This window comes from Pituophis catenifer, unplaced genomic scaffold, assembly GCF_029215685.1.
Source record: "Pituophis catenifer annectens isolate HBS135680 unplaced genomic scaffold, rPitCat1.0.hap2 SCAF_8, whole genome shotgun sequence".
Classification (NCBI taxonomy): Eukaryota; Metazoa; Chordata; class Lepidosauria; order Squamata; family Colubridae; genus Pituophis; species Pituophis catenifer.
The window spans coordinates 33,782,065-33,848,994 of NW_027256888.1; the positions used below are offsets into that span (position 1 = coordinate 33,782,065).

Consider the following 66,930-nt stretch of genomic DNA (forward strand, 5'->3'; position numbering starts at 1 on the left):
CAGGAAAGAACAAAGTTCAGTTCTTTGTAACAGGCAGTGGCCAACATGTGATTTCGTCTTATATATTAAATTGTTGATGAATAGACTTAACAGAAAGCTAAATCAGTAGGAAATGTGGGCCAAGATCCAATGAATTCAGAAGCAGTTCCATGACGCCAAGCTAGATTAACCCTTGGTCTTTCTCAAACAAACAAACAAAAACAAAATTACCACTGTTTATGTTGCATGGTAATTTTTAAAAACAAGATATTTTAATCTGAATTGCAAAGTGAACACTTATAATTGTCAAAATATGCATGCAAAAAGTCAGTTTTGGAAATGCACAAGAGATTTTTAAAAATCAAATTTTAGTAGACTACAACAAGGCTGTGGGCGAGCCCATGTTGCTTATTTGAGCTTTGTGGAAACTGAGAAAAAATGCTGTTCAATGTTGCAACAATGTGTCTAGACTTAGTAGATATGGGCACACAAACTGAAGTTTAATTTTAGGATCAATTTACTTTTCCGGCAAAGGGTCAATTGACCTTAAGCAGATTTCCATGGTACTACTAAACTTATATTGTACTTCTAAATTATGAATGGTAGCTGGGAAAAGATGCTTGGCTTTCTCCCATTAGACTGAGATTATAATTAGCTCTTGAAATACTTAAATAGCTCTTAGAATGTCATGTGACTTTCTGGACTCATTCAACTTATTCAACATAAGATTCAAATTCAACACTTGTAGGATTATTCCCCCCCCCCTTAAAAATGACTGTTTGGAAACAATTTTTTACCTGCTTTCCATAGTACTCTCCACAGTACTACAAAATTAAAATGAAAACAATGACAATTTGACTGGAAAATTGTGAGTCTTTTGCAGTTTGGCCAAGCTGCACATCAGGTGGTTCCTAAACCTGATAACCTTCAGGTTTCTGCTAGAATGTTTTTAATTTAATTTTTTAAAATTTTAATTAAATACATTGTATGCAGAATACTTGTAAATATACCGTATTTCCCCAAAAATAAGACCCGATCTTATATTTTTTTTAACCCCGAAATAAGCACTTGACCTTATTTTCGGGGAAGTCTTATTATTTTGTGGTGCGTAGAGCAAGACAAGGCTCCTCTTGCTGTCTTACCTGATTTCCAGCTCCATTGCGTTTCTCGCCATTGTGTGCAGGGAAACAAGTTGTACTGTAAAAAAACACTTCTCACGAGTTCAATCAATTAATTCCAATTTCTCGAATGCCCACCCCTTCACTGGGTCTTATTTTCGGGGAGGAATTATTTTCGGGGGGGGGCTTATTTTAGTGCATGCACTCAAAAGCCCGGTTGGGCTTATTATACAGGGAGGTCTTATTTTCGGGAAAACAGGTACTTTTCAAATAAATACTAGGTAACAACATTAGTTGGTAGCAGAAAGAATTTCTAAGCTTGCTTTGCAAACATAGAGCAGCCTCTGTTCTGAGTAATTCATGACCTGTTGAAATAATTCAATTATGGTACAAATATCAAATAAATGGATAAAAATGATAAGTATGATTGGAAAGAAAACTGTGAGTCTAAGGTTCCACATTATTTTAAATGTGGTCTAAATAATATTATGAAGAAGAGAATCACAAGAAGAGAAACTGCAAGAAAAGAAGAAAAGAGAATCCATATGAATCTCTCGAAATTAAAATTGAATAAATGTCTGTATCCATATGTTTTCATTTTGAAAAAGTTCTTGATAAATGGACAAGTTGTAGAAGAAACATTTGGGGTAAAATAGATCAAAAGTACCCTTATCTCATTTTAAAATAATAAAACATTAAACACTGATAATTTGAAGTGTCATATTTTCTGGGTACTTCAGACTGGTGAGAATTTAGCATGAAAGATAGAAAAAATGAAAATGGTAAGATCTGCTATCGTTCCTGAGCTGACTTAAAGCAATTATTTCAAACTAATTTAAAGTTGTAGATGAAGGAACAGTGTAGCAACTTAGAGCAGATACTTGATTTCCACATCCTACTCTGGCTCTAAATGATCTTCTAAACCAGAGGTGTCAAAGTGGCGGCCCGCGGCCGGATGCATCAGGTGCAGGCCACATCCACCCCAGCTCCGCAAATGGGAAAAACATCGTGAAACGTCATGTGATGGCAATGTGACACAGTGAGTTTGACAATCGTGTTCTAAACCAATGTTTCTCAACCTTGGCAACTTTAAGATGTGTGGACTTCAACTCCTAGAATTCCCCAGACAGCCATGAATTGCCCATGTTGGATGGGGAATTCTGGAAATTGAAGTCCACACATCTTAAAGTTGTCAAGGTTGAGAAGAACTGTTCTATAGTGTGACAGGTGATGGAGGACTGGGTGGATTGACTTGGGCATACTAAATTTCCATTAAACTGATTGCAACCTTTTTATAAAAGGGAAAAGTAATAGAGCGTGCCATGGAAGAAAGAGAAGAGATCCAAACATTGGTAACTGAGCATTAACATAACTATTAATAAGCATGTTATTTTTATTATTTTAGAAATAGGCATTCTTCTCCATAACAAAATGGACTCAATTCCATAACTAACATGTCTGATTATTGAATGATAGTGGCGACACTGGAGAAATATAAAGCCATTAAGTCCAACAACCATATTATGTATCTGCACTATGGTTAGTGGAATATTAGTTTTCTTTTAACTGTGAATTGATATTGATTTGACATTGTTGACATTGTTGTCTTCTGCTTCTGTCTGTAATTATCTCCCTTTTTGTTGTTTTCAAAGAATGTAGCTAAATAGCTCTATATTGTATCTCAACAGAATATTTTGTCTTTAGTGTTTTAGGAGCAGTTGAATTTTAGGGAAAGGTCAAGGCTTCGTTGTGTAATATGTTAAATATATACTTAATTTGAGATACTATCAGATTGTTCTGTAAGTGACAACGCAAACTCAATTTCTTTTCATTTTGTTAACTGGATGCCTGCCAGCCTATTTAGTTTGCAGAATACTTACTACTTAGAAATCCCAGAAAGCATTTCTTTTCATTAGTATTATTAAGGAATGAATTATTAAGGAATGGTGATCCATTCTATTTACAGAAGGCTACAAGGTTTAAAATTCATTCCAGATCTTTGATATACAGTAACATCCTATAGCTATTATGAGTATATAATAATTCTATTAATTAAATTATTTTCCCATTTTGGGATGAATTGTAAAGAAAGCCCTTATGGTTATAGATTACTCTGTGACATCTGTATACACAATATATACATAAATACTGTATAAAAGAGACAGAGAAAAACAACACAGGAGACAGAAAGGGGAAAAAGCAGCTCAAAAATTAGCTAGGATAGTTTCTGTTAGTAAGGCATTTGAGCAAGAATTGTGACTATCCAGATACTAATAGAAGGGCATCATTCAATTTGCCTGTTAGATAAGTATTGGGAGTAGATACAATTATCACTAATGGTTTGAATCATTCTGGTATTTCAATATTTCATTCCAGGATGGAACAATACTGGTGTCTCCTGTGCAACCTTTTAAGGTTCTTTTTTTTTTAAATGACACAGTGTGTTACTTACTACCTCTAATCCCAGTAGTGATATAATCATTAGCAATTTTCTTTCCATGAGATCAACACAAGTATGCAGATAGAAAGAAGTAATTTTCATGTATGTCCTCTAATTTTATTAATTTTAGGTTTAGTTTTTCCATTCATTGCCTGATCTGTGATAAAGCTGATTTAAAGTTGCTTTACTTTTCTCATGGGTGTGCACATCAAGAAATAGCAAGTTTGTTCATTTTCTCTAGTATTTGGCTTTTACTATGTTTCCCAGATCTTTATCTATCTCTAGTACAAATTTCCACCATGGGAGGGGCAGAGCTGGTCTCTCTCTAGAAATGAGATATAATTAGATACCTGTGTAGTATGCTATAGGACAAGGGTTGGAAACCTTAAACACTCAAACAACCACAAAAGTCCTAACCGGAAACCCCTGTTCAATTCTGGAGCCAACTGGAAGTCCGGTTCCCCCATCATAGTCTCTTCCTAGTGCAGCATCCTTTTTCCTCTGCTGACCGGAAGTCTGGTTCCACCACCATAGAGTCTCCTCCTAGCGCAGCATCCTTTTTCCTCTACCTGTCCTAACCGAAAGCCCTATCAATTGTGGAGCCGACCAGCAACAGGGAGCCACAGCAGAGGGATGAAAGAGCCACATAGCTGACCCCTGCTATAGGATCACCTGATTTCCATTTAGGAGCCAATCTGATGCCTAAAATTGAAATGGTAATTACATTATGGACATTAATTTATAATGCAGAAGAGAGAACATCATAAACATGTTTTAAATATGAATTGGTATGGGAGTGGCTTAGATTGTTTCAGGAGTTTTACAAAAATTAATGCTAAAATGAAGTGCTGCTGACTAATAGACCTGTACCTAATCATTTATTGAGATGAACCGATCCAGTGATCAGATGACACTGTAGCTGAAGGCTATCATACATTCCAAACTTTCTTTGATCTTTTTGACAGAATATTTTTGAAAAATTATTTCAATGAAGAGTTTCTACTTTTTCAATCAAGAACATAGTGCTCTGTTGCCTCCCATTATCAGCTTTTGGCTTGGTAAAGGAATACAAATATAAGAATCTCAGCCTACCTATAACTTTAAGAGACCAGAGGTTTTCCCCCTGCCAGGACAGAAGCCTTCATTCTTCTTTGTAATAGCATGTGTTGTATGTCTGGGAAGGCAACTAAGATAGTTATTTACACCAGTATTTTCAGTGACAGGTAGTTCCTGTCAGCACACTGATGGCAGATATACAGTAGAAAAAGAACAGAATATGTCTGTCCTCATAACATTATAGTATTTGCAAAGATCAGCATAAACATCTTGTTTTAATCTTGGATGAGTTTTGGATGATGCGCACTTCATATAACTCTAAATGCATAATTATCTCAATACAACTGTATAATATACAATGACACCCATTTCTTAAGATAGTTATAAAGTGATAATTGATATAAACAATTCTCTAACAATTGCACAAAGTATAAACCAATAACAGTAATAGAATTGATTCTAGAGTATAGAAGCCAAATGGGAAAAGGCTTTAAAACTTGCGAGGCAAATTAATATGAGGGGAAAAACTAATTAACCATGACTGTATTATTGAACCAAGGATACAAAATATAATTTACTTTTTAAAATAACTCAGATAGTGAACTCTTGATATTTAAACTGCTAATATTCCTGAATATCTAACCAATGTGATCTGTTCAATTGTATCTACTTCTAGGTAGTTCTATAGACCAGTTCTCTCCACATTTTTCAATCTAGTATAGCTTCTTTCAGTTGTTTTATGCTCTGGCTAGTGTCATCTTTGCTGATGTCTAGCTGCTGTGGTTTTTGGCAGCCTCATTTCCTTTTGCTGCTGACCATTCCAAGCATAAGCACCTTTTCCAGTGAATTTTGAGTGGAATTTTTTGAGTGGATTTTGCCACGGCAGGGGCGTCCCGGATATCCCAGGCAGTTTTCCCTGTCAGCCCTAGCAAAGCGGTTCTGTCTCCCCAAAGGGCCACCCACCCACCAGCTGACCGAGCCAGGCCTGAAGCGGTGCATCTCCCATCATGGGTTTGATGTGTGACCCGACCTCAGAAGGCAAAAGTGTGCTGGACCGCTGGGAAGGCCGCATGGAAGGCAGGCAAGCATGGCTGGGCCACGGGAGAGTAGGCTGGTAGCTCTCTTCCCCATGGCTGGGCAGCCCCAGCATGCTTGCCTGCCTTCCATGTGACCTTCCCGGTGGTCCGCTTGCTCGCCTTCCTCCTCCACCACCACCTCCTTGTTTAGGTGGTGGTGGGGGAGGAAGGTGACCGGTCCACAGTCCGGAAGGCAAGCTGATTGTAGTTTTCAGCAGCCCCCAGCCAGCCACAGCTACTGGAAAGCGGCTGGCAAAAAAGCCTCTGAAAAGGCTTCTTTGCCAGTTGCTTTCTCTGCAGGCTGCCAAAACATACCAGCTGCTGCTGTTGCTGCCATGTTCTTCGCGCATGTGCATCCCATTGAACTTGCAAGGCAATGGGATGCGCATGCGTGAAGAACATGGTGGTGACAAACATGGCGGCCGGGGCAAGTGACCGGCGACCAGGGGAACTGGTTTCGGGGGCGTGGCCAGCTGGCCACCATTACCGGTTCTGCGACCTTGACCAAATTTCCACCAACAGTTCGCACAAACCAGTCCGAACCGGTAGCAACCACCACTGCCCCACTTACTGGCCTAGTATCTTGGCTGCTATGAATATTTATTCTGAATGTTTCTATTGTTTTTAATTGTTTCTATTGTTTTAAAATGTTTTAGTAGTTTGATTGCAATATATATATTTGAATTATAAGCCACCCAGAATTATTGACTAAGAGACTATGGAAATTGGATGAATGAATGAATGAATGAATGAATGAATGAATGAATGAATGAATGAGAGAGTGAGTAAGTAAAATCTACCTTAATAAATGCCTAATAAATGCCTTTTGTTCTTGAAGAGCATCTGAAAATTGCAATCAACACAAAATATAGCAGTTACAACAGCATTTCTCAATGTCAGAAACTGAACTTCAACTCCCAGAATTCCTTTGCAACTACAGTGGTTCTATAATGCCTCTGATGAAAGATCTGTTTCCAAAATCCTGAGTGTCTTAGTGTTGACCTTTAACACTCTGAATGGCTCAAAATTTCTTCATCTGAAGAACTTTCTTCATCTCATAAAGCTATTGAAATCACAAAAAAAGCCCTTTGAAGATTACCATCCTGCTGTTGTCAGAAGCATAACGTTTGAATATTCTACTAACTCAGGGCTTCTCTTAGTGAATCTGTAGCTGTGGAATGTGCTCCCTTTTAATCAGTCTAATTTTTTAGCCTTGATTGCTAAAAAAAAAAAAAAAGTTGGAATAGAACTCCAATAAATAAATGATTAAATAATAAATTTCTGAAGTATTTTCAAGAAACATGAATGTTCTGGTTGATCTCTTTCCAATGTGTAATATGTAATTTATACAGTTATTTGCTTTTGGATTATTTATCCTCTCTTAAGTAATGTTTATTTTTTAATAAATGTAGATATATCGTTATTAAATATGTATTGATATAGTTCTACAGATCTCTAAATTGTACCCTGTTGTTTCTACATATCGTTAAAAACACATATTTATACACATTTTATATCAAATTGTTTTGTAAATCCAGTCATAGGAATTAATTTGCAGGAATGTATTTGATTAGAAAGTAGATCACATCAAGAGCAAAATTGGCATGTATTTTAGGTCTGTATCCAATTATACTATCTTCTTTATACTTAAATTTTGGATCTCTTAATTGTTTCTACAAACATTGGATATTTCAAATATTCTTTATTGTACGGTATCTGTTGCTGTCAGTTTCTTTTCCTAACCTTTTGGATGTCATACACCAGGGATGTCAAACTCAATTTCATTGAGGGCTGGATCAACATTGCGGTTGTCCTTGGGGGGCTGGGAGATGAGGGACATGGCTGGGGTGGTTGCGACTGACTGGGCATAGCCTGGAGGGGGGGGCATGACCAGCTTGACATTGCTCATGTGGGGGACACTTGTGGGGGTTGCGCAGGGTTGGGGAGGGAATTCCTCACTTCCTAATAGTTTCATATGAGAATTCTACTCCTAGCAAAAATCTGTAGCCAAAGCACTGATTCAGCTCACAATCTTGTATAATTTCTTAGTTGCCACAGCCATTTTATCTCTTCATTTTAGACTTTGATGCATTTTCCTTTTGTTATATTAGTTCTTGGGACCACTTTGAATTCCAAGCTGGTGCTGGGAGATTTATTTTTGGCACCATGGCTAAATTCACATATTAATGTTAAGCTAGATTTTTGTTAAAACTGTAGTACTGTGGTTTGTGTATAATCCTAAAACATGAAAACTAGATTAATATATCATATGAAGACAGAAAGGATGGTGTGATGGCTCAGCTGTTAAGACACTGGGCGTGTTGCCTGGAAAGCCAGCAACCCAGGTTCAGGACCTGAGCACCACATGATGGGATGTCCTCACACCAGTTCCTCCAACCTAGCAGTTTGAAAGCATGCAAATATGAGTAGATAAGTAGGTATAACTTTGGTGAGAAGGTAGCGGTGCACTGTGATATCATGCTGGCCACATTACTGCAGAAATGTCTTCAGACAGCGTTGGCTCAATGATCTTGAAATGAAGATGAGCAACACCCAGTATAAGTGCAATGACTAGTGGAGTAAAATCCGCAGGGACTCCTTTACCTTTTCTACAAAGATAGTAATAAACAAATATTATAGAGTAACATCCTATGTTAACTAGGCCTATGACTGTTGGCCTCTTATGGTTTCATCTTGTCTTTGTATTTAATATTTATGTGAATCTGAGGAAGAGATTTCAGGGTTTTTGTCAGAACTCTGATGACACCCAACTTTATATCTTTTCTCCATTTCAATATAAGAAAGCTGCCCACATTCTAATTTGATGACTGAATCTGACAATCAGGAGTGTCTATAGTGTAATAAAAAAAAGTCAAGACAATAGCCATAATGGTACGATTGAAGCTCTGCCAATTATTATTATTTTTTGGTCTGACTGTGCGTGTCACATAAAATTGATGCATACTCTAATCCATGGTTGTCCAACCTTTTGGCTGTGCATTGCTGCATTGAATAAGAAGAACTGTCCTGGGCCACATATAAAATATATATTTAATGTATATAAATAACAATTTTTTATTTTTATTCATTTGTGGGGCCAGATTACTGTCTGGGTCACATGACGCCCATGGGCCATATGTGGACACTATGTCCAAACAGTTTCTGATCAGTTAAATAAAATAATCAGAAATCAGGGGTTTTATTTAAACTAGACTCATAGTTTGGATGTATTCTTCAATTCAGACATGAATATGGATGATGAATTTTCCTGCTGGTTTATGGTATATTTGGTCTCTCTTCTGTGCCAAATGCTCCATTCTTGAAGATACCAGTAATTGCTGTCTGAATAAATTACCCTCAAGGCTTAGCAGGTTAGGTGATGGTTTTGATATCAGGCAGGCATTTGCATATTTATGCAGTTCTATGGAAACAACTCCCTTAATCAGTGGAATAAATATATAAACAATTAGTTTCTCACCCCTCTATGGCCACCTAAAAGTTTCTCATACTTGGCAGCTTTCCAGTTATCTGGAAGACTTCTAGGTGTCTGCCTATGTTGTCTTTCATTGAATTCTTCAGCCAAGGTGTTAAAATAATAAACATATAACACAGCAGTATGTGTATGAGAGAGAAAGAGACAATCTGCAAGTTTTTTTAAAGGACTTATTTACAAACAAATGGTGCCCTGTTATCTCAGCAGCCTCCAATCTTTCTGGCTCTGCGGATTGACAGTTGCAGCAGGGAGTAAGAGTAGATGGTTTCACTCTGGTTTGTATATGCGTCTGATTCTGATGAGTATTATTGTATTGGTTAGGCATGAAACCAGCAGAGTAACCTTGAGCCAGCCACTCTCAGGTCTTGAAAGAAAGCAATGGCAAGCCACTTCAAAAAATCTTCCCAAGAAAAATTCAGGGGCTAGTCTAGTGATCAGGAATAAAAACTAACTTGAAGCCACAAAAATAAGTAAAAATATTTTTAATTTAACATTGTATTCCAAATGTTTAAAATTTTGTGTTGACTCATGATATTGTACCTAAAAGTACAATATTCTGCCAGCAGAAATCACTCACTCTCTCAGAAAAAGCTTTTGTTCATTTATTTTTCTAATGCAAGTTTATTTTGTGAGAAAGGTGAACCAAATTATGAATTCTATTTTAATGTAACTAGATAACAATCTTACATTTAGCATAATGATTGAGCGAATATTATTTGACAGGTTCAACTAAATAACTACAGTATATATTGTTAAATATGTCTGTAGAAGTGGGGAAAAAAGACTTGGCAAAATTCATTACAAAGATAAAATTATTTAATTTGAATGAAATCTTAAATATGCAATCCTGTACTATGTAAATCAGATCCTGAAATTCTGTCATGCTGCTTGGATTAATTTATGAATAACAGAGCGTGTAATGTTATTTCTTTTATCTTAAATCTATAAAAACTCTAAATTGATTAAGCCATCACTTACTAAACATCACATTTATAACTCTACTTTTCACAATTAAAATTATATAGTATATTTTTACAGCATTTGAAATATTAATTGATGAAAATATAAGTAATTTCTAATACCAAAAATCCTTCACGTATTGGCAGAAGTTTTCATATTGAAATGAAGTATTAACATAACCAAGATATTCTTCTAACAGTTTAGTATTCCTGAATTTAGGAAAGGAAATATTATGAACTATTCCATGAAAAAATAGAAAGGTTTATTTTTATGGCGATGTACAATATTCATGAAAATTAATTCCTTGTTTTGTAATCTTCATAATTTCTCCATTTAATGAATCATCTTCAAGGATTTTTATCAGTCCTTCAGCAATTAGTGACGGGCTACAAATAAATTCATATGACATAAATTAGACAAGGCTGACTATAAATATTAGAAATCATTTCATATTTCCTAAACTATTAAAAGGAAAAATAAACAAATTTCTGTCTTTGCAATGATAAATATACTTGAGGACCAGTCAGTTAAATAATGGTGTAATCTAAGATTTTTATTCATTTTCCTATCATAATGATAAAAAAGCAGATATTTTATATGACAAAACTTATAGTACTTTTAATACCGGATAAAATATTCTGATATTTGTCTCTGGGATCTTGCAAGAGTCGAAATAAAAGTCAGTTATTAAGCTTATACATGCCTCACTCATTCATCTGAAACAATTACAGGTAGTCCTCAACTTACAACCATTTGTTTAGTGACCATTCAAAGTTACAACAGCACTAAAAATGTGAATAATGTCCATTTTTCACACTTAACAACATCCCATGATCATGTGATCAGAATTTGGATGTTTGGTAACTGCTTCATATTTATGATGGTTGCATTGCCTTGGGATCACGTGATTCCCTTTTGCAACCTTCTGACGAGCAAAATCAACAGGGAAGCCAGATACGCTTAGCAACTGTGCTACTAATTTATCAACTGCAGTGAGTCACTTAACAACTGTGGCAACAAAAGTCGTTAAATGGGGCAAAAATCACTTTGTGGTAACCTTGTGATAAGCAATCTTATGTTGCTTAATATGTATTGTTTGCTCCTTGGGCCATTATGGCTATTGAAGGAACTGTATTTAAGGGTGATGCTAAGTACACTATTTTTAAGGATTTGTCAAAGCTATACCTCCCACAAATATAACCTGTTATCTATGAGCATCTGAAGTTGCAATCACTTAATCTAATCTTCAGTTTAAAGATGTATTCCAAGTTTAAGTTCCGTATTTCTATTAATTTCCTCTTATTCTTTTTAAAATCACAATATTTTTCAAATGAAGAATTTGAAAAAGTGGAAAACACCGTTTGAACCAAGGACATTCCAAGAAAAAGCTAGTGTAGAAAATGCAACAGTTGCGCTCACACAAAATACTAAACTAAATAAACAAACAAAATATATATGCTTGGTTCGGATCTTATGGACTATGATTTAATAACTGGCAGGTGAATGCAAAGCTATGATCTATATTCTATGATCTATATTCTATATTATCCCAGGTGCTGGTTTAGTTGCTTTAAAAAACCCTGTCATGCATGTAATTACTGAGACAGCCAAGTAGAAGTATAAAATAAAAATTCCCTTTGAATCAATGTAGGTAGCCTGCAACCATATTGACATGTGCACACAGTCTTCTTGGCAGCACTATGGAAGTATATAATTTTCATTGAACTACAGACATTAAGTAGAACTGCATAATTTTTACTCACTCCAAAATGCCATAGAATTCCATCTTATCTTTGATTTCTTCTTTGAATGAATAATATAAACCCATATATTCTTCCTGGAAAGCAGTATGAAGAATTGGTGTGTTGACAAAACCAGGACAGATAGCATTTATTCGTACACCATAATTTTTTGCTCTAGCAGCCAGCTGCAAAACAGGAAACTGTATTATGTACTATTGTTGGGATATGGTAAGAAAACATTCTTTATATGGAAAAAAATATCAGGTTCTGTCTCTGACATCTTTAATTCAAAGGAACATTAAACAAACATGTAGGAAACTATGCTGAGCACAGTAGGAAATATCAGAAGAATAAATAATCTTATATAAAATACAAAACAGTTCCTAAATTTATATTGTCTACTGAATTTACAAATACTGTTTCATTCAACCAACAATAACATAATATTTTTTTATCATTTATATTTTTGTGCTGTTACTGTGTAGTGTTTTAGTGACTCCTGATTTTTTTGATCCAAAGGACTTCATTTCTCCAGGAGTTTCTATCAGTAATTGTTTCTAAACTCATATTTCTGTCATCAATGATTATATAGAACCACATAGACTTCTGTGGCCTTTTCCCAATTGCCTTCAATTTTTACAGGCATAATGTGAATGTAATGCAATTTCCATTGAGCTATGCTTTTACCTTATGCATATAAAATAGGTAAAACTTAGCTTCATTATTCCAGTAAGCAGTCTAGTTTTACTTCATCACATACTGAAGATTTGTTTTCTTTGTGATCCAGAATAATACCAAAAATTCAAAGGCTTTTCTTTTTTCATTCTTTCTAAGGATCAATCTTTCACAACCACATATTACAACCAGGAAACAATGACCTTTGTTGTCAGCTTGATGTCCTTACACTTTAATATTTCGTTCAGTACTTTCACAACCTTTCTTCTAAGCAATACACATCTCTTTATTTCATAGCTACAGTAATTGTACCTGTAAATGTTTAGCCTAGCAAAATAAACACTATTACAGTTTTTATCTTTTTTTACCTATTTGCAATGGACTATTGCACCAGCACTGACTGTTGACATACTATAATCCTACATTTGGTGGGATACTACGGATCCTTATGTTTTTGCACTCTATTTTTAATCTATATGCTGTCATGCACACATACAAAATATCATTTGTGAGTTATGTTCCTGCTAAAGGAAAAGTTTTCTTAACATTGATTTTATTTTAATGAGAACCTCAGAAAATCTTCAGTTAATCAAATCTGAATTGTGTGTGTGATTGTGTGTATGTGTGTGTGAAGGAAATGGAAATGTGGGGTTTATCAAGAAGAGAGCAAGACTTTTTTCCCACTAGTTATACTCACAGCCACTGAACGTGTAAATCCAATTACTCCATGCTTTGAAGCAGAATACACTGGTTGGTATGCAACCGGCCACAGCCCTTCAATGGTAAAAAGAAAATCAGAATTTTAAAAAGAACTTTAAAGTAACTACTTGAAAAAAAATGAAGAAAACTGTAAAACTATATGGTTTCTTTATATTATTCCATGAATTGACAATAGTTAGGCATTCAAAGAATAGGGTTAAAAATGGTTCATTTTTATTAAAGCTAGTATTCTTTGGATTTGATCCCAAAAAAGTGTTGGAACATGACACCTGTTTGCAATATTTTAAAATAGACAGATCTTTTCCAATGCCTTTTGGACACTGAATCTGAATCTTAAACTCTACAGCCATTTTGACCACCACTCAAAAAAGCAATTATGAAGAATGTTTAAAAAATGTATCATGTGAGAAGTAGAGGAGAAACATAGCTCTAATGCTATGATTGTACTTTTATTTCACAAGAATTATTTTCCCAAAATTTCATTTATACTTTAGAGATACACATTACAGTGTTTTCTGTAAATTGTGTACAGATATTTAACTTTAACTGATTGATTTGTAAAAAAACAACCGTAAAATGTCAATGAGTAGAAGAATAGTATCACAATATAAAAGCAATCATATTTATGTTTACTTTGTAGGATGTGAAATCATAGAAGTAGAAAGAAATAGGATAGAAAGATAAGGCGAAGTAAAAGAAAAATACTTCCTCTCTATGTAGATTTTTCCCACCATAGCAATTCACAATGTAAATTTACACAGTGGGAAGCGTGTTTTGCTGTCTTGATCTAGAAGTATGGACAAGTTTAAATCAGTATCTGTTAGATAAGAGCTTCCTGCTTTTCCTTGTAAAATATGTCCTGAAATAGTTTGATCCCAGCTACATCTATACAAAATACACTTTATAAACTTTGATCCTGTTGATATATTCCCCACTGTCCATCATTAAATAGAAAATCATTGGTTCATTGAAAATAAAATAAAAACAGTTTCAAATTACAATAAGGCCAACTTTTCATTAATTAAACAAAATCAGAGTAAATTTTTTATTTCTAATGAAATGCATTGGGTATAATGAGGAATATTGTCATTTTTATCTCTCTCAAATCTCCCTCTTTGATACATGCAATATAGAAGAAAGCTATCACTTCATACCTTTTTCTAATTGTATCTTGCTCTGCAGCACATTATATTACAATATGGAAGGCCCTACTCTGAACATTATCTCAAATGGGACTTTGGCCTTAATAGGAAATATGCTTAAGCTAAATTTGCTATGCTATGCTATGCTATGCTATGCTATGCTATGCTATGCTATGCTATGCTAAATTCTATGCTAGCTTTACTATTGTCCATCTTTTCACAATGGCAAAATCAAAAAGGTTTACATAAAGAAAGGAAGGTCTAACAAAAATGCAAGGGTCTGAGGAATTTCAGGACTCAGGTTAAGTTTGCTCATAATTCATTGTCAATATAATTAAAACCTGTTGACTTCAAGGAAATATTATATTAAACAATATAGAGAACCTAGATTCTTCATAAAACAAAACAAAAGTGACAGGTTGTTCTGGAAATTGATGTCATAATAATCCAGTATATTTATTCCAAATATTCAACTTTCATTCTAGATCTGATGCTTCTTAATAATCTCATTAATCTGTAATTTCTCTCCAGGTTGTCTAGCAGTATATCCTTTCCTTAAAACAATCCAAGATGCCCACAATACTGGAATCAGGAAGCAAGTAGCTAATTCTAGACTGATTCTGGAGAAAAACAAAGAATTAAGTCTTATAGAGCCTTCAGGCTCAGCACCCAATGACAGTTTTCTTTTCTTTTAAGTCTTTTGACAAAAATCTGAACAATAAAGTCTATTTCTCTGAGTAGAAAAAAGGTTATTATTTTCCAATGTATAAGTAAGTTTATCGATTATCAATATTTCTGAATATTTTCCCCAAACTTTATGATTAGAAGTTATTTTAATTTCTATTAATTAATAGCAGAAAGGATTCCAGAAAAATCATAGTACAAGTGACCATTATTTAATACTTATACCATTATAACAGAATGTTCATCCTAAAACAGAGGTCTCTAAACTTGGCAACTTTAAGACTGGTAGACTTCAACTTCAGCATTTGTGGCTGAGGAATTCTGGAGGTTGAAGACCACAAGTCTTAAAATTGCCAAGTTTGGAGACCCCTGTCCTAAAAGAACATTTCTTTGATGTGCTTACTGATTTTAAATAAATAGTTTACTCAGTTGGTAGATAGATTATAGGAAAGGGAATGGTATACAAACATTTGTGGCTACCTTGTGAAGTTTTCATTAGTAATCTACTCCAAAATATCGACAAAGTGATAACTGGCCATCAGTCTCCTTTTTTGAAAATAAAAGACTTCTATGGAACTATTTATTGATAGCATTCTGTTTTTTCCTAAATAAACTATATGCTATTTCTGTTCTCTACTATTTAATAGTTATAGAATCATGACTTTGATGCATCTTGGTTATAACTTTATTTTTGAGGGGAAGTTAGGATTAAAAACAAAGCTGATCAGATTGTCAAACCCCTCAAGTACAGAAGCTCAGAGTATTAACTAGAGAAGAACAAAAGTGATGGTATTTGGTAGTAGAAATATTAAGCAGAAATAGATTATTCAAGTTTGACTTCCCTGAAGTTTCTGGATTTTACTTTCTGTAAGTCTTTATCCTAGAAGAGACACATTTGGAAATGGCTAGTGAACAGTGAATCATCTTAAAAATTATCCTTGAAGAAAGGAGAATTGGGGAAAATAATTCCGGTCCTTTTTCAGGCCAACATTTATTTTTCTTGACTTGTTGATTGTTATTCTCATCTATAATTGCTTGACTAAACCATATCCTGTTCTCTGTGGCTGGTATTATTAGTTTTTTTGTATTTATGTAAGGTTTTCCTTTCATAGTATAACTTCCCTTTTTGCTTAAACTGGAAATAATAATGTTTAATAGTCACACATTCTCAAGCTTTAAATAATACCTCATTCAAAAGTAAGGAAACATAATCATTAAAAAAAGGGGTTTTCAGCCCCCTTTGCACTTCATATCCTAATACAGAGTCTTATTAATGTATACTCAAAATAATATCATTGACCTCAACAGAATTTATTGCAGGTGTATGGATATTAGTTTGCAGGTTTCTAAGTGTATGTCAGGAGGACCAGACAGGAAACATAACCAAGTAAGCTAATTCTACTTTATTGTAAAGCTACTGTACATCAATAGAATCTTGCAAGTCTGAAAGTACAAGTTTCTCGCTGGCTCGTTTACAGGAGGAGTCCCTTCTGATCACATTTTCCTGCCCATTTTGCAGCGGTGGGTTATTGCTGTCTCTTATCTGACTGTTCCATATCCAACATGTTTTACAACCCATCTCCTGAGGTGTTTCACATTACCATTACAGTCTATGTGAATGTCAGGAAATCTCATCACTTAAAAGAAAATTTGTGCATCATTTGGAGAAAAACGAAAGATTTTTATAATAGTATTCTTTTATTAAACTGTATATTCTGCTCTCGCTATCACTAAAAGATTATAAATTTATGAAACAAAGCATACATAACAATTAGACAGCTAAGAGATTTCATAATTTGGATATGGAGAACTATAGAAAAATTTTGATGTATAATTTTACATTATTTTTATTATATGAACCTATTATAGATATGAACTGGTGTGTATAAACGCACACACGTTCATATCTATGTTATACACACACACACATACTATGCTATGCTATTATACTTCATTTTACTACCCTATAATTACTTAATTTGGGGTAAAGACGGGACAACTGGATGGAGCTGTACTACTAATATACAGTATGAAATGGAGTAACTATTATTAAAAGCTAAAGATTCCCCTCGCACATATGTACTAATCGTTCCCGAATCTAGGGGGCAGTGCTCATCTCCGTTTCAAAGCCGAAGAGCCAGCACTGTCCGAAGATGACTCCGTGGTCATGTGGCCGGCATGACTAAATGCCAAAGATGCACTGAACACTGTTACCTTCCCACCAAAGGTAGTCCCTATTTTTCTACTTGCATTTTTTACGTGCTTTCGAACTGCTAGGTTGGCAGAAGCTGGAACAAGTAATGGGAGCTCACCCCGTTACGCAGCACTAGGATTCGAACTGCTGAACTGCCGACCTTTCGATCAACAAGCTCAGTGTCTAAGCTACTGAGCCACCGCATCCCATAAACTATTGTTACCTAAACTTTAAGGGAAGATCCAACAAGTCCTCTTTACTTTAATTAACACTGAAAACACTATGCAATGACAAATGAAGCCAAAATAAGAGATTCATATAGGCTATAACATTCAATTCAAGTTGCTAACTTTTAATCCAGTTTTGTTTAGAACAACAGACAGTCTACATTATTTAACAGCAAGTGTGCATATTTAAGTCACATTTACATTCTCATTCTGTGTAAGAAAACCTGTAGTGTCCTACAACCATACAAAATAAAACAGCAGATGGTTAATTATGCTTTTTTAATTAATTATGAGAATCATAATCAACAGGTTATCATGGGATCAACAAGTTATAGTTTAATTTGTTATATTCTATTTTAACACAGGCATTTGTAATTAAAGTGATTGCTAGAAGAGAGCTCACTAAGGACCTTTTGTCCAGCAGTAAAATGTGATCACTGGCTCAACCAAATGGTAAAAACATGTTTCTGCTAAAGGTATAAACTACAAACAACAAGGAACAATTTATCAACAGAAAAATTAGATGTGGATCTATATTTACATGCAAGTTGTAGTGTTCTAGAAACTATTACATCTTATGCATTAATTCTAAAAGTCCAGTGCAAATATAAACTAGATCTGCAAATTTCAGCTAGGTTTGTAAGCAGGTTCTACCTAATACTTACAGGTGGGGGGAGGGAAATTATTCTTATGAATAAGTTTATTTCTGATGTACAGTATATATTTTAACTCACTGATTGACAATATATTTTAGGTACTTCAGATGGATAATCTGAACCGCAAATCACCTGAACATATTCAACATTTATAGAGATTCCCTGTACCTCAAAGGGTTTAGGATTAGGATAAATTGAATTTAGCCATTTCATTTTTTCCTTATGTTTTTTTTTAATTATTAACACAATGGTACAACCTAAAGAGAAGCCTTAGATGAGGCCTTTCTTAGGCTCTAGATAACTGCACACAGGCGGGAACTGTTCAAAGATGTCAATATTAAAAGTAACACAGATTTAAAATCTACAGATTTAATGGAAGCATGTGCAGATGGCAAAGTTCTGGAAAAAGATCATTAGATCGATTTGAGGCAGTTTGGATTAATTTGGATAAAGTCTTTTGCAGTGCCTCAAGTATTAACTAGCAGTTCCAATAGTGAAAGCAAAGAAACAACATAAATTGCCTTAACAATGTCCTTTTAAATGTGCTTTAATCTTTGATTATCAGTTTCTAGACAGTAGTCGTACAAAAATACAGCTCATTTTTTTGAGTGTTGTAATTTTTCAAGTAGGCTACACTAGACAGGCCAAGTGAAGCAGTATAGTCATGTTATGTGTTATTGTCTTATCTCTCCTCAATTTTAATTCTGAAATTTTGTTGGGTCTTCACCTTGTCCAGGTTGTATGCACTATCCTCCAGAATTCCTCATTCCGTTTCAGCAGCGATTATGCCCTTTGGAGATGGTTGTAGGAATCCCCTAGCCTCATGTTCCTTTGTGACCCTTTCTACAGGGGAACATATAGATCTCATTTTGAAAAATTATCCTGGTAGAGAATACAAGGCTTGACTTTCACTGCTTCTGTCCAACCAGGACCCTGACATATATTTCCCACTTTTGCCTGAGTTTGTGCTATCATTTCAGTCTATGAATGAAGTTTAGTACAAATAAGGAGCCTAACTGACGCAGCAGACTAATGCTACTGTTAAAGGTAGTATTTAGCTTCCAGCTGCATGCAATTACTGCGAGTTCAATTCTCACCAGGCTCAAGGTTGACTCAGCCTTCCATCCTTTCTAAGGTAGGTAAAATGAGGACCCGGTTTGTGGGGGCAATAAGCTGACTTTGTATAAATATACAAAAGTATGAAGGCTATTGCTTAACGCCTTGTAAGCCGCCCTGAGTCTCCGGAGAAGGGCGGCATATAAATCAAAATTAAAAAAAAATAAAAATATTGGTGATTGTCACTTTATTATTGTTCCTTTTATTTTATTTTATTTTATGTATTTTATTGCATCTTATGTCTACTTTTTAGTTTTGTTAATTATAGGTTTATATATTTTTATTGTAGTGTTTACTGGCTTAAGTATTATAAAGGTTTTTTGATTGGATTTTATTGTTAAACATACAGGCGGAATAAGGGCCAGGTGGCTCAGCAGACTAAAAGCATTGTGATTAACACCAGCTGTCTGCAATTACTGTAAGTTCGAATCTCACCAGGCTCAAGGTTGACTCAGCCTTCCATCCTTTCTAAGGTAGGTTAAATGAGGACCCAGTTTGTGGGGGCAATAAGCTGACTTTGTATAAATATACAAAAGTATGAAGGCTATTGCTTAACGCATTGTAAGCCGCCCTGAGTCTCTGGAGAAGGGCGGCATATAAATCAAATTTTAAAAAAAAATGCTTTAAAAGCAGTTTCAAAAGAATGCTTCACTTAAAGCCTTATAAACCAATATTTTTTCCTTTGAAGCTCTGCATAAACCTAGTAATCAGAAAACTATATTTCCCCACTAAAATCTTTTAATGCTTTGAAACGTTCTACTGTTTCATATCTTTAATCTCATAATTAATGCTGTAACTTCTTCTTTACAAGCATATTTTCCATAACAATTATCTTTGGATATGCGTAAGTCAGCTCTAACAGAAGTCAAGATTCAGAGAAACAAAGAAGGACTAATAAATCAGAAAGAAATGCTTGGCCAAGAGCAAGAAAATGTTAATATTAACTGTTGCAGGAGAAGATAAGAGAATAAGATATACACTCTCTGAGAACCATTTCACTCCAATGGGATTGGTTCACCCTACCATGCTGGCAGAAAGGGCATGCTATGGGTGTTGGTCAGAGAATTTTGGTTGGTGGGGTCCAAGATAAAAGCTTTTTCTGCTAAGCCTCCGGCCCTTTGGAACAATGTACATCCCTCCTCCCCCAAGGTGAGAACTACTCATCTACTGTAAGGGTCTGAAGACCTGGTTCTACCAGTTGGTCTCAGGCCCCACAGGGGTGCAACACTCTGGAAGTCCCTATTGAGTTAAGAAAAGCCTCCCATCTCTTCCAGTGTACTTGGTGCTCTCTTCCCCTCCCCATCTTTCAACTATAAATTATCATTATTATAATAATTATTTTTTTTATGTTTGTAAGTTTCCCAGAGCTGCCTATAAATGAGATGAGCAACACACAAATCAAATCAAATCAAATCAAATCAAATCAAATCAAATCAAATCAAATCAAATCAAATCAAATCAAATCAATAAATGCAAAATCACGCAGCCTGAAATTCAGGGTATGTAGACCAAATAATATTATTTTTTCACACTTCAGAATTTCACAAATAAAGGCCTGCTAAATGCATAATGGCTGGTGATGGAACTTACCAGCCTGCCTAAACTATATTAGAAAAAGCATCAGAAAAGAAGCTGAATTAGAGCCCCACATCCAAATCTTAATTATGTTGCTGTAGATGATTACAATGGTTTGGATGTAGATTTTACATTGTGTTTGGGAATTAAATATTAACTCATGCCTTTAAAAATAAGGTATAAAGTATATTTTTACCTGCTAATGATGCTGTATTAATAATAGCCCCTCCACTTCCACCATTTTCAATTTTCATGTACTCTAGTCCAATATATGTTCCTCTAATCACTGAAATCTGATATAGAAAATATAAATGAGTTATCAGGTATATTTAATTCTTATAGCTGTTTTTAAAAATAATGTTTCACTGTGAATCTTGAATCATTTTAACAACAGTTTTCCAATGCTTCTTTCCTCTTTTGTGACCCGTTTAACATTATTTCTCATTCTACGCGGAATCTTTCTTTTGATCTCCTTCCAATCTTGTAATATGTATTTCTTTTTAATATACATGTGATTCTGAGTGTTATTTGATTGCTTAATAGACGCCAAAGGTATTTTTTATATCTGCCAGCTAGCTATAGATGAGCTCCACACCTTTCAAAATGTCAAGGCTCTTGTAGCTATCATGTAGGAGTTTCAAGCTTTTTATCAATTTCCCCCATGTTTCCACGTTATTCTTTTATTAAAAGCAATAATTCCTTGTGATAAGTAACTAAAATAGTCCTGAAGATTTATCACTTTTATGCTATAATATTTGTTTCAGTCAAAAGTGAATGGTTTCATGATTGGGGAGATCACACAGAAAAAAGAAATCAACAGATGGACATACAGCCAAAACCAAGCATGTATTGAAAAAGCTATTTTGAAAGTGTCAGTGATTCAATGTATCACATTTTGTATATTATTCTATGAATTAATTATTTAATCCATCATACTTTTTATTCTCTCTGCTGACATTCTTGAACTAGTAGCATAATAACTACTTCTGGGCCAGTTTGTTCTTAACAATAGACATGGAAGAACTCTTTGTAGTTAGTCATCAAACAGTATAATACTCTCTCACCAATCATTTTGGATGGATTGGATAATCCTTCTGATGCAATTATAATTTGTCATAATAAATAACACTAGCAAAAATAGACAAGCAAAAGCAAGTATGCATTGGGAGGAGCAGACATATATAAGTCAACTGTCAGCACTGGAAATAATTAAGCTGAAAATGAATATCTTTTAAAAATGAAATTGTCTTTGTGGGACAACAGATTAATAGAGTTGGAAGAGACTTTGTAGGTCATCTCATCCAACCCCCCACCCAAGCAGGAGACCCTACACCATTTCTGACAGATGGCAGTCCAGTCTCTTCTTGAAAGTTTCCATGATGAAGCTCCCACAACCTCTGAATGCAAGCTGTTCCATTGGTTGATTGCTCTCTCTCTCAGAAAATTTCTCCTTAGTTTGCATCCATTATTCCTTGTCTGGCCTTCAGGTGCTTTGGAAAATAGCTTGATCCTTTCCTCTCTGTGGCAGCCCCTCAAATATTGGAACACTGCTATCATGTCTCCCCTGGTCCTTTTCTTCACTAGACTAGCCATGCAAAGTATTTGCAACCGTTCATCATATGTTTTAGCCTCCAGTCCCCTAATCAACTTGGTTGCTCTTTTCTGTATTTTTTCTAATGCATTTTTTATAATGTGGTGACCAAAACTGAATGCAGTATTCTAGGTGTGGTCTTACTAAGGCTTTATACAGTGGTATTAGTACCTCACTTGAACTTTATTATATCCCTCTGTTAATGCAATTTAGGATTGCACTGGCTTTTTTGGCTGCCATTGCACACTGTTGGGCTCATATTTAATTGGTTGTGCACTAAGATTCCAAGATCCCTCTCACAGTTACTGCTATTAAGCCTGCTTTCACCCAATTTATATGTGTACTTTTGTTTTTTCTTGCCTAAGTGCAAGACTTTACTTTTCTCTACACTGAATTTCACTTTGTTAGATAGGTCCCAGTGTTCAAGGGTATCAAGATACATCTGGATCTAGAGCCTATCCTCTAGGGCAGGGTTAAACTCGCAGCCCACGGGCCAGATGCATCACACATTGGCCATGCTCACACCCGATTTAGCAAAGGGGGGGAAGTCCCAATACGCCACGTGACACCATCGTGATGATGCAAGTTTGACAGCCTTGATCTAGGGTGTTGGCTATTCCTGCCGGCTTAGTATCATCCACAAATTTGGTAAGTTCCCCTTCTATTGCCTCATCTAAGTTGTCTAACTATCACAGTAGCAGAAAACAAATAAATTCAGAAGGCCTTAGTTTAAATCTGATTTCTTAGCTCAAAGGTCAACAATCAGCCAATCTATTATTCAGAGTACTGAGTTAACTTGCTGTAAGATAGTTATATTCTTCACTTTTGATGAAACATAAATATAAATATAAATAATATATATATATATATGTGTAGGTCTTTGGTTATTCGGGTTATCTCCCGCGTAAAATTGGAAGTGTCTTGGCGACGTTTCGACGAAGTCTCATTCGTCATCTTCAGGCTGGTGTTTTTGGCTTCGTGCTTCTAGGAGCAATGTTCTAGGAGCATTGCTCCTAGAAGCATGAAGCCAAAAACACCAGCCTGAAGATGACGAATGAGACTTTGTCAAAATGTCACCAAGACACTTCCAATTTTACGCAAGAGAAAACCCGAATAACCAAAGACCTACATACAAACACCCGTGAAAACCTCAGAACATATGTATGTATGTATGTATGTATGTATGTATGTATGTATGTAGGTGTCTTGGCAACGTTTCAACGAAGTCTCATTCGTCATCTTCAGGCTGGTGTTTTCGGCTTCGTGCTTCTAGGAGCAATGTGTGTGATCACAGCTGTTTCTTCCTTTTAACTGCCAGTGGGGTTGTGAACTGATTGGGTGGGAGCTTGGCTGTGTTCTGATTGGGTGGAGGTATGTTCTGATTGGATGGGGGATTGGCTGTGCTCTGATTGGCTGGGTGTGTGTTCTGTTTAGGTGGGGGCTTGGTTGTGCTCGGGTTAGTCTGAGTAGCAGTGGGATTTGAGCTGGTGAGCTGTGTTGCTGTTGTTTGGCTTCATGTTTGTGGCTGTGCCACCTCTTCATGGTGGGTGTCAGTCTGCTTCTTGTATGGATTGGAGGGGTTTAAAGTGGCTAATGATGCAGCTGTGGTCTGGCTTCTGGTCCATGGTCGTGCCTCATCATCAGTGTGGGTTTGTACATACAAATACCCATGAAAACCTCAGAAAACACACACACACACACACACACACACATAATTTTACTTGAAATAGCAATATTTCAATTTTACACACACAATCACATCTATATAAGCATAAATCTAAATATGTGTGTCTGTATATGCACTTTTATGACTACTCAGGATTGAAATAATAGTTAATTATTAATACTAATAATTATTAAGTTTGATTACAGTTCAGTATAAGTTTTACGTGTGTCTCTCTCTCCCCCTTCCTTCCTCTCTCCTTCTCTCTCTCTCTCTCCCCACATGTATGGGTGTGCCTTTTTATCAGTCTTGGTTTCTGATGACTGTCAGCACAAGTACCTGAAATTTTATTGACAACATTTGGAAGTGATTTGACAAAGTGGCTGCCATGTGGAAATTATTTATATAAGACTAGAACACATCTGTCTAGTCTTATTAGGTATCTATTTGTTGCTGTTCATTCCAAAACAATACCAAATGCGGCTCTAGGACTTGAACATCCTTTGAGGATTTTAACCATAGGTGAAAGAATATTATCTGGGTCGCATGTTTTACAGTACCCTTTCCACATATATGACTTTTTTTTGTACAAACTTCATATCTAACTTTGCTGTGTCCCTGAAATATACTCATTTAGTTTCTGGAGAGCAGAATGTGGTATAGGTATAAACTAAGAGACCTACTGTGAAAATAAGACATGTCCAGATAATAAGCCCAATCGGGCTTTTCAGCGCATGCGATAATATAAGCAACCCCCGCAAAATAAGCCTCCCCACCAACTACTTACACGCATGCACAGCTGTCCCGCTATTTCCTCTGGTTGCTTGCCGCACAACCAAAATGAGTTGAGAAGATGAGGACGGGGGGGGGGGAACATGCCCTCCCCTCCCTGTTCTTCATGCTGGCCGAACAGCCCAATATGTCCCACTCCACCCCAATGGCAACAGCAGCCTGGCTGCTTCCCTTCTGCACTGTCTCTTTATTGAGAGGGGTGGCAGGTGGGGTGGGGGAGAAGCAAGACGTATGGAGCGAGACGTGGATCCCCTTGCCGTCTCTTCTCCCCTCCCCCTCGCCGGGCACGGCAGGGCTCCTCCCCCTTGTTTAGCCACCCACCCCCTTTAGAATTGCAATTTGGGGCTGGCAGGTGGGGCGTACAAGAAGCGGGACACAGGTCTTACCTTTCAGACTCTGTCACTTTCCTCGCTGTTGTGTCCAGGGAAACATGCTGTAAAAGAAAACTTTCTCGTGAATTCGAGAAGTTTGATTGAACTCACGAGAAGGTTTTCTTTTATAGCATGCTCGCCACTTCCTGCACCTCCAAAATAATAAGATCTTCCAATAATAAGGCCAAGTCCTTATTTGGAGGGGGGGTCAAAAGAAAATAAGACCCTTATTTTCAGGGAAACACGGTATTTATAATCACATGATCCTAATGCCTCGCTTAGCAACAGAAATTTTGGGCTCAATTGTGGTTGTCAGTCGAGGACTACCTGTATCTCCTCCTCCTCATACATTTAACAATTATAAACATTATTATGATTATCCTCATTGCCATTGTTCCTTTCTCTATTGATTAATATCAGTATTATTAACAATTGTTTTTAAATTATTATCTATGTATTTCTTTTTCATCTGCTTGCAGTTATTTATTTATCAAATTTATATAGCCATCCCTCCTCCCCAAAGGGAACTTTATGTGTACTTATAAAGATATAGATATATTTATCTATGTATTGATAGATAAAGCTTCCTGTATATTATTAAAAGGAAGAAGAAAGCAAACATACTTACAGTTAAACGTTAGCAGTATTTTGCAAGTAGTACTCCCCACCCAGGGGAGGGGTGGGGGAGTGGCGGTAATTATTAGGGAAAGTCTTTGTCCGAGGGAGACCACTGTTCCTCAGATAGCCGGATGTGAGTCCCTCTTTGTGAAGTGGGGCCGTGGGGTGCAGATAGGTTTGCTGACTGCGTACCTGGCTCCCTGCCACGTGGCAGCGACCCTACCTGAGCTACTTGACGTCATCGCCGGGGTGGCGGTGGATGCCCCCAGACTTATTGTCATGGGGGACTTCAACCTTCCATCCGCGGGTGAGGCGTCAGAGGTGGTTCGGGAGTTCATGGCTTCCATGACGGCCATGGACCTGACCCAGTTAGTTCAAGGCCCCACTCACATAGAGGGTCACACTCTGGACTTGATTTTCATCTCTGGTCAGTGGTTGAATGATCTTGGTAGAGGGGACTTAGACATTAAACCCTTGTCATGGACAGATCATTCGCTCCTTCACTTGGACTTTCCTACCGCTTCCCCCTGCCGCAGGGAGACGGAACTGACCAAATGGTTCCGTCCCAGGCGCCTGATGGATCCCGAAAGGTTCCTGACGGAGCTTGGGCCGTTTCCTGAGACTCTGACACACGACTCGACTGAAGAGCTGGTGGCCGCCTGGGAGAGTGCGGCCGCCGGAGCTTTGGATCATGTCATGCCTTTGCGGCCTCTGACCCAATGCCGATCTCAATTGGCTCCTTGGTTCTCTGAGGAGCTGAGAGATGAAGCATCGGAAAAGTCGCCTAGAGAGCATTTGGAGGACTAGTCATTCTGATTCCAACCGGACACAGGTGAGGTCTTATATCAAGACCTACCTAGTGGCGATAAAAGCGGCGAAATCTAATCATTTTTCCGCTCTTATCGCATCTGCAGAGAACCGCCCAGCCACCCTGTTTAGGGTGACCCACTCCCTTCTTCGGGGGGAGTGCGGGAAGATCCCTTGCAGGGTCGAGCTGAGGATTTTGTGCAATTCCTGCACGATAAAGTCGCTCGGATTCGGGAAGGCTTGGACTCCGACTGGGTGAGTCCGGGGGAGGAGACGAGGGTAGGTCTTGAGAATATTACCTGGGAGGAGTTTGATCCTGTGGCTCCCGAGGATGTGGACAGGGTTCTGGGTAGGATTAGTGCCGCCACATGTTTATTGGACCCGTGTCCCTCCTGGTTGGTACTGGCCTCCCGGGAGGTTACACGAGGCTGGCTCCAGGGGATTATAACTACTTCTCTGAGTGAGGGTGCCTTTCCCGCCGCCTTGAAAGAGGCAGTGGTGAGGCCCCTCCTCAAGAAGCCTTCCCTGGACCCGGCTGAATTAGCTAACTACCGTCCAGTCTCCAACCTTTGTTTTGTGGTGAAGGTTGTTGAGAGTGTGGTGGCACGACAATTGCCCGGGCACCTGGATGAAGCTATCTATCTAGACCTGTACCAGTCGGGCTTCAGGCAGGGGCACAGCACAGAAACGGCATTGGTCGCGTTGGTGGATGATCTCTGGAGGGCTCGGGACAGGGGTTGCTCCTCTGTCCTAGTCCTATTAGATCTCTCAGCGGCTTTTGATACCATCGACCATGGTATCATGCTGCAGCGGTTGAGAGGGTTAGGAATAGGGGGCACCGTTCTGCGGTGGTTCTCCTCCTTCCTCTCCAACCGCTCGCAGTTCGTGTTGGCAGGGGGGCAGAGGTCGACCTCGAGGCATCTCGCATGGGGAGTGCCACAAGGGTCGGTCCTCTTGCCTCTTCTGTTCAACATTTTTGTGAAGCCGCTGGGTGAGATCATCCGTGGTTTTGGGGTGAAGTGTCATCTGTACGCTGATGATACTCAGCTGTACATCTCCACCCCAGACCACCCCAACGATGCCCTTGATGTGATGTCTCGCTGCCTGGAGGCCATGCGGGTCTGGATGGGGAGGAACAGGCTCAGACTCAACCCGTCCAAGACCGAGTGGCTGTGGCTGCCGGCGTCCCGATATAGTCAGCAGGTGCCATCGCTGACTATTGGGGGTGAATCTTTGCCCCCCACAGAGAGGGCTCACAATCTGGGTGTCCTCCTGGACGCACGGCTGTCTTTAGAAGAGCATATGACGGCCGTGGCCAGGGGGGCCTTTTATCAGGTTCGCCTGATCTGCCAGTTGCAGCCCTTTCTGGACCGGGACGCCTTGCGCACGGTCACTCATGCCCTTGTCACCTCCCGGCTGGACTATTGTAATGCTCTCTACATGGGGCTTCCCTTGAAGAGCACCCGGAGGCTCCAAATGGTCCAGAATGCGGCCGCGCGGGTGGTTATGGGCGCAACTCGTTGTGCCCGCGTGACACCCCTCCTGCGCGAGCTGCACTGGCTCCCAGTGGTCTTCCAGGTGCGATTCAAGGTGTTGGTTACCACCTTTAAAGCGCTCCATGGCATAGGACCCGGGTACCTCCGAGACCGTCTTCTGCCACCAATAGCCTCCCACCGACCAGTCCGTTCCCACAGAGAGGGTCTCCTCAGGATGCCATCAGCCAAGTTATGTCAGCTGGCGACACCCAGGGGGAGGGCCTTCTCTGTGGGAGCCCCAGCCCTGTGGAATGAAGTGCCCCCGGAAATACGTAAGATCTCCGACCTTCGGGTGTTTCGCTGTGCACTGAAGACCCTGTTGTTCCGCCAGGCAGGGCTATCAATATAATAATTTTAAATTGGGGTATTTTAATTTTTGGGGTTTTAAATCGTCCAAATTTATTTAATTATTTTAATTTTTAATCATTGTTGTGTCCTGTGTTTTTAAATTGGCTGTACACCGCCCTGAGTCCTTCGGGAGAAGGGCGGTATAGAAATAAAATTATTATTATTATTATTATTATTATTATTATTATTATTATTATTATTATTATTTTGCAGTGATATAACACTTGAGGTGTTTGTCTTGGAAAGAGAGTCGCTCTCTCTTAGGTAGCATAGTGACATTTATCATGATTGCTGCTGATGTGGCATTTATCTAATGTAATGTTAATTATATTACGTACACTTTGACGTTATTTCTGGTATTTATTCCTAGCATAAAAGAGGGAGATAATTATATTGGATTGTGAAGGAAGATTTAAAACATTCATCATAACTAGATCTTTGGGGTGGTAGAGGAGGGACATCTTCTAGCTGCAGTCAGGAATTTTAATAAAGCAAAAATAAAATAATGCCAGGTTTGCACCAACTGTTTTGTTAACGAAATATTTTATCATTCATTTTATTTTTAAAGAACATATTAAACTAAAGCAAGCGTGATCTTAGGATGAATTCTTTTGATTAGAATCCAGCTGGACTCTATTTTAATCATAAAATTAATTTTATGTTATGTTTGTTGTATGCTCAATTAATCTTATTAAGCCAGTTTGGTGTAAAACTTAAGGAAACAAGCAAGAGACATGGACACATGAGTTCTAGTCCCTTCTTAAGCACAAAGCCAGCTGAGTAACCTTGGGTTATTCATTCTCTGTCAGCTACAGAAAGAAGGAAATACAAAACTACTTTTAAAAATGTTGCAAGAAAACCTCAGAGACATATCTAGGCACTTGCAAGGATCAAGACTGACTCCTGTCTCTTCTGTGCTCTCTCTCTCTCTCTCTCTCTCTCTCTCTCTCTCCTCCCTCCCTCCCTCCCTCCCTCCCTCCCTCCCTCCCTCTCCCTCCCCTTCTCTCTCTCCCTCCCTCCCTCTCTCCACACACACACACAACACAGACTTCATTAAAATTACATTCAGCATAAAAAACCTAATCCATGATTCAGAAGTATGGATTTAGGACAATTGCAAACTTATTCTGTTCAGGTTCAGAAATGAGAAGTAAGGTGTACTTGGCTTTACACATTTAGAAATCCAGTCTTTTCTAGTTGTAACAAAAAAGGACAAAAGAAAAAAAAAGAAAATACACAGGAGCTAGATGAGCTTGTTGGTTTAGAGACAGAAGCCAAGATGACCTGAGTAAATTTCTTAAATTGTTTTTCCTAGTGAAATAAGGTCAAACTGATATACCAGCACATTAATTTCATATTAATAAAAAGTGATCAGATTTGTTAGTCCAACTCTAGAATAGTTTTCAATAGGTTTCTACATGAAAACTAAGAATTTAGGAAGCTTGACTAATATAAAAATATTCAGGTGTTCTCAGACATCCAGATTCAAAAGTTGCTTAAGAAACATATGCTTGCAGAAAAAATAGCAAATATAATTATTATTAATTTTATATATACTTGGAAGAAAAAAATTAACCCACAAAAATGTAACATTTTTTCTCTAGATTTTTAACTACGCTTCTTTTTTTTCTTTTAAAAATACAGTATGTACTAGACCAGAGGTGGGCAACTATGGCCCTTTTATGACTTGTGAACTTCAATTCCCAGAATTCCTGAGCTAACATGGCTGGCTCAGGAATTCTGGGAGTTGAAGTCCACAAGTCATAAAAGGGCGATAGTTGCCCACCCCTCTACTAGACTTACCAAGTTGATTTGAACGGTGTTTTCCCAGTTCGTTTCATCATTCACTCCAGCATTATTGACCAGAATATCCAGATTTCCAAAATGTTGAATTGTTTTCTTAAATGCATCTGTAAGGACATTTGAAATTTATTTCCATAGAATACTATGTAATGATTGATGACAATACCATCAGAACTATGATTGTGCTTTAACAAAGTGAATCCACAGTGATATAATTATAAATATGGCTTTTCAAATCATTCATCATATATATTGATTTAACGTTTATCAATGGAATGCATACCCTAATATATAGACATTTTATTTATCCACATTGGTGAATAGATGTGGTCAAAGCAAAAATGATTTGCAAAGATAGAAAGTTATGAAAAATCTGTAGCAAATGATATTTGGATGTAACGTAAGGAATAGACTTCATTTTCTATTCTCATATCACTTATATCACATACACTTATATGTCGTGTATCTGTGTATCTTTACATATAAGTCCAGTAAATACAATTGAGCTTAACCCAAACTACTTCTGTGTGGCAAATATATTACTCTACCATAAGTCCTAGATAGCCTATAAGGACTCAAGTGAAAAACTAATACATCCAGAACTAGTGGAAAGTGAAAAAAAAAATGAAACTTGGAAGAAAGAAGTGAAAGAAGCTGTATGAACTGAAATGAGGGAATGCTAGGAGCAGGATTTTAGAAATACCAGTTAGATATTTGGTGATATAACAACAAATGAAATAGAAGATGTTATAAATATTAGTAGTCAAGAAAGATGTCAGTGAGAAAGATGTCATAAACATGAAAATGTTGAAAAATACTAATGCTGCATGTCTAACAATGCAGCTGAAGAAATGCTAAAATGTAGGGGTAGTTTACTTAAGGAGCAAACTTAAGATTTGCTTAAGGATCTTAAACTTATGCAAACTCCTTAAATGTGAAGATCTTATCTACATCTGATGACAGAAGATTGCTGTCTGTTACAGTAGCAAAGAGTAAAATGCAAGAATGAATGCAGGGATTACAAGGGATTAGTTGAAGAGTGTTTGGAAAGTGTGACATGATTAAAATGCTATCTATTAGATATTAGGGAATTTGGTCTAATACTTAACATACCATGCTAGAAAGTGGGAGACTGTGAATTCTAGCCTTAGCTATGACCTTGGGCCAGTCACTCTCTCAGCCCTACTCACTTCACAGGGTTGTTGTTGGGAAAATAGGTAAAGGAAGGTGGATATGTTCACCATCTTCAGTTATTTGTAAAAATAATAAAGGCCAGATATAAATAAATATTGTACTATTTAATATAATAAATACTAAATATTACCTTGCTGAATTCATTTGGGAGAAAACTTGTGTCTCTTATAATAGTGGAAGAGAAGTATTTTATTTATGCCCTAGGTTTGGTTTAAAGGTGGAAAAGGAAGAAGTAAAAGAAGTTCCTATATATTCAGAAAGAGTATTGAAATAACAGTGTGTGACTTTCATTTCAGGGAGGTCTAATGTTTATAGATTAACTGTTTGTGACTAACCAGAAGAGGGAGTTGGGACAGTAGTAAAAGCTCAGTGAAAATATTGGTTCATTGTGTAACTACTGGGGAAGGTAAATCCCAGACACAAAATCATGAAAAAAAGGTTAAAAAATATCAATACCAAAATGTCTTCACACAAATACATGAAATAAATATTCTTGGAGTATTGCCAGAAATTTTGAGTCTTCTTAAAGTATGGCAGGAAAAAAAATGGTTTGAAATAAGTTATAATTCAGTTATAGAAAATACCAGCAAGAGTCCACTGCTTTTTTAAACATACATAAACATCTAGATATTAGAGGAAGTATGAAAAATGCTTCTGAGTACTTAAACTGGAAAAATAAAAACTGAAGAAAACCTGGCTGGATAGATTGACCAGTTCCTAGTTTGCAATATGTTTAAAATTTAGGTGAAAAAGATCAGAAAAGGAACCAAAACAATGAAGCTGAATTGGAACTGAAGGAAACAACATTGGGGATATTTGACTTAGAAAACTGTGAGTAAAGAGGAATAAAGTAAAGCATTATTAAAGTATGGACTGTGTTAAGAAAATAAACATAATTGTTTTTCTCCATACATCACAAAACTGACATTAGGATCACTCAATGAAGACAAGTGGTGGTAAACTCAAGACTTAATTTTAAGGGTCTCTGTTGAGAAACCTTTTAAATTTAAAATGTTTTTCCATTTTCACAAATACTTTTGTAAGCCAATAAAAATAAATGATTGTCCTTATACTACAAATTATATACAAAGAGTGTCTCTTCTTTTTTCTCCAGCAGTTTCCAGTTTCCTCTGGAAACCATTCACAAAGATATCTCAGAAAGATAAGAAGTACAAATCATTAGAGTTGTAACTTTTGAAAAGAAGATTCAGCCTACTGGTTCTAGGAAAGCTTCTTGGCTAAATGTATTTCAACTCTTATACTATTTTATCTTTGCTTTAAATAGTTTTCCATTGTTCTTATACATTAGGATCTAAAAAACCCTTTGGAGCCAGTGGGCATTGCTAAGTGTAATAGGTTTAAAATCATACCAAGCCACCCGGTTGTCAGCAAAGCTGATTCCTCCCCTCCTCTGCAATTTACAGAGCTGGCTAAATTATGCTTTGAACCATTTTTAAAACCTGAAGAAGTTCAAATGTAGTTTGTGAAGTAGGGACAAAGGGATTTGTAAAAGGGAAAATACAACTTTTATGTTAAAGCTACCAAATCCTAAAAAAAGTTATTTGAAAGAAATGGTCTCTTCTTTATGAATAAATATAATGCAACAATAACATTTAAATGTCAATGTCCATAGTATACTACATTTAGAAAAGACTGTATTTGAACAGTTTTACATTTCATACACAAACTTTGATCCAAAATTCAGAAATAACCTATATCTGTTATTTACATATGTCAATATTGCTAATATTTCACAATTTGCATTTATAAACCCTTTTTAGATGCAAACTTTTTTTCTAGAAACTATAATTGCATATTGACATAGAAAACATCATTTCAATTTATGATCAGTAAGTAATTAAATATGTCTCTGTTTTAGTGAAGTTTCATATGTTAGTGATTCAAAATATATATCATTTTATCTCTACTGCCTACTGGTGCAAATATATCTGCACAATTAGTTTACATATTATTACAAAGAACAAAACTTTATCACAAAGGCTATTTTCTTTGCTCTACAGGTTTTTATAAAACTTTTACATATGATGCCCCAGACTTCCTGGAAGCCTGGCTAACAGGAACAATAGTCATCTCTAGAATTTGAATGATTCAGCAACTTGATTAGCCATTTCAAACTTATCACCTCCATATGGAAAACACTGATCCAAATAGTGTGCTCCTTTGAATCTTTCATACTAAAGGACCAACAAGAAATTGATATTGGGGTTAACTGGAAGCACTAACCTATTCATGAGAAGGTTCTGATTAAGACTGCTGACAGATCTCAAATACTTCCAAAAGCCAATTGTAGATTTACCCAGCAATCTGAGGCAGAGTTCTATAGGATGCCTTGTTAAATTCAGAATATAAAGTTGACTAGGTTTCTAGTTGCTCCTGAGTGGTCTCTCCTCACCCATTGCTTCTGAGCAGCTTCTTACTTCTCTGAGAAATTTTAGGAAATCAAGTGTGTGAAGACATGCAACACTGGAAATCACTTCTATATGTATTTGATTGTCCTTGACCCTTTTAGGGAGGAATGGGCTGGAATAACAACTGAATATAAATCAATCAGTTGTCTGTCCAAACATTTCATGAAGAAAATTATTTGCTTTCATTCCAAGAGGGAAGCGGGGTGGATGGAATCTGTTAAGATGACAGGAGATACATCTTGTAGTCACATCTACAGTAGGAGATTCTGGAGCATGTGGATCCCATTGGGATATACAAAATTATGTTTGATCTTAATTCTGTCACTTGTGCATGGAATCCTGGCCCATCTGCCTAGAAAAAAGAGCCAATGAGAGTCCGATGCAATGGATCCATCCCATACATAAAACATGTTTGAGAGACGATGAAATTCTAGCATTTCTGCAAAATGTCCAGCCATGGAAGTAGAATAACTTTAGTTATATCTACATTCTACTTCTTGGCAAGATTGCTGAGAAAGTGGTAAACTATCTTTCAGATGGCTTTGGAGAATATAAATGATCTAGATGTAGGGCAATCTGGATTCAACTTTGAAATGAAGCAGAAAATGCACTGGTAGCTGTTAGATGAACTCCAACAGGAATTTGATGAAGAGGACACACAACTATCTTTTTTCTAGATCTCTTAGCAATTTTGGATACTGTTCATCTTAGTATCCCTTTGGATGGATTGCAATGATTGGAATTTGGAAGCATCATTTTAGCACATGGTTCTGCTCTGTCCTAAGTAGGCAGTCCAGTCAGTAGTGACAGTGGTGGGAAGGGGTTGGCCCTTTGCTCTAATTGTTATGGGATTTCATCGAGCTTCATTCTTTTTCCTGTTCACTTGGTAAGGTAATTTATTAGGTTCAGAGTGGTGTATTGTCAGCTTCACTTGGTAAACCAGACTAGGAAATCAACCTCAACTTTAACCTATGAACTACATTTATCAATATTGGCTTTAATAAGAGAATCTTGCAAGTTTCATTGGCCTGTACATCCTTCTCTTTCTCTTCCTCAAAATATGGACTTCCTTCTGGGTTCACAGATCCTGAATAGGTAGGAGCCATGGCCAAAGTCTTTGCTTTATGCTTTTGCCAATTATACTCAAATCTGGATCAGGAGGCACTTAAAACAAACCTATCATATTTGCAAAGATTACTGCCATTTGCAGTATACAGTCAGGTCCAGAAATATTGGGACATCGACACAATTCTAACATCTTTGGCTCTATACACCACCACAATGGAGTTGGAATGAAACAAACACAATGTGCGTTAACTGCAGACTGTCAGCTTTAATTTGAGGGTATGTACATCCAACTCAGGTGAATGGTGTAGGACTTACAGCAGTTTGCATATGTGCCTCCCACTTGTTAAGGGACCAAAAGTAATGGGACAGAATAATAATCATAAATCAAACTTTCCCTTCTTAATACTTGGTTGCAAATCCTTTGCAGTCAATCACAGCCTGAAGTCTGGAACGCATAGACATCACCAGACGCTGGGTTCCATCCCTGGTGATGCTCTGCCAGGCCTCTACTGCAACTGTCTTCAGTTCCTGCTTGTTCTTGGGGCATTTTCCCTTCAGTTTTGTCTTCAGCAAGTGAAATGCATGTTCAATGGGATTCAGGTCAGGTGATTGACTTGGCCATTGCATAACATTCCACTTCTGTCCCTTCAAAAACTCTTTGGTTGCTTTTGCAGTATGCTTTGGGTCATTGTCCATCTGCACTGTGAAGTGCCGTCCAATGAGTTCTGCAGCATTTGGCTGAATGTGAGCAGATAATATTGCCCAAAACACTTCAGAATTCATCCTGCTGCTTTTGTCAGCAGTCACATCATCAATAAATACAAGAGAACCAGTTCCATTGGCAGCCATACATGCCCACGCCATGACACTACCACCACCATGCTTCACTGATGAGGTGGTATGCTTAGGATCATGAGCAATTCCTTTCCTTCTCCATACTCTTCTCTTCCCATCACTCTGGTACAAGTTGATCTTGGTCTCATCTGTCCATAAGATCTTGTTCCAGAACTGTGAAGGCTTTGTTAGATGTTGTTTGGCAAACTCTAATCTGGCCTTCCTGTTTTTGAAGCTCACCAATGGTTTACATCTTGTGGTGAACCCTCTGTATTCACTCTGGTGAAGTCTTCTCTTGATTGTTGACTTTGACACACATACACCTACCTCTTGGAGAGTGTTCTTGATCTGGCCAACTGTTGTGAAGGGTGTTTTCTTCACCAGGGAAAGAATTCTTCGGTCATCCACCACACTTGTTTATCATGGTCTCCCAGGTCTTTTGGTGTTGCTGAGCTCACCGGTGCATTCCTTCTTTTTGAGAATGTTTCAAACAGTTGTTTTGGCCATGCCTAATGTTCTTGCTATCTCTCTGATGGGTTTGTTTTGTTTCTTCAGCCTAATGATGGCTTGCTTCACTGATAGTGACAGCTCTTTGGATCTCATCATGAGAGTTGACAGCAACAGATTCCAAATGCAAATAGCACACTTGAAATGAACTCTGGGCCTTTTATCTGCACATTGTAATTGGGGTAATGAGGGAATATCACACACCTGGCCATGGAACATCTGAGAAGCCAATTGTCCCATTACTTTTGGTCCCTTAACAAGTGGGAGGCACATATACAAACTGCTGTAAGTCCTACACCGTTCACCTGAGTTGGATGTACATACCCTCAAATTAAAGCTGACAGTCTGCAGTTAATGCACATTGTGTTTGTTTCATTCCAACTCCATTGTGATGGTGTATAGAGCCAAAGATGTTAGAATTGTGTCGATGTCCCAATATTTCTGGACCTGACTGTAAGGGTTTGCCTTTCTGAATCATCCAGAAGCTTTAACTGATCTAAAATGCACTGTGTTTTTGAGTGCCATTCAGATGCTGATCATCATGTTTAAAACTCTACATGGCTCAGTGTCTGGCTATCTAAAAGACCATCTTTTCCAGATAATTCTGTCTAACTAATCAGACCGCCAGATAATGGATAGACTGCCCACCTACCAAGCATGTACATGTAACACTCTGTAAAGTCTCACATTTTGTGCAACAACATACCCATGGAATGAGGATGATCCCAATTTTTGTAGCCTTCTGGAAAGTTGCAAAGACTTGAGTTTTCCAGAGAGCCTTTTGGAACCGATTCTAAAACCATTGATCCTGGAAACAGCTCTACAATACTGTTCTATATTATTTTATACCATTTACTATATTAGTTTATTATTCTTTAGTACATGCACTTTAAATTTCCTAAATCCAACAGATTATAGACTATAATTATAGATAAAAATATTCTATATGAATCTCTGGCTAGGATCAGAAACAATACTCCTGTTTGACGGTGAGCCTCACATCATTTGAATACCAATATTTCTAATTCATTCTTTAATTACTTCATTCAGTGTGGTAATAGCCACTAAAGCATTGATGGTGAATCTTTTGGCCTTGGCATGTCAAAAATCTGAAAAATGACTAACTTGATTCTGCTGACATGTCACCCTCCCCACTTTCCCAGACAAAAGCAAAACAATTCATAACAAAGAGTTGCTTTGGATAATGAAATTAAATAAATAAATACTTACATAATTGTAAGTATTTTTTATTTGTCTTTGTCTCTCAGACTAAAATGCATATCCAAGTCAGCTCTGGGTCCCATGAGACCTGGAACTTTGGAAAATGGTCTTGCTTTTTGGATGCTTCAGAGAGCACAATATATAGTAGTTAGCGTAGCTTCTGGAGACACCAAAAATTGTGTGAGAATTTAAGATGCTTTTTGGAGACTGCAGAACTTCCTCAAGAATGTGATGTGCTCTCTGTGGCCTCCAAAGCCTCTGGAAATCACACAAGAAGGCACTGTTCCCACACACCTCTAAAATTTGCACGGCTTCTAGCCATGTCATCAAAAATGACGACATGTCACTTGTGATGTGTGTCAAAGATTCACCATGACTGCACTAGAGTAAAACCATACTAGTGGAGTTCGCTCTATTAGTTTGTTCCAGGAAAATTAGTAATTATCCCAAAATATTGTACGAGGACAGTATAAACACTGCTATCAAACAGTAATTTTAGTTGTCCATTTCAATAAGGTAGTCCTAGATTTTGCTTCTTCTGTTTCCTGGCCTATTTTGGTGGTTCTTTTTTTAAAAATGCATTTGCATTGGGAACATCCTTAAAATATTGTTTAGAATTTAGATTGCTTTCTTTCTAATAGTTTGAAATGCTAATCCCCCAGCCCCAGCCCTCATCTCTTTCTCCCTGTTCCTTCGGAGTTTTTTTTTTTTTTTGTAGAATATATTTAAGGCTGTACATCTATATGATTTTCTTACTGTACAGAATTTTAATGCTGCCATGGCACAACTTCTTACTATCCCTGTAACATGCTCTAATGTCACCTCCATGTATACTGAATATAAAACCATACTGCTAAGTATTTCAAGGTCATGACCTGTTCAATTTGATTATCATCTATCAGCTGTGAATAAATTTTGGACCTTTTAGCAAAAATTATTTATCATAAATAGGTTTTCCATATAATAAATGGCAGGACATTTCAACATTTTTCCCAGGCTTATTAAGGTAGCAGACTGTATTTGAATACTGAAGTAACAACACGAATCTGTTTAGCTAGATGGAGAGCAAGACTTGTTATTATTTCAGCTGAATGACCTTTAAAATAGGGCATTAAAAATCTTTTGGAAAAAACTTCTAACCTTTAAGTTTTTCTTCATTTGAAACATCACAAGGAATGAAGATAGTTCTCTGTGGATCATATTGCTTATCAAAGGCATCTTTGCTGACTTTGCCTGCATCTGCATTCAGATCCACAAGTGCCACCTAGAAAAAAGGAAAGTGTTCCACACAGATCTATGAAATTAGGTGCCTATCCTGACATAGAAGACATAAAAATTAGTTATACATTTCATAGACATAAAACAGAGAAAGAAAGAAGGGCTGTTTTAGATAATAGTGATTAGCTGATATAATATCTACATTTGTACAAATATGTAGCTTTATATGAAACAAATGTGGTAGAAATTGGAAGCATATTACCTAACCATTTTACATTATATAATTATTTGAGGACATAAATCCTAGGCATTTCAAAGGGAGGCTAAGTAAGTTTCAACTGTTTGAAATGTATCACTCCCTAGAAGTTCTAGATTTTACAACATAAAATTGAAGGAATATAAAATTTCCTGAAAGCAAGCCAATTGAATTTCACATGACATTAACTGCACATGGAATACATTATCTGCCTATCTGTATGGAACAGCAGTGTTTTCAGAGATTTGGACAAAACATGCATGCCTATTTTTATCAATGCATGTTAAAATAATTTTAAATTTAGAAACTGTGAATACAAGCACCAAATCCTACTTCAAACAGGCCCAGGAAAGTACGGTAATGTGCTTTATATTGTCCCTTCTCGAAAGAGAATTAAAGGAAGATTTTACCCATTATCCGCACATATCAACATATATGCTGCACTTTGAAACTAGTACCATCCATTCTGTCGCTTCTAACCCGCTCCACTCTCCCCCACCCCCCACAAAGAGAGCAGCTGCGAAGCTCGCAGTGCTAGAGAGACAAAGCCAATAGCTTCGAGGTACTTGCATGTTCAAGAAAAAGGAGGAGCCAGTTTGATCCTACGAACTCCGAGAGAAACTTCTATCATTGTTCCACAGCGCGGGCGAGAAGGCAAGCAACGCAGGAGTGGACTGCCTGCCAGCGACAGCGAGCCTTTTCTGCGCGCCCCCCCCCCCCCGCCATTGCCCCCCCCCCCCCGCTGTGCTCGAGCAGCGCGCAGTTGGCGCCCTTACCTTACAACCCTTTCCCAGCAGAGCTTCGACGAAGGCTTTGCCTATGCCCTGAGCTGCCCCAGTGACCAGAGCCACTTTGTCCTTCAGGTGCATTTTGCTTCTCTTTGCACTTTCGTCCACGAGGGTCGTCGCCGGCTCCTGTCGCTCAGAGCTGCGCGGCCGCTCCGGCGATTTCCTTCGGCTGCTGGTATTAACCTCCCCACAGCCTCCAGGCTCGGAGGTCTGAAGGAAAACTGAATCCGACCCGCGCAAGCCGAAGTTGGTGTCACCTGCATTGAAGTTGCCTCCCTTTGTCCCTCCCTTCCTCCACCTCCACTCGCGGCTTCCCCTTCTGGTGACTGTCCGGCTGGCTGTCCCCAGGCTGAATTTTGTGTGTCAGGCTCTGCGTTTTGTTTCTTTCCGGAGATAAAAGAAACTGCCTATCTTTGTCGTCCCGTCCCCTTCCCATTTCATCTCGCTCTTCCTACGCCTCATTTTGATGAGCCAACAAATGCCTCAGGCTATTCCTGCCCTCCAGGAAGGAATGAACCGTCTGGTTAGGACAACACTTTGAAAGAAGGCATTTGTGTAAGATGAAGAGCCCTAAAAGTGAAAGAGCATACAGAAGGGTCACTGACTTGGCTGGGACCATGTCCAATTGTTATAAAAATGTATGATAAATAAATCAAGGAATCGATTCTGAGAAAAATAAATAAATAGTCCTGAAGAAAATTAGAGCCAGCTCTTTGCAGTTTAAAATTCATGCTGATATCAGTCCATTAGGAATTATGTGGCTGACCATGGAAAGTGACCTCTGAATCAAATTATGGCCACTAAAAGTGAAGTTATGCTACTGATTGATAGCGGTAGTAGAGTTCTGGAACAGCCTTGTGGCCACCAACTTATATATATCTAGGATGCCACTTTTCAGGAATCTTACTTCGATCCTGAAACAGAGAAGGCTGCTTGGATCATTCAAATGAAAATGTAAGATTTCCTTCTTTGATAATTTTGCCCCTTTATTCTGTTCATTTTTAAACATTACCCAGGAAGGAAATAGGGCTATCTGTCAGCATGTTCCACTGGTAGTATGAATTGATGTTCTTCTGGTAATTCAAGTTAAAGCTTAATTTCTCAAATTTTACTTTCGTTGAGGTCACAGTTAAATTCATAGATGTCTACCAAGGGTCTTAAAAGTCTCAGAGTTACCTCTGGGTAACAGCATGCCACCAAGCAGCATTGGACACAACACATCTAATTAGCACTCTGAGAATGCTAAACTAAGATGGGCCTTAGCCTTAAGCAGGGCTGTTTTTAGATTCACATTCCCATATGCATACTTTTTCAAAAGAGCTGATCTCTTTGATCTCTTTCTGATCTCTTGAAAGAAAAAAGAGATTTGAGAAAAAGAGCTGATCACTAAGTCTCCCATATTCAGTTTTAAACAGTATATTTTAAAGGTGCCAAATACCCAGTTTTGGAATATTTCCTGTAGAAATTATAAGGTAACAGAACTGTCTTAAAATAGAAATAAAAATAATGAAATGGAATAAAATAGAAAATGCCTTGGTTTTAAGTCTCTCATCTCTACTGGAAACACTAGAAGAGTCAAGTTTAGTGTCATAAAAAGGAAGCTGAAGAAAAATGATAACTTCACCAGATAGTAAAAAAAATCAGAGGTATAGAGGCAATCTTGGATGTTCAAATGTGCTACTCAGAATCTTTTCCCATAGTTCAACTAAAGTATTGCTTAAATTCTTTGGGTCTGTTGCTGTCCACTTTTCTAAACATGAACATGGTAGGAAATAGACTGCTACAGTTTTAGCATACCATCAAAACCATATTTCTCCAAGCCTATTGATCAGTATGATGAGGGAGGAGAGCAAATGTCTGATGAAGCCAGGCAGGTATAACATTCTGTCAAGAAGGCACAAAATCTACTATCCAAACAAACCTATATAGGGCTAAATACAGGAGAAGGTGAGTAGCTTATAATGAAGTGCTGCCTTCATTATTCTGTAGATCAGCTGTCCAGCACACAAAATTTTAAAACAGCTCTTAACCTGCAGTCAAAAGCTACCAACAACTGATCAGCAGTTAGACAAATAGTATAGTGAAGTGCACAACTTTTTAAGCATTATTCACAGATCTGGGTGACAAAATAGTAAAGTGGGTTTTTCTCCTTTAAATAATTGTTGGAGATGGAGGCAGTGTTTATTACTTAGAGCCACTTCTTTTGAGTAAATATAGAATTTATATCTTTTGACTCTTATTTTTTTTTATTTCACAAAATATTTACTTTGAGGAATGAATTAAAGAATTGAAGGAAGGGTTTGTTTCCATTATCAGAATCTCTGGATTTTACTAAGTAGCAATCATACTTACTGAAACTATTATATCCTCCATGAATTTTAATTGTTGGATTATCTGAGAATCACAAAAGTATTTTTCAATTGCTTTGATGGGGTATATGCTTTATACACATATAAATTTTGGCTGAATGCTTACTTGGGAAATCAACTCTTACAACATCAAAAAGTATCTTCTTCGAATTCAGCAATATTTTCTCTAGTATAAACAGGGTCTTCTTATCTTATTGAATAACTTGTACTTTGGATGTATTATTGTGAATGGTAGGATAAAGTTCCATAACAACTACAGAAATAAAGTTTATTAATGGTATAGGGATACACCATCAGAAAACAAAAACAAACAAGTTTTGTCTTAGTTTAGAACAACACAACTCCACTTAAATTTTCTATTGGAATGTTTTAAGTTGATTGTGTTCAAATGGAAGGAAACTTCAAATATTTCTAATGTTCTACTATAGGGAACAATGACAATTTTTAATAACTTCTTTGTCTTTTCATTTTTCATTCCAAAGCTACAAAAATAGCTGACATAGCTGTCAAGAATATAATTAACAATAATGCTTTGAAATGCCAATAGCAAACTTAGGAAAAACAGTTACTGATATATTTTTCATAGTTTTCAAAAACAACCAAAACCTGAGTTCAGCAAAGAACCATTAGTAATTGATTCATTTTAACAAAATCTGTAACAAAATAAACTTTTCTGAAATTTTCCCCCAATGGTGGATTAATAGGGATGATGTCACTCTGGTACCATCCTTGCCTTCAATTTTTAAGTTGTGTATTTGTTCTTAGTATTTTTATATTTGTGGTTTAATATTTGTGGTTTAATTGTAAATCACACAGAGTTGCTTTGCAGAGTGAGATGGGAGGCATATAAATTTCATACATACATACATGCATACATGGCTTGTAATGATGCATAGACACCAATGCATATATTTGAATTCTGTGTTAAAGCTGGATAAACAAAGCTGCAATGCAAAGCTGCAATGTAGAAATTTAGTAGATAGTAAATAAGTTTAACATACTGTATTAGTATTCTTAGAGCAGACAATACCAGCATGAAGATTGGTCATTATAATGAATTGAATGGATTGTTTCTAATGTAATATTTTGTGGCCTTATAGTAATATAAAATGGACAGTAATTAACTTGATGGGTCAAAGCGTTTATTAGGTTCTAAGTGGATTTCAGTTGTATGAAAACCTTCCATTTATCTCTGGTGGTAATTCAAACCAGCACACAATATTTGCGATTGGCTAACCTTTTTCCCATCATGTGCCAGGAGCGGAGAGGAGGGGGGTGTCATGCACACACATGGCCACACCCATAATTCTATGCGCCCTACCCTGCGCTTGCATGCTCTCTCTCCCACTACCCCTGGCATGCGATGGCACAGTGGGCCCAGTAGGCCCGTTCTTTGCTCTTCCCCAGGCTCCAGAGCCTTTCTAGGAACTTGGGGAGGGCGAAAATGGCTTTCCCCACCCCCCGGAGGCCCTCCGAAGGCCAGAAATGGCCCGTTTGCCAACTTCCAGTCCCACCAGAAGTTGGCAAACGGACCAGCCTCCGGGGTGGGGTGAGGAAGGCCATTTTCGCCCTCCCCAAGCTCCTAGAAAAGCTCTGGAGCCTGGGGAGAGAGAAAAACGGGCCTTCCAGTCCCACCAGACGTTGGCAAACGGGCTGTTTCTGGCCTCCAGGTGGGTGGGGAAGGCTGTTTTCACCCTCCCCAAGCTCCTAGATAGGCTCTGGAGTCTGGGGAGAGAGAAAAATGGGTCTTCCCCACCACCCACCAAAGCCCTTCAGAGACAGGAAACAGCCTGCTTCCCTACTTCCAGTGGGCCCAGAAGGCCCAAAAATCAGCTGGCACACGATGCATACCAGAGCTGAGCTCATGTGCCCACCGATATGGCTACTTGTGCTACCTGTGGCACAGATGCCATAGGTTTGCCATCACGGGTCTAGGACAAGGCAGTCTTATTTGGTGGGTGGACATATAGAAATTCAAATAACTTAAAGATATATGAAGCAGAGATGGAAATCTTACTACTACTTAACTAATCAATTAAAAATACAGATTAATTATTATAGGAAATAGATGAAAGGCAGGGCTGCCTTGATAGGCAGAAATTGTCTCATCAAGAAATTTCAGCCTCCAACCATGTCATTTCATAAAGCAATAGTGCACTCTTATGTTCAATTTCTGAACATGCTTGCCTCTCCTTTATTCTAACTTCCTTCAACAAGGGACTCAAACCATTTGTAACAGAGATAGAATTGGGCCTAAAATGTTCTTAACTAATGCATGTCTCAAGTCTAATGGCTGGCAGGAGAAATCATCCACAACAAAAAACCAATTGCAAAACACCAGAATTTGAAACAATATTGAAAAAAACCCTCTTTTTCTCCAGACCTTCATGAAGGCTACTCTAATGTCAATATGGCACCTGATCTTTGAATTAGTAGGCAGGTTCTTTTTGATTGTCCAGGAGGAGGAGCAATTTCAGTATGTAACAAACAGTACGGTCATAATGAATTGGAACCCCCTAAGAGTTGAAATATCTCTAAATTCACTATTAAGTTACTTATTCTCTATATCTCTGATCAGGAGATAAGCACGTGAGTGGATTTATACTCTGCTGGGTTTTCTTTCTTCTCTTCTCTTTTGTTTTGCTTTCTTTTCTTTTCTTGCCAACTTGGCCAAAAGGGTGAAGTACTGAAGCAGCAGACCTGCAGAAAGCAATTTTGGATGGTTTGAATCATTGCAGAACTGTTGTAAGTTCCCAGTTCCAGAGGTGAAGAAACAGATAAGACAGTGAAGCTGAGGATCCTACTAAAAACTTAATTGTGTCATGCTTCTTAACATCCTGTTTCTCCACAAGACCAGAAATAAAATATAAGCTGCTCCAGCAACAGATTCTGTAGTCAAGATAAACAGTTTCTATTTGTGAAGTCAAGGATTTTGAGCTCAAATTCCCAGATAGATGGTGTAAACAAACAGAAAATTACACTCCCTTTCTCTAGAAGCCTTCCTGTCCTAATTTCCAGAGCATGTAGGAATATGGGAATTTAGAAGAGGAAGTAAATCCAGAATAACATTTTTGACAGGAGCCAAAATTAATTTCCTTGTCAGAAGCAAACTTCTCACTATACTTTTCTCCTTTCTTCCTTGCAATTGATTATTGCATATATGTTGAAATAATTAAGTTTTTAAAATTTTCTCCTATAATACATTAAAACCCAGCTCTCAAAGCGCTGTGGAAGATTATGGCTTTTAGCTACTTTCTAAAATTTAAAAGAGTGAGGGCTAGCTTGATCTCAGACAGTTAGCTGCTACAAGGTGAGGGATTGCTGCTGCAAAAGCATTTTTTCTGCCCTTGTTGTAAGAGTGGGTATCTGCAGAATCATCTGGCCCACCGCTTCTTGTCTGGCCCTCTGGTGCCTTGGAGAATAAGTCAATCCCCTCTTCTCTGTGACAGCTCCTCAAGTACTGGAATACTCCACATATCTAGCTCCAGACCTTTTATCATCTTTCTTGCTCTTCATTGCCGCCAACATTTGTAAAAACAACACAGGGTCTGAAAGCAAAATGAAGCACAATTTATTTCTTTTGGAATTTGCTTCTTTTCAACAGTATGTAGTAGGATAGGGGAGTCCAACCTGTATTCCCCAAAAGGTAAGCCTAGCAGATATGTCTTTTATTGAGATATTCAGGTACAAAGTTTAACTGCAGAATGCGTGATCTAGATAACAGACACGTAAAAGCTATCTCAGTCTACAGAAGGATCTCTCCCTCTCCCCCCCGCCCCCCGGCCTCTCTCTGTGTGAAATATTTCAAATGAACTCTTTCTTGTTTTCCAGAGAGTGAAAGGAGAGAAGGGGATATTTTCAGTCTTGCAAGATTCTGTTATGTAATCTTACAATAAGGTAGAGTTAGTACACCCAATTGTGCTTCTTGTCTGGACATGGGACTATTGGAACAACCATAGTATATGTAGATCTTAAGGTGATTAGCAAACACTCTCATACAGCAGATTACATAATACTGCAATTAAATAATTAAAAATTACAACAATAATAATGGCACAAGGGCTAATCAATAAAGTAAACTAAACTAATAATAACAATTAATAAATTATTATTTTAAATAATATTAAATTTACTAAGTATCTCTTAGTTGGCTTCCAATTAAAGCAAGGGTGTCTCAGAGGATTATTACCCTCTCTCTGTAATTTGAGAATAATTGGTGTTGAAACACCTGAAACCTGCAAGGCAAATTTCATGCCATATTTCTGCTTCTCCCAATCAGGTTTAGGAAATACATTCCAAATCATCTTGCTCATCCATGGCCAACTCATGGATGAGTATTGTCTCTCTAAAATCAATCACTAACACAAACTGAGGTCTCCCAGACTCAGAAAAGAGACAATTGGGCTAAAACTTAAAACTACAATCAAATGACCAATCCTTCTTTGTCCTAGAAAAACCATACCTTCTTCTGATTGTCGTATTCACAATTCACCCTACATCTTCTGCCTGTTACCCAAGGCAGATAAAAGCCTTGCCTTATCCCAGTGCCACTACCACAAGCAACTTTCTACCTGGACAGATTTCTTCTTCTCCTTCTAATATATCTTCAGGTGGCCTAGGAATCTGTTGAATGCCAGTCCTACTAGCTAACCCTGCTACTATATAACCTGGCATTCCAACTTTATCCCTGTTAGCCATCCTACTTATCACCACAAAACACAGCTGCATGCAGATATCCACACAACTTCATCAAAAAGTGTCTGACCATTACTCAGCCCAATATAGCACAACCAACACAAGCCGTAAAAAGAATAACAATGCCATACATCAAAAACATCTCAGAAACCAAATTCAGAAACCAAACTCAGAAGTCCAAAAATTCTAGTGAATTTTTAAATTTAATTTAATTAAAGAAAATTTTAGCCTGGCACTCTGACAAATTAGCCATCAATAGACATAGACATAAACAATATCTACATACTGTGCAAAAATGACAATTAACAAACCAAAAAGGGAACAAAAAGATCAAATCACCTCCCCATCAGCAATCAACATTCAGAGGAGCATAGATTAAGTTCACGTTTAACACCAGACCAACAATCAAGAAGTAAACAATATTCTAATCAAGGAACTCCCAAACAAGCTAACAATAAATAGCCCAACCAAAGAAACAACCAAAGAAGCCCAACCAAAGAAACAAAACTACTCCCACAAACACTGACAGGGCAAGCCACTAGAATAGGGATTCCCAACCCCCTTTGGAAATTGGGCCGTGCAAGCAGCAGGAAAGTGCAAAAGCTCCATTTGTGCATGTGTGGAATTAAGTTGTGCGTGCGAAATCATCTCCTCTGCCCCCCCACCCCGCCCCCATGACCAGTCCGCAGAGTCAGAAAAGTTGGGAACCACTGCACTAAAGTATAAACTGAGAACAAATCCCTAACAGTTAGTAACAAATTACTAACACTGATGATGTTACCTAATTTGGATAATGAAATGTTTGCAAAAAAACAGCCAAGCTCAGAGAACACCAAGTACTCCACCATCCCACACACACAAGCACAAAACACAATAAACTAAAACTACATCCAGTCTCTATTATACATTATCTGGTATACCCTTGCATCATCCAGGGGAACCATTTGCTTTTGTTTCTTGTCTGTCAAACTGATCGCCCAGTTTTGCCTACTTCCTGGTAAATCCGATTTCACTCTGTAGGCAATAACATGCAGCTTTGTTGATAGCCATTTTCTCTATCCATCCAAGAGTGATATATCCACAAAACTGCTAATTCTACTGGCCAGTCCTGATAATCTCTGAATCAGGCCTTGAGCCACTGCGGGAGCCATCCCAGCTTGTATTTGCCTGTTCTCTTAATGACATCACTGTTTCTTAGAACCTTATTGAAAAGAAAACATGCCTAGTTTCTACCCATTTTTATTGATTTTAAATAATAAATGCAGAGAAAAATGAACTATTCCTTATGTACCTTTAACAACCATCCCAGTTTTATTGCTGGATATAGTTTATATTGATTTCAGTGCAATTCAATTATGTCAGAGTTCTTTTTAATCTCTCATTCTTTTGTATTCCCAAAAGTTATTTAAGTTTCTTTGGGCCAGATTAACTCAGTTGGACCAGATTAAATAATGTAAAGAACTGAAATGAAATCATAATTGTGGGAATGGAGTAAGACAGTATGGAACAGTTTATTCTCTGACATTATCATTGTGCATGTACATGGTTGCTTTGGCAGCCAAAGCAGAAATGACCTGATAAAGATACAACTCTTACACCAAATTGAAGGGGACAGTCCTGCAGTAGATCAATTGAAGCATTTTAGGTCACCAGCATTTGTCCTTCATGTGATTGTGACATAAAAAGTTTGCATAAGAGATACTGTTTTGTATTATGATGGAAAGTACCACTCCCAGGCTTCAGCTTTCTTCACTAGTGGGCTATACCAAAATGGAATTTTAACTGTGTAAGTAGGCCACCTTAAAGCCAAGGCAAGGAAGCTACGGGATTGACCCATAAATAAGAACTATGTGATAAGACTGGGTGAGTTCCATGTTAGCCCTATTCCCCCTCATATATCATGTGTAAACAATGAATGTTTACAGGAAAGAACTTTTTTATCAATGGGATCCTAGATTCTAGTTTTTTTAAGTTCTTATTCATATTAGAAATGTCTATAACAAAAGACAGTAGAATAAGCATGTTAGTTCTGCTTTTTTTAACAACTTTAACAAAAAACAAGTTTTTTTTAAACAACTTTCATATTCCTTTACTTATTTCAGTTACTTGCTTTCATTGTTTGCACTTCCTGCCATTTGCTTTCAACAGCTTCTTTTTCTGTTATCATATTAATGAATATAAATGTCAACATAATTTTCAGATGATTATTTAGGGAGAAAACTAATCCTACTTTCAGATTGTACAGTATTGTACTCTACTCTACCCTACCCTACCCTACCCTACCCTACCCTACTCTACTTACTCTAAGTTGTTATTTCATTAACAGGGTGTAGCACATCAGAAGAATTCATACATCATCTTGCTATAGGTCATTTATCTCTGATAATCATTCTTGAAGTGGTTTACCAACATGAAATATTGAAACCAAATCAGAAGATAAGTGTCAAAGGATTATGTAAAGATCTGCCATAATTGCAATAACTGGCTTAAATATTCTCATTTACACACAAGGGCACATAATTTGGTGCTTGAAACTGAAGGGCAACTTTTCTCTGAAGATATATTAGTTTATAGCAATAGCAATTAGACTTATATACAGCTTCACAGTGCTTTACAGCCATCTCTAAGTGATTTACAGAGTCAGCATATTGCCCACAACAATCTGGGTCCCCATTTTATCAACCTTGGAAGGATGGAAGGCTGAATCAACCTTGAGCATGGTGAGATTCGATCTGCCAAACTGCTAGCAGCCAGTGATCAGCAGAAGTAGTCTGCAGTACTACACTCTAACCATTGTGCTGTGGTGGCACTGTGCCACTACAGCTCATTTTAGTCCATTTGGGGCTTCATCTATAACCAGACAACAATAATTTGATAGGGATGGGTCTATGACAATTTGCCACGGACAACTCACCATAACCAACTTGCCATAGGACAACTCATTGTAGGTCTTATTAATTAAAGAGTTACACTAATACCAAAGAAATGGTGGAAGAGAATCGTTAAAGAAAGGATACAAAAGGAGGAACAGAATGAAATATAAATGATAAAAATTAAAATATTTTTAAATTTTAATTTACATGATTAAATTGAATTGTTAAATTGTCCCACGGCAATGTCCATGGTGAGTTGGCTGTGATGAGTTGCACCATTTGAAGTGGGCACTACTTTGTTTGCCTTCACTTCTTCCTCCTGATTTTAAATTTCAGGTTTGTAATTAGGATGTCAAAGAAGATTTTCCAATCTATTTGGCTCATAGAAAGATCATTAAGATATATATATATATATATATATATATATATATATATATATATATATATATATATATATATATATATATGTTTTCTGAGGTTTTCACGGGTGTTTGTATGTAGGTCTTTGGTTATTCGGGTTTTCTCCCGCGTAAAATTGGAGGTGTCTTGGCAACGTTTCGACGAAGTCTCATTCGTCATCTTCAGGCTGGTGTTTTCGGCTTCGTGCTTCTAGGAGCAATGACCTGAAGATGACGAATGAGACTTCGTCGAAACGTTGCCAAGACACCTCCAATTTTACGCGGAAGAAAACCCGAATAACCAAAGACCTACATATATATATATATATATATATATATATATATATATATATATATATATATATGTTTTAAACATTAATTACATTTATGTTAAATAGCAGAAAGGAATATATATTTCACTCCAAAACAAAACCCCAACCAAAGAATCTTGTTTGCAAGCAGGCCTCACCAAAACCATTGAGAGTAAACTCCTGATTTATAAAATTAAAGTTTTAAAAATAAGTTATAGTATTAAACTACATATTTGATACATTGAACCAATTGAATACTTTTATGATTAATTAGTGTAAGCAGGAAAAATTGCTACCCCAAATCTTTACCTTGCTTTTGACTTAAAGAGAACATTATTTTCTCACCTTACGATGAAAAAAAATTAATATGGAGAAAGGTTATAAGGAAAGCTTGTATTATCTTTATTTGTGGAATATTTTTTGTAAATATAAAAACATTTTCTCCTTATAGGAGAAGGAAGTTTATCATAAATCAGGAAGGATAAAATAGAGAAGGACCAAATTAACCCTTCTGAACTTCCTTCCACATTGCTGTGTTATTTCAGCTGCTGCTATTCTTTACAGGCTGCTTTGAGTAATCCTTGCTAAAATATATTCCTGATATTCTACCATCTGAAATGTTTGGGTGAATATAAGACATGCTTTCCACCCCAATATTAATATGAGAATTATTTGTAAAATGATCTTTGTAAGCTCTCAAATAATAATTTAACAGTATATAGAAGCTGGGAGTTTCTATATTTTATATATTTATTCCCAACCCCATCCCCCGTCTTGTGATTCCTTTAGATTTGCTTTCCATATTAATACAATTTCCAGGCACTAAATCAAAAACAGCAAATTCCATTCCATGTCAATATCTAAATCCAGAGTACCACAGATCCAATTAATCCATATCCTCCAATAGTCTCTATAATTTGTTGCCTACTGCCTTTTCAGTAACCTTTCCAGAGGTGGAAATTAGAAATATGCCAGCAGTTGCCTAGTAACATTGGATCCAGAACTAGCTTTTGAGGAATAAGCAGCCAACACCTGTTTCAAGGCAACCAGAACTCTTCCTCCTTTACGTAAGTACTGATTATTACCTGAATCCACTTTCCCATCTCATTCCTCATTCTGGAAGTAACATCACAGAGAACTGTGTCAGCTTTCTGAGATGGACTATTGTATAAGGTGACCAGATTTTAACATTGGTAAAGAGGGACATTGTGGGCGTGGCTTATTTTGTGGGCGTGGCTAGCTGGTCATGTGACTGGGTGGGCGTGGCTAGCTGGTCATGTGACCGGGTGGCCATGGCTATGTGTATAGGGTAAGGTGAACAGATTTTAACATTGGTAAGAGGGACACCATTGTGGGCGTGGCTTATTGTGTGGGCGTGGCTTATTGTGTGGGCGTGGCTTGGAGGCCATGTGACTGGGTGGGCGTGGCTAGCTGGTCATGTGACCGGGTGACCATGGCTATGTGTATAGGGACTACTCAGAGGGCTGGAAAGTCATTTCTGACAGGTCCTCACACTTTTGACTGGTCCCCACACTTATGACCATCCTCACATTTATGCCCGTGCAGCATTCTTAACAACCATGTCACTCATTTCACAACTGCTTCTCTTCACCATGGTGACAAGATAGGGCAAAAAACGTAAAATGTGAGGACAGTCGTAAGTTCGAGGACTGGTCAAAAGTGCGAGGACCAGTCAAAAATAACTTTTTCAGCCCTCTGAGTAGTCCATATGCACAAAAGGACTAACCAGAGGGCTGAAAAAAGTCATTTCTGACAGGTCCTCGCACTTTTGACTGGTCCTCACACTTATGACCATCCTCACATTTATGCCCGTGCAGCATTCTTAACAACCATGTCACTCATTTCACAACTGCTTCTCTTCACCATGGTGACAAGATAGGGCAAAAAACGTAAAATGTGAGGACAGTCGTAAGTTCGAGGACTGGTCAAAAGTGTGAGGACCAGTCAAAAATAACTTTTTCAGCCCTCTGAGTAGTCCATATGCACAAAAGGACTAACCAGAGGGCTGAAAAAAGTCATTTCTGACAGGTCCTCGCACTTTTGACTGGTCCTCACATTTATGACCATCCTCACATTTATGCCCGTGCAGCATTCTTAACAACCATGTCACTCATTTCACAACTGCTTCTCTTCACCATGATGACAAGGTAGGGCAAAAATGTAAAATGTGAGGACAGTCGTAAGTTCGAGGACTGGTCGAAAGTGCGAGGACCAGTCAAAAATAACTTTTTCAGCCCTCTGAGTAGTCCATATGCACAAAAGGACTAACCAGAGGGCTGAAAAAAGTCATTTCTGACAGGTCCTCGCACTTTTGACTGGTCCTCACACTTATGACCATCCTCACATTTATGCCCGTGCAGCATTCTTAACAACCATGTCACTCATTTCACAACTGCTTCTCTTCACCATGATGACAAGATAGGGCAAAAAACGTAAAATGTGAGGACAGTCGTAAGTTCGAGGACTGGTCAAAAGTGTGAGGACCAGTCAAAAATAACTTTTTCAGCCCTCTGAGTAGTCCATATGCATAAAAGGATACAGTAATAGAGAGGGATGAAGGAAGGGAAGGGAAATTAGAGTAGGAGTGACGGTAAGAGAGGGAGGAAGAGAGCAGGAGAAGGAGAAAGGAAGAGGAAATAGGGAGGAGAAGAAGAGGGTGGGGGGAAGAGAAAGTAAGAAGGAAAGAAAAGAGAGGTGGTAGGTTTGAGGAGAAAGATTGCTGTACAATAAAAAAGATGAAAGGGAAGAAAGCCAACCCCAAACAAATATAAAGATATTAAGATAAAGAATGAATTGTTAAACTTTAAAGAATAAAAGAGAACAAATATGAATAAATAGCAATAATTAGAAACACACATACAAACATACAATGTATTTTCTTTGAACAGAATATTTGGCTGGTTCACAAATTTAAACAGTGTTTAGTCATTTCAATTAAATTTACAATTTCTATATTTCCTTTTTGCCATATTTATTCCTCATCTATTTTTTTAAAAAAACAATATTACCCTTCATCCTCATCTCTAATCTTAATCAAATTCAATTTTTCCCTTCTATTCTATATTATACCCCTTCCCATTGTCATCTATTTTTATATCCATCCTCACATTGGTTAATTATGTAATTATGTAATACAGTTGTTTAATACAAATTCAACATTTTAATATAAATCAATTAGTTATATAACTATCTTTTTTGTATATTAATCAATATGAACATGAATATTCCAATTATTTCCATGCAATCCAATTTCTTACAAATCAAATAATTATACTTACCAATAATAATAAACCAAATAATTTCCCCCATATATTCCTCCAAACCACAACTTAACCATTTCTGCTTTCAACACAGTATACAATTAATAGTATCTCAATTATTACAATTCCCTAGTTAAAAAGAGCTTTTTTTTCTTTTGTGTTTTAAAATCTTGAACTCTCCTCTTTTGCCCTAAATAATTTCCCATTGTTTGCACCTACCTTTTTTGGTGAGGAAAAGGAAAATAAATCTGCTGCCTAATTTTCCAACGTTGCAAGCAAACAGCAAAGCCAACAGCCTGTTTTACTTTCAGTTTCGTTTTGAGCTTGGTTTGCACAAAGAGAAAAAAAAACTGCTGAGCAATTTAGCAAGAGCAGAGCCCTGCGCAAATCAGCTGAGAGGGGGAAGCCGAGCTAATCAACGTAGGGCGGCCCTTTGAAGCCCCGCGGCAAGAGTTTAAACAGGTTTTTTCCCTCTAGCCATCAGCTGGGACTCAGGAGGCAGCCGGGACTCAGGAGGCAGAATGAAAAATCGGGACTTTTTTAAAACGCCGCGGGACGCGGGACAAATTGCTCAAAAGCGGGACAGTCCCGCCAAAAGCGGGACGTCTGGTCACCTTACTATTGTATCTTAAATAGTTCCAACTCTCTGAAATCAAGTCCATTGGCACAAGTAACTGATCAGTCGCTGACAAAGTTTGATGGTAAAAAAAATCAAGTATCCATTCACATCTCCTCTCTTCTAAGACCAAGACTGTTATGGAGTCATGAATTTCCAAACTGTGTCCATTCCCAGAGTTAGGATGTTAAAATTGCTTAGAATCAAGAGCCTAATTAAATCCATTGCAATCTTGCAATGAGATAAAGTAGCAATGGAACGACTCTTTTAGGAGGATAATATATAGCAGTAGTTCCAGTTCTTCTTCCGGACTAACCTCACATATAAGACTCTCTGTGGGTAAAGCTCCTCAAAACAATCAAGAACAAAACTGCCAAAGTCATGGGTTGATGTAAAATACGAAACCCATTTAGCCAAATCTCATGAGAAGGATTTCCCCCTTTTCCTTCCAGATGGCCTGGGTAGTCTTACAAGATTAAGACTAGCTGGTTAGCTTGAAAGTATAATGACTCATAAACTAAAACAGTGAAACCCTTCTGCTCCAGCAAATAGTGTGTACAGTAGTTTTCATATGTGGCTATTGTTAACTGCTACATGTTTTTTAGAATGAGATATGAACTGAACCAAGACATTTCCTTAATGAAAATATAGAATGATACTTGGGCCTACAAAGCCCAACATTCTGCCCAAAACCAGAATGATCCTTGACCTAGACCAATCTTATTTTAAAAACATACAGAAATTAAATATTTCTTTCTGTCTTAATTTGCTCTTACTTAAAACAAGTGCACAAACTGTATAACAGTTTTGTAACTACTTGTTCTGCTGTCCAAAGCTCAACTAATGTCCAAGGTTCACTTGTTAAATCCAATATTCTGATTTGATATTGTTTGCTGTAGAGGTAAATCGTGGTCATTTTGATCTAATATAACATTATGCCTTATGGACAAAAAAGGATTGGACTGATTTTTCACCAAGATAATGAATTAAATGTAAATAACAACTTTATGATTATAAAGAATTTGAAATTGTATGCATTAGAATTACATAAATTTAATTATTACCTTTATAATATATGCTAGAAAATATATTTTATATACATATATAACACTGTATGTACATCCATACATGAAAACAGATGTTTGAACTCAAACTGTAAGTAGTAACACAGAAATGACTCAAGAAACTTTCAAAACAAATAAACATGCACATTTATGTTAACAGAAATCATAATGAATTGCAGTTAATAATAACAATTGTTCTTGAACATGTAAGAATGAATCTTTTTTTATAAGCACTGAACAAAAAAATAACACTTTTACACTCCTACATTAAACAAAACCAAGCTTGATAACATATGAATATAGTAAGAAATATTGTTTTGGTTATTGTTCAGATCCAGAGTTCAGATAATTCTTTAGCTATGGGATGGAATTCCACTGGAACACTTCAGAATAAAGAAAATAAAAGATTCCTCTAAGCAAACATAAAAACAGAGAAACAATAGAATCTGATCAAAGTTTATTTCATATAGCATTTTGTTTCCAAGTAACAAAAAAAGGCCTCTGAATTAGTCTGTCCTGTAGAAAATATGTATGGAACAATGCACTGTTATTACTTTGTCTTGAAGGACAATTTATGTGTTCTCTCTCTCTCTCTCTCTCTCTCTCTCTCTCTCTCTCTCTCTCTCTCTCTCACACACACACACACACACACACACACACACACACACACACAGAGAGAGAGAGAGAGAGAGAGAGAGAGAGAGAGAGAGAGAGAGAGAGAGAGAGAGAGAGAAATTGTTATACAAGAAATACAAAAACATTCAAATTTAACAACCTTAAGTACCTTATTTTGGTCACCATACTACAGAAAGGATGTTGAAATGTTGGAAAAAATTCAGAGAAGAGCAACTAAGATGATCAAAGGCCTGGAGATTAAAACATATGAAGGATCTGGGTTGGCTAATCTAAAGAAAAGAAGAATAAGACATAAGACACCCTGGGCTGGCGTAACCCCCCCCCCCCCTTAGATATTTTTAATTCTAAATGGATTTTAGTCGGGAGGTTTTAAATTTTGGGCCAAAATCTGTTTAATTCTTTTAAAATTTTAAAATTTGTATTGGGATGTTTTTTATTCTAGGCTGTGCACCGCCCTAAGTCCAGCAGGAGAAGGGCGGTATAAAAATTTAATAAAATAAAATAAATAAATAAATAAATAATAGCAGTATTCCAGTATTTGAGGGACTGCCACAAAGAAGAAGGGGTGAAATTATTCTTGAAAGCACCAGAGGGCAGGACAAGAAACAATGGTTGGAAACTAATCAAAGAGAGAAGCAACCTGGAATTAAGGAGAAATTTCTTAACAGTGAAGACTAGTGGAACAGCTTGCCTTCAGAAATCATGGTTACCCTATTACTTGAGGTTTTTAACAAGAAATTACAGTCACTTATCTGAAATGGTATAGGTTTTCCTGCTTGAGCAGGGGCCTCCAAGTTCCATTCCAACTCTTATTCTATTCTATATGTGTATGTGTCTATGTGTAGTATATGATGCATTCACAGCATTATACTAATTGCTTCTGAAATCTTGAGTACATAGTCCTTCAAGACAAAATTGTGTGTGCGTGTGTGCATCTGCATGTATCAATTGATATTGTGTAGAGCCTCTTCACTTCCATTGTTGGTCTTTCAGAAGATAGGAAAGAACATCACTTACTTTATTTCCAGGCTCTGGAATGCAGTCTGAAGTAGACCCTGAAAATACCTCTCTGTCTTAGAAAGTCTATTAAAGTAATTGCTTTACTTTTGGTACTTCATTTTAATATTCATATTAATCTGTTTTTAACTTCTTGTATTCTGTTTTTATTTTTAATTTTTGTTAAATTTTTGTTAGCTGACTTGAGTACTTACCAGATATGGGATAGAAAAATAATTTAAAAATTGCATATTAGACCCAGTTAAAGTTATAGGCATAGTAAAAACAATGAGACTTAATTTTGTCATGAGTAATATAATTCCCATTGAATTTGTTTGTAGAAAGCTGGCAAAGAGAATTGGAAATCATGGAATCACATTTTAATGATCCACTGTGGTTGCAGTGGTTAGAATGCAGTACTGCAGGCTAATCTGTCTACAACCGGGAGTTCGATCCCGATTGGTTCAAGGTTGACTCAGACTTCCATCCTTCAAGGTTGGTAAAATGAGGACCCAAATTATGTGATGAGAGAGATGATGAGTAATGATGAGAGTGATGTAAGCAGTGTGGGTAGTATATAAATCTGAATGCTATTGCTAATGGGCTGACTTTGGATGCATCATCGGATGACTTGGATGAATCATAATATCTCAAATGGGCTACCAAGTTGCCCTATGATATATTGTTTCGCCTATTTGAATGTTACACACAGGAAAGTATTAGTTCTATATTACATTATTAAGATGTGTATTGTATATAGTAAAATATTACAGAAAAACAGTATTGATCACATCTGAATATCTGAATATATTTGGATTTGAATATCTGAATATATTTGGATTTGAATATCTGAATATATTTGGATTTGAGTTTAAGCTTTAAAAGACAAGTACTAACAATTTTAATGTTAGGCTAACAACTGGAGCTCTTTTGATATTGGTATTCTAAAGATGAAATTTGTTTTTACTACATAAAATGGATCAAGACATGATCCATTTGTGATTTTTTTTTTTTTGCTTTTTTGTATAAAGAATATATGAAAGATTTTTGGACTGACAAGAATAAATATCATTTCCTCTTACCACCAATAGTTTTTAAAAAGGAAGATATTTTGCTCATTTTTATACGACAAATGTATTTACTACATCTACATTGATGCAATATGAAAAAGCAATCATTACAGGTCTATATCAGGCCATGTAATACAAATAAATTTCTTGTTAGGAGAAGTGATAAATCTCGTGCAAACTATTTGCAAAACTTTCTTCTCCTAACTGGATAATGTGCTGCATTCTTTAACAAACTACCTTATTTCTGACATGCAGGTGTTTTGAAAATAATGTAATTAAGAGAATGAATCCTATTTAGAAAACTAGGCAAGTAGCCAACAGCATTTTTGACAAGATGTCTTTCACATTGCTCAAGAAATATCACACATAGTTGATTTATTTAAATGATACCCCATGAGGTAAAATAATTAGACCAAACTGTCTTTTTCATTTAATTTGTAAAAATTGGGGACTAAGCCTGTTTTGTTATTTTTGTTCTGGTAAAGTGATAATAAGGAGCTTTTCACAATGAACTCAGACTTCTGTTTGGATTTTACAAAGGAGAAAGTGAGGTCATTCACATGAGCCTGTAAACCAAAGCCTACTTGGTAAATCTGACAGTTTATCAAATCTCAGCTGGGAATGTTAACTGCTTCTAAAAGTAGTCTAACAACTGTACATTTTGCAAAAGAACCATAATTAAGGAATGCCAGTGAAAGGCCATCTGACCTCAATTGAACTGATTAGAGCTATTCAAGAAAAACAGGATCTAAATTCCAAATAGTTTTTTTTCATACCTGCATGGAGCCTTTTTTTCCCATCTACCATCTGTCTTTCATTTGAGACATGTTGCCACATGCTATTGGAAAGAAATCTCATGGGAAGGAAGCCACAGTGGTGATTTATAATCTCAACCTACGTTTGTTAATTAAAAGTAATAGAAGCAGTGTGTAGATCTATTGTTCCATATTTCCTTGCTTGCCTCCTTAGAATACTAAGTGAAAGCAGCCTTTAGGCAGAATGCCGTATAAGATTAGCTTTCGTCAATCAAGAGCCCTTCAGATGTATTGAACTTCAGCTGCCACAATACTTAATTGATTTGAAATTGGTTTACCACATAATGAAACGGGTGTTCTGAAAATTCAGGATCCAGCTTTTTCTATCACACCTTTGCATTGGATGGAATGTACAGTTTATCCAGAAACATTCACAGCATCAAAGGAAAGCAAATGAATCATAAGCTGTTGTCCCTTTTGTAGAGCAGAGCTTATAAGGTGCCCTTGATTTTTGTCATTTTGCTCAAAGCAATATATCAGATTTTAAAAGACTTTGTTCCTTCTACTTAATATTTAGTGAAAAAAATAATAGTAAAATACCAAGCAAATTAAACTCAGAAAAAGAGAAATAGTGAGAGAATAGAAAGGAAGAAAGGAAAAGAATAAAAGAAACATTTTTAAAAAATGATTTCCAATTCTATAAACTGCAACTACATTGCAACTACAAACAAATTTAGTAGTCCTTCATCCCATATAAGATTATATGCAAATATCTTTTCCCTCTATAACCCATCCCTTATTTGAGTGCAAATCCATAAATAATTAACATTTCAGTTCTGATGTCAGTAAAAAATCCATAAAGGGTTCCTGGAACTTTATAAAAATATGTCTTATTTTAATTTTGGCCAAACAAACCAACTTTAAACTCCTTACTTTTTCTTCTAACAGTCCTGTTCTTTTATTCATTCAGATGCTGTAGGATTCAATCTCTCTTCATGTAAATTCAGTAAGGAGTCATAATCTTAGTTATTCTCTTAGCTTTGCATTTATATTTCTATTTTAAGTGTCATCTCTGCTTTCTAATCCCTATTTTTTATTTTCCATTGTTTCAACAATTTCTTAGTGTTAATAATAATTTTATTATAATCTTATTATTCATAATAAGGTTATTATGACTAGGGGGCTAGAAGCTAAAACATATGAAGAATGGTTACACGAATTGGGTATGTCCAGTCTAGTGAAAAAAAGGACTAGGGGAGACATGACAGCAGTGTTCAATATTTGAGGGGCTTCCACAAAACTAGGACCAGAAGACAAGACAAGAAACAATGGATGGAAACTAATCAAGGAGAGAAGAAGCAATCTAGAACTAAGGATAAATTTCCTAACGGTGAGAACAATTAACTAGGGGAATGGCTTATCTTCAGAAGTTTTGGGTGCCCCATCACCCAAACTTTTAAGAAGAAACTGGACAACCACTTGTCTGAAATGGTATAGGGCCTCCTGCTTGAGCAGGGGGTTGGACTAGATGACCTCCAAGGTATATTCCAACTCTGTTATTCTGTGTTATTATATTCTTTATATTCTAATATTTTTGCATTAGATGAGGGTTGTTTCAGCTCTTTATCCTGTAATTCTTTCATTGTATTCTCTTTTATCTGTCATATCTTCTTTAAAATCTTTTGGAAATAATCTGTCCATAGAAGCAGGCCTCATTGCTGATATTATAGCTGCTATTTTCTGACACCGTTCATCAAATATCTCAAGTATTTCAATGTCATATGATTTTCTGTCATTTTGTCCCAGTGCTGACCAAAAATAAAAGGCAAGTCTTTCTTTTTCTCTTTCTCTTTTTCCTTTTTCTTCCTGGAATCTTTAGTCCCCTCTAGTGACCAGTTTCTGAAATCAAAGTCTTGAATTTCTGTTATGATTTAAGGTAGACTTAACCTTAGTTTATTTGCCATGAAGGTGCTATTTATTTATATAATTATTTCCAAAATCTAGCAGCAAAAGTCCTATATTCCAATATTGTATGGTATGTTAATTTACACCTTTTTTTTGAATGAAAGTCTTATTTATTTTGCTCTTTATTTCCAATTCTATAAATTCTTAAGTTTACAGTTGATTTTTCTTGTAATCTGTAATGAAGGCATATTCATCAGATGGCTCTGTAAACTTGCCATTTTGAAGACAGTCTTGAGGTAGATAAATAATTAATTTATGAAGGTGATTAGAAAATGAGTTTTAATGAATCTGGTGTTCTCATAAAAGCTCCACCGTGGTTGAGAGCTTGATGGCTTTTCTTTGTCTCCCAGCTTTCAAACCTGTGGGAAACTGCTGTTCTGTCTCTTGGTGTTGAGCAGTTGTCTAGACCAGGGGTCTCCAACCTTGGCAACTTTAAGACTTGTGGATTTCAACTCCCAGAATTCCTCAGCCAACTTTGCTGGGAGTTGAAGTCCACAAGTCTTAAAGTTGCCAAGGTTGGAGACCCCTGGTTTAGAGCACAAGTGAATGATATCCCACTTTCTCCTTTTCTAACTTCTTGGTCATTGGGTTGTGGTCATGATGTTGTCATACTTGTTTGGATGGATGTTAGCTAGCCCTTCCTTATCCAGAGTCAGCATCTTTTGCCTTCTTATTTGAGTACTGATTATTGCCACATCTTCCTATCTCCCAGCTTACATTTCATGCTCAAAGACAAAATAAAACTGGATTTACAATAGGTGGTGAATAATGGTGACATTAGAGGGCTCAATTGAATTGAAACCCAGCATATCTAAACTACATGGTTTATTTCATTAAATTCTTATGGCACTCTCTACCATATCAGTGACTCTGGGAGGCTTACAGATTATAAAATAGTAGAACATAATTTTTTAAAAATTAAATATTAAAACTATGCTGATTAAAATTTTAAAAAACTGGTTGAGAAGTGAAGTGAGAAGTGAAAAAAAAGGAAACATGCAACTTAATTTTCAGCTATTTGCTCAACCTTTCTAACAAATTATTTGTCAGACCTGTCCCAGCTTGAGCATTTAGGAAAGAAAAACGTTTGACTCCATTTGTAGAGAAAAGATATTGCTTTTACTAAAGCTAAGTTGTTACAGTGTAAGTGAAGATCTGAATATTCTCATGTAAACCCCTTGATTTTCCCCTGTCCCAGGTCCTCCCACCCCCTTGATCATCTAGTCCAATAGTATTCAAAATTATATGGTTAGGTAACTGTCCCAACAGTTGGTGCCTTTTCGGTGTATGTTTGCATTCCATTCTCATGCTTATGTCTTTGGATCTCTCATCTGTTGTTTTGGATTGGTACCTCTGGTTCCTATCATCCCCTTCTTGGTGTTTCATCCCCATTTTCCCCTCTTCCTTTTTATGGATGGATGCCATCAATGCAAAGGAAGGGTGGATGGCAGGTTTGATACCATTGCTTTTAACCACACAAAATTATTAATAAAACACTCATACATTATTTATTGCAAAGAATAATATTTGGGGCACAAAATTACAATGAAATTCTCAATTCCAGACACTACTTTGGGTTAAAATAAAGCACATGTATTTTGGATATAACAAAGTTACCCTGGCAAGATACTCTTGCTGGAATTAGACTGCTTTATATTTTTATCTCACTTTTGCAACTGTATATTATCATGCAACACTAGTCAAAATTCTCTAATCTCAGGGTATGCATTCTTAAAAGATTATCAAGCTTATTTTATCAATACAATATGTTAGAAAGAAAATGTTTATTTCAAGTTGGTTGAAGATGTATAAGCATACTTCAGGTTCTATTGATTGTCAGGCATTTACACTGTGTACATCTGAACCAATCCACATTAAGCTATTGCAGTGCCTCTTAAAATTGTTAATGCAGTTTCAACTAAAGGGCTAATCTTAAAAAATGCATATCCATACTTTGTATGGTCATTTGAAATCTACAGCAATACTGATCTTTTTAGAAGATTTTTAGCACTTGAATGTACACACTTGGGTGTTCAATTTTTTTACTAGTATAAGAAACAGTAAAAAATCCCATATTTAACTTTGCTGAAAATTAAATATAAAAGTTGGCAAACAATGGATAAAATAAAGACCCTCTTAGAAAATACATTGTTAAAAGTTGTGTTCCTCTTTTGCAGCAAAAATAATTAAGGTATACTATAATGTTATTATAATAAGCAGCACCAACATTAATGCTATACATTACTACTACTACATTAGTACTATAAGCAGAATTGTACGTTACTACTATAAGAAGAACTGCCTGAAAGAAACTTTATGTAAAAGACTGCTTAGTAATTTCCACAGTGTTTTGTTGTAGTCAACTCATTGTGGAATAGCTGAGGACAGTCATTTGAAGATTTGCTCCTGAGACTATTTATCAGAGAATAGTTCAAACAAAAACAACAAAAATGGAAACAAAGTCTATTGAGATACATTTTTCACCATAGATCAATTAATTCTTTTTTCTCCATTACTTATATAAAGTAGGACTATGTTTTTCACAGTTTTCCTTTAGTATGGGTTGGCAACGTCCTAGGTAGCATGTTTGGTTTCTATTGGCAAAGTCACTGTAAACACATTTCTCTTGCTTAGTAAGTCAAAAGTATAACAGAGGCTCTTGAATTGCAAATGTTTATACTGTTATATTACGAGATGCTAGGCAACACCCTTATATACTTGGTTAGAGCTTTTTAAAAGATTTAGACAGCATAAAGCACAATGTATGCCCTTTGGTGAACAAAACTGAATTTGTGTTGCCATAAAAACATTGGATCGGGCTAGAGACCCATTCTGTATCATAGGATTCACAAATCCATCCACAAAGCCCAAAAGAAAGACATGAGATACCTTTTTTTGAAACATAGCTCAAGTTGTGCAGGCTTAGAATCAATATCATCCACTTGTTCATTTGCATACATACTTATTTCCTTGTTTAAACTTTTACCTAGTTTCTTATTAGATATGGTATGTCAAAGCAGATTATAATAGGGATTCTCCTCTGGAATTATATATTATGAATATAATTACATTTTAAATATTTCTAAAAATATTATTTGTTTCTTTAGCCAAGTAAGGAAGCAGATAAAGGAGTATTGTAAATAATTAAAATATGAATAAATGATTGCTGAGCGTCTACTAAATATCATTAATCATATGATACACCCAAAGAGCAACAAAAGATTGTTTCCTTTTTCCAAAAGCTGACTTGTTTACAATTCTCCATAGTTTATCTTTTGATGAAAGAGAAGTAATATATTCTTCTTCCTGTCAGAGAAATGCAGCTAGAAACCTTATTCTTGGTGCAGAACTTTTTTTTTTTTTTTTGGATGCTGTAAGTGAATTTAAAATAATTTGTATTCTTTCTTTAAAAAAATGCAGAAATGAAACTAATAGAATTTGTTTTCACTTCATGGAAAGGTCATGGGCAGGAACTCCAAAAAACTCATACTCACCAGTAGTTAAGGCTGTATCATAACACAAGGCTGTATTTTCTGCTATTAACAAACACGTTGATTATTTCTTCTTAAAATATACATAAGGAAAAGAAAAAAAATTAAAAAGGAAGAAATGTCACTTGCTTGGTCCTTCTTTTAATAGTAATTTCCTATATCACCAAGTAAATGATAATATCTTTGCTTTCTACAGAAATAAAAAGTCATGGGTGAAAGTAATTTATACTCTTACGCTGCATACTTAGAGTACTTGCAATATACATATGAGGCTGATTTTGAAGACGACTTGGTCAGTTAGGGGTAATATGTAATGCAGCAGCCAGAGTACTGGCAGGTAGATCCAACCGTTACAAAATAACATTATTTGGTTGTTGCCAGTTGGCTGCCAGATCCATTTCAAAATTTTGTTTTTTAACTGATAAGTTCTATACATTTCTATACATCAGGCACCATCTGATTCACAATGGTATGGTTAATATCACAGTTACAAGATCTGATATTCTTGAATACTACTCAGAATCATGAGATTGAGAATAAATGAATGGATGAATGGATGTATTTATTTATTTATAATTAAATTTATATACTGCCCTACTCCCGAAGGACTCAGGGCGGTGAACAGCCAGAAAATAAAATATACATAATACAAATGTTAAAAACCAATTAAAATACATTAAATACTTTGGCCAGATTTAAAACACCCCAATTATTAAAACCAATTTAAAACAATTAAAAAGGGAGGTTAGGCCAGACCAGCCTGCTGGAATAAGAATGTTTTGAGAGTGCGGCGGAAAGTGCGCAGATCCGGGATCCTCCATATCTCCGGGGGGAGCTCGTTCCAGATGGCAGTTGCCCCCACAGAGAAGGCTCTCCCCCTGGGGGCTGCCAGTCGACATTGTTTGATCGACGGCACTCTGAGAAGACCCTCTCTATGGGAGCATAATGGTCGGTGAGAGGCTATTGGTGGCAGAAAGCGGTCTCGTAGGTACCCTGGTCCTAAGCCATGGAGCGCTCTAAAGGTGGTAACCAAAACCTTGAAGCGCACCTGGAAGACCACTGGGAGCCAGTGCAGCTCGCGCAGAAGGGGAGTCACATGGGAGCGCCACATCGCTCCCGTAACCACCCACGCAGCCGCATTCTGGACCAGTTGGAACATCCGGGTGCTCCATGTAGAGAGCATTACAGTAGTCCAGGCGGGAAGTGACAAGGGCATGAGTGACTGTGTGTAGGGAGTCCCGATCCAGAAAGGGACGCAACTGGCGGATCAGGCAAACCTGATAAAAAGTCCTCCCGGCCACAGCCATCAAATGCTCTTCTAAAGACAGCCGTGAGTCCAGGAGGACACCCAAGTTGCGAGCCCTCTCCGTGGGGGCCAACGACTCGCCCCCAATAGTCAGTGATGGAGTCAACTGACTATATCGGGATGTTGGAAACCACAGCCACTCAGTCTTGGATGGGTTGAGCCTGAGTCTGTTTCTCCCCATCCAGATCCGTACAGCCTCCAGGCACCGGGACATCACTTCAAGGGCATCATTGGGGTGGCCCAGGGTGGAGATGTACAGCTGAGTGTCATCAGCGTATTGATGGTACTTCACCCCGAAACCACGGATGATCTCACCCAGCGGTTTCACATAAATGTTGAACAGAAGGGGCAAGAGGACCGACCCCTGTGGCACCCCACATACAAGGGGCCTTGGGGTCAACCTCTGCCCCCCTGTCAACACAGACTGCGACCAGTCGGAGAGAAAGGAGGAGAACCACCGCAACACGGTGCCCCTCACCCCTAACTCCTCCAACTGGTGCAGCATGATACCATGATCGATGGTATGTATGATAATTTTTAGTAGAAAACAACCTTTCCTTAATTTATATTTCTTTTTTTTAATTTTTTTATTATTACAATATAAACACAGATATAAAGACAATACAATACAATACAATACAAAGACAAACAAAAAACCCACCACCTACAAACCCACCTAACATTTTACATATACGTTTTGTCATCAACAGAATATATGTCATTGAGCTTATATAGTTTAATAAAGAGTAATTATTAAATGTCTAATTCCAATGTTATAACTTTACACTACAAATTTACATTTCTTATGAGTTCATCTCCTTATGCAAGTCTTTACCCTAATTTCTGTCCTCTACATTTTTGCTGATTTTATTTTATTTATTTATTTTAATTTGATTTATTTTAATTTGATTTTCCTTTCCAGCCATTGATACCATTGGTGCCATACAAGATAGTATTCGCTTTCTTCCTTTTCCTGGAGTTCCAGCGTCAATCTGTCCATTTCAGCACACTCTGTTATCTTTGCAACGATTTTGTCTTTGGATGGGAGTTGGTCTAATTTCCAGTTTTGAGCCAACAGTAGTCTTGCTGCTGTCAAGATATGTATGATGAGATATTTTGTTTCCTTAAGATGTTGTGCCGTTATCATGCCAAATAGAAAAAATTCTGGACTGTTTTCTATTTGAATGTTCGTTATTTCTTCAATAATA

At 37.0% G+C, this 66,930-nt stretch overlaps 1 protein-coding gene across 1 annotated transcript; it reads right to left on the bottom strand.

Moving 5' to 3' along the window:
* Positions 1 to 9,804: 9,804 nt before the first annotated feature.
* On the bottom strand, positions 9,805 to 40,214 carry HPGD (15-hydroxyprostaglandin dehydrogenase). The gene is made up of 7 exons (XM_070948526.1): positions 39,885 to 40,214; positions 38,775 to 38,898; positions 30,382 to 30,488; positions 21,050 to 21,146; positions 13,237 to 13,313; positions 11,886 to 12,049; positions 9,805 to 10,508 (listed from the first exon to the last, which is right to left on the bottom strand). Exons 1-7 carry the CDS (start codon positions 39,975 to 39,977, stop codon positions 10,391 to 10,393), a joined length of 780 nt encoding a protein of 259 aa, XP_070804627.1. The 5' UTR covers positions 39,978 to 40,214; the 3' UTR covers positions 9,805 to 10,390.
* Between the last annotated feature and the right edge of the window lie 26,716 nt (positions 40,215 to 66,930).

Excerpts from the sequence above, each read along its gene's own strand:
- HPGD (XM_070948526.1), bottom strand. The coding sequence starts at position 39,977 with ATGCACCTGAAGGACAAAGTGGCTCTGGTCACTGGGGCAGCTCAGGGC. Across the intron at positions 38,899-39,884 it reads TGCTGGGAAAGGGTTGTAAG|GTGGCACTTGTGGATCTGAA; the intron begins GTAAGGGCGCCA and ends CCTTTTTTCTAG. Across the intron at positions 10,509-11,885 it reads GAATTCTATGGCATTTTGGA|CCCGTCACTAATTGCTGAAG; the intron begins GTGAGTAAAAAT and ends ATTTATTTGTAG.